Source organism: Juglans regia, chromosome 1 (genome assembly GCF_001411555.2).
Source record: "Juglans regia cultivar Chandler chromosome 1, Walnut 2.0, whole genome shotgun sequence".
Lineage (NCBI taxonomy): Eukaryota > Viridiplantae > Streptophyta > Magnoliopsida > Fagales > Juglandaceae > Juglans > Juglans regia.
The window spans coordinates 3,362,078-3,431,769 of record NC_049901.1 but is presented as its reverse complement, the minus strand read 5'-3'; the positions used below and the strand labels follow the sequence as shown (position 1 = coordinate 3,431,769).

Below are 69,692 nucleotides of genomic sequence, written 5' to 3'. Positions count from 1 at the left end.
TTCTCAATTCTATTCACGACCCCTGCAGGCATAGGAAAAATAGATAAAAAATAAGTGGGAAGGTTTGTGAGGGTACTCTTAATAAGAGTGAGACGACCCCCTTTCGATAGATACACCCTTTTCCATCCAGCCAATCTTTTCTCTATCTTCTCTACCACCTCATCCCATATAGCTCTACTATTGAAAGTAGCACCTAACGGAAGACCCAGATATTTCATTGGGAACGAGGACACCCTGCAACCCAGAAGACTTGCTAGATTGCGTATATTAGGGACCATACCCACCGGAACAAACTCAGACTTGTGAAGGTTCACCTTGAGCCCTGATATTGCTTCAAAACAAAGTAGTAATGCACGCAAAGTTTGGACCTGACTCCTATTCGCTTCACAAAACAACAGAGTGTCGTCTGCGAAAAGGAGATGTGAAATGATACAAGGGCTACCAGAGCCATTTCCCACCTGAAAACCGGATAAAAAACCCCCACTAACAGTAGCCCGCACCATCTTACACAATGCCTCCATAACTATGACAAAAAGAAAGAGAGATAACGGATCACCCTGTCGCAATCCCCTCAAGCTATAAAAAAAGCCAGCAGGAGTGCCATTAACTAGCACTAAAAACCGGGCCGTTGAATACAATAACGCATCCAAGAAATCCACTTATCTCCAAAATCACACATATTCAACAAATACAAAAGGAAGTCCCAGTTCACCTGATCATAAGCCTTCTCCATGTCTAGCTTGCAAAGAATACCTGGACTTCCCTCCCTCAATCTAGCATCCAAACACTCATTTGCAATGAGTACCGAATCAAGTATATATCTCCCACGAATAAAAGCATTCTGAGGCTTGGACATAATATTTTCCAGCACTGGATTGAGCCGATTAGCAAGAACCTTAGAAATAATCTTATAGACACTGCTAACCAAACTTATTGGGCGAAAATCCTCAATATTCGACGCCCCATATTTCTTAGGAATGAGTGCAATAAAGGTCGCATTAAGTGATTTTTCAAAATTTTGATAAGCATGAAATTCACTGAACACCCACAAGACATCACCTTTCACCACATCCCAACAAGTTTGGAAGAAATCCATTGAGAAACCATTCGGACTCGGCGCTTTGTCCTTAGCCATACCAGATATGACCTTGAAAATCTCATTTTCCTCAAAATGTCTCTCCAAGACACTCACAAGCTGCGGATCAATTGCCTCAAATGGTAAGTCATCAAGCTTCGGCCTCCAAATTGCTGATTCGGTAAGAAGAGTCTCATAATGATGTGCAATATGACTTTCTAGATCATCGGAGGAAGATAACACCTGAGTACCTGAATGTAACAGCTCAATCGCATTATTACGTCGATGAGAATTAGCCATTTTGTGAAAAAACTTCGTACACCTATCGCCCCCTTTCAACCAAAGGGCTCTGGATTTTTGTCGCCATGAAGTCTCTTCTAACAATAAAACCCTTTCCAACTCTGCCACAACCGTTACTTTCCTCAATAACTCCTCCTGAGAGGCCCTTCCCAATAATTCCTTACCCTCAAACTCCTGCAACTTCTCCAACAAAATAGACTTTTGATTGTCAGTGTGACCAAAAACTTCCAAGTTTCATTTCTTCAGGTCTTGCTTTAGAGCCTTCAGCTTTCCTGCAAAAATAAAACTCGGAGTGCCACTAACCTAGTACGAAGTCCACCAAGTTCTCACCATCTCTACAAACCCGTTCACCTTAAGCCACATATTCTTAAACTTGAAATACCGGCGACCCCCGTGAAGGCGACCCCCGTGAATGCCCCCACAATCTAAGAGAATGGGAAAATGGTCTGAACTGACTCTAGCTAACCTTTTCTGACTTACTTCTGGATAGTGGGCTTCCCATAACGGCGAGACAAGGAATATATACAACTTCGACCAAGTACGGCCGTTAGACCAAGTGTACTCACCACCCACCAAAGGGAGGTCCATAAGATCCATATCAAAGATGAACTCAGACAATTCCACCATGGCCTGAGTGTGTCGATGATGCCCTGATCGTTCACTAGGAAAACGAGTAATGTTAAAATCACCCCCCATACACCACGGCACATCCCATAAAGAGTGTATTCCCGCCAACTCCTCCCACAACCGTCGTCTATCTCTATCTATGTTAGGACCATAAGACCCTGCAAAAGCCCAAATCCACCCGTCGCTCACATTTTTGAATAACACCGAAACTGAGAACTCTCCAACACATTCCTCAATCGCCTCAACCACTCTTTTATCTCACATTAATAACACACCACCTGATGCTCCCTGAGAAGCCAAATAGGACCAACCCATATAAGAACATCCCCAAATACTACGCACAAATCTTCTATCAATAAAACCCAACTTTATTTCTTGCAAACATATCACATCACCCTTCTACAATCTCAATAAAGCTTTGATACAAAGACGTTTGTCCCTATCAATGAGACCCCTTACATTCCAAGAAACAATCTTAGGCTTCATTAAAACTTAACTTTCCCCTCCCTTTTGATCTAACCCTTCCACTACTCTCATCCTTAACATCATAATTGATGGAGCATATTAAGCGTTTAAGTTCCCTATCTTGTTTTGTAGTTGATTTCGAACGACTAGCTTCAATAGCCACAAGAAGGGCCATAAATTGTTCCTCATAACCTCCAAAAGAGACCCTAAAAATTTTTTGTAACTCCTCTACCTTTTTAAAAATCCAATTCGTCGAACAACTCCCTTAATCATTGGGAGGGAGTGTACATAGAGGAGTAAGAGCCCCCTCCTCCCCCACACTGTTATTAGGGAACAAAATCAATTCCGAAACACCCAACTTATTTGTTTTACCACTTAAAACCATATTATTAAAAGGAATATCATCCCTAGAAAATATCTCATCAGGACTACTCATCACCAAAAGTGGAGAAACACACGGAACCTCATCAGAAAATGACTTCTCTCTTTCCCGCGTAACCTCCTCACCACGTAAAGACTTCTCTCTTTCCCACGAACCAGGCTGCTCGTGCACAGCTATAGGACCTTCGTCCACCATACTTAGCTCCGAAGGCCAATTCTCCACCAAGATCCCTGGAGACGAGGACTCAGAGGTATTTCTCAGACTCTGTAACGCTATCGCCTCCACCAACAACTCCCCCTCCTCTAAATCTTCTCATCGAAGCTCCGTTACCATCTCACCAGAGTGGTCGACCGAGGTCGTCGGCCACTTCTGTGCCGGCAGGGTTGCCGATAATGGGCTTATCGGCAACTTCTGTCCCTGATCCGATATCTCGGGTCCGAAAGATTTCCCCGACCCAACTGGAGCCGCTGCCCTCTAAGCCTTCACAAGGCCTGAGGCCTGACCCTTGCCAAGGCCCAACACACTGTCGTGACCCATTCCAGGCCCACCCTTACGGCCCACCACCTCCTTCAGCTCAGCCTTACCTTTAACGCAGCGTTTTAGGTAGCTGATTTCATCTAACACACTGCCAACCTTCTCCTCCAAGCCAACTAACATCCTCAAAACACTTTCCTCATTTAACCCCAGCATTCTGCTTTCTTCTCCACCATACCACTGCACGTCTTCAAAATTGGTTACGTCTGACACCACGTCTAATGAAACGAGATATGGTACCTTCTTCAACACCTCACTGTACGTCCTTGCTCCTCCTACCCACGATAATGAAGCACCTCCCTCACCTCTGCTCTTCTTTGCAGCAGCTATCTGATGAATGTTTGAAACAGGGGGTGGAGAAATCTCCATTAAAATATCTCCAAGGTTCTTCCACCCCTCCCCCTTCCTTCCTTCCGGAATCACAAGCAATCCTCTCCTCTTATCACGACCAAATTCTGATATGGAGATAAAACTACCATTAAGATTACGTCCCTTCCTCACTATTAACACGAGTTCGCAGAAACTCCTGAGGACCCAGTGTTACTGCACATTCCTTCACCATAAAACCCAGCCAACCCAGAGTTTCCCAATCCACTGAAATATATTTCACTCCACGACGACTACTTTTTATAATCCTCAACCATCTAGCATTCTCATTTCTGAACTCAAAAATCTTCTGATCGATAAATACCTCCTTACACAACCCCATCTAAACCAACCCACAAACAAGACAACCCTAGTGATTCAATGATACACTAATCCCCTCAAGAAGGAAAAGCCATTAATGAATCACTACCAACAGAAAGGAAAAAACCACAACAAAAACTGAAACTGTACGGAGAGAAAATATTGTAGAGAGAGAAAAACATATGGTGGTTTGTGTGTAAAAAAGTATTTTTTTCTTATTGAGTTTTGAGAAATGAGAGAAAAAATTTTGAATAAAAATATTATAAAATTAAAAAAATTATTTGAATATTATTTTTATCTTAAAACTTGAAAAATTATATTATTTTTTATTTTATTTGAAAATTTAGAAAATATGTAATGATTATATAAAAAAAGATTTAAAATTAAAAAAGATTTTATATCAAGTACTATTTAGAAAACAAATTATAAAAAATTATAAAATACAACATCTCAACTCATCTAACTTTCCAAACAATTCCCATCGAGTATAAAAATAATTAAAAGTTAAGGAGATTTTTATTCTGCAGTCTACACCATACAACTTTTATTTATTTTATTTTATTTTTATCTTACGTGGTATGCTATCGGAAAATTCTGAAGGTCTTCACGGTAGAAAAGTGTGTACAAGACGTGTCCTTATTATCAAAGTATAAAGATAATTAATTGGTCATACACGTTAGCCTTTTATATTCTTACATTTTTTTAGTGGTCCGAAATAGCCTTGGATGGCCCACCAATTTCGAAAAATCCAAAACATCGGATGCCCTCGAGTTTCAACGGTCAACTTCAGACCCAGAACGTCGGTGGCCACAAATCGAGGCCCTCAACAGTCCACTCCAGATCCAGATCCACAAATCGTTTGATTTCTCAACTACTCTCAATTTATCATTACAATTTTTTTAAATCTCAATATAAAATATAATAAATAATTTAATTTTTTCAAATCTTAAAATAATAATAATATTAAAAAATAATATTTTATGATTTCAACTCAACTCAATTCAATTCACTTCAACATCCAAACACAACCTTAAAAAACAATTTCTTCCCTCAACAAAATGACGCAATCCCCCCCACCCCCAATGGCAATCCATGCCGGTGCTCCTCTAAAATATTGTACGAGCAGTTTTCAGCTTTGGGAGAGAAATGGCGTTACCGAAGGCCAAGGAGATCGTTACGTCCAATCCCGTCGTTGTTTTTAGGTCCCTTTAACTCTCTTTCCCTATACTTTCCCTATACGTGCTTGTGAAATCGTTTCCTTTCGATTTTGTGGCTTTATATATGTCTGTCTGTCTGCGTATCATTTATATCGGTGTTTGTGATAACAGCAAGACATACTGTCCTTTCTGCAAGAAGGTGAAGCAGCTGTTGACTGAGTCGGGGGCCAATTTCAAGGCTTACGAATTGGACACCGAAAGTGAGATAAGATGCTCTTCAGATATTTCATTTTTGAATCGAGTGGTTTATCTCGTTTTACTTGTTTAACTGTTTCTCTAAAAGCGTCGGAACTGGATTATGCTCGAAATTTAAATCAAAGTTAAAAAATTCAGTGAAGCAGTTGCAAGAATTTTTAATTTTAACTGTAATTCAATTTGGACCTAATCCAATTCTTTCGTTATATAGTAATTTCTCGAATCCATTTCCCCTGGATTTCGTTTTCCACAGATAACGAAAGGTTCTTGTACTGTCTGCTTTGATGAGGTCCGACTTGATTTCGTTGCTTGAAAACAACATATAATTGATGCAATATTACTATATCTTCCCATAAAAGCATGCATTTGGAAGGGTGTATATGTATATGAAGCAAGGAACTTGTTTGTTTCTCATGACAATAGGACATATTCTGAAAAAATGGTTGGGATTTTGAGAAAGAAAAATATTTAGTTCAAATTGATTAAACAAAAGTAAATTCATAAAATGATATGGCTTGACATGGTATGTGTAAAGTTATTTTTATCGTAAAATATATCTAATGTATCATGCGAAGTCACGTCAGTTTATGAATTTATTTTTCTTTTATATCCGTAACACTTCTATGTTAAATTTTAAAAGGAGCAAATGAATGAAAAAGTTCTTGGGTATGTTATGATGTCTTGAAGGTGATGGAAGCGAGATACAGGCAGCTCTCGCTGAGTGGACTGGACAGAAGACTGTGCCCAGTGTATTCATAGGCGGGAACCACATTGGTGGCGGGGACGGTGCGGTCTTGCTCATATTACATTTATATTTTAACGTTTGTTGTTTTTGAGCCTCCATGCTTAAATATTCTCTTCTATTGTTCTGCAGCAACTGCAGCCTTGAACAAGGAGGGAAAGCTGGTTCCTCTGCTGACACAAGTTGGAGCAGTTGCTAATTCTTCTGCTTAAAATGAGCTGCTATTAGTTATCTGGTTCATGAGTAAATCGTAATAAGTGTCCTGTTTTATGGTGTGTTTATGTTTCTATCTTATCTATCGATGCTTTTCAAAAAGCTAAATAAAATTGGACGGGAAAATTGTGTATCTATCGGTTTATAATTTTTGTTTTTAGGGAAACTTTGTTGTGGAAAGATAATACACGTTAAGTGGAATCAAATATTCGAATGAAGTTATCGAGCAACATAAAAGTACTCTTTAATAATTTCTGTTTAAGCTCAAATTATTAAAGAGTTCACTCAAGAAATACATATATCTATAAGAGAAATGTTGTAGACACAAAAAGATTACATACAAATAAGTTTACAAATTGACGTAATTTTATGTGATTTATTATATTTATTTTATACTAAAAGGTAATTTACAATTTGATATGTTATATCTAATTTAATAATAAAAATAATTTTTTAATTTGACGTACTGTTTTAAATCACGTCAATTTGTAAATTTAACTTTATATAATTCATCTGAGGTTAGTATTTCTTTAAATACATTAAATAACCTAAACCACAAGGAACCGTATTATTTTTAACACATTAATTAATCAACTAATTATTTTAAGATAATTAACAAATCAATTGATTATATATATATTTTTGTTTCTGGTAACCGGTAAGCAACCATACGCATTGGCCTTACGCCGTTATTTCGGAGCCTTTTATTTATGGCTGTAAATGAATCAGTTTATTCGATAGTTCGCTTAGTATTCGCTCGGTTAAACTCGAATCAAACTCGACTCGTGAAAAAAACTTGCTCGTGAAAGTAGATATCCGCTCGAATTGTAAATGACACATACCTGAAAAAACTAAACTCGACTCGGCTAAGGCTCGCTCGTTTATGCTCAAGTCGACTCATTAGCTCGACTCGATTAAAACTTAGTCATATATTGATAAATATATACATACACCCATGTATATATACACACACATATATATAGTAACTAATAATAAAAGCAGATCACTTTTATAATTAAATATATAATATGTAATCTAATTACTTATGTCTATATAATGAATATACTTCATAAGTATATTTTATAATTTGTATAATAATTAGTCGATAAAACTTAATAATTTAATATACTAGTATGTGGGAACCATATATGAAATAGATATATGCTATCATATTAAGTGTATGTACTAATAATATATGTAGGCATATAATATATTGTTATGTTGGATAAATATCAACTAGTTAGATATTAATTATTTATAAATTTTATAACATTTTATAATTCAATAAAGTTTTTACTTGTTAGTTGTATAAATTTAATACTATATTTTTATTTTTTAATTTATTAATTATTAAATATTATTCAAAAAATAAAAAAATCTACATTCGAGTTTGAATTCGAGTTAAGTGTTTAGCTTATCGAGTCGAACTCGAACAAAGAATAAAAAAAAAAAATATCGAGCTCGAACTCAAGTTCAAGTTTAAATATTTTGAGTCAAGTCAAACTCGACAAACCAAAAATCGACTCGACCCGACTCGATTATAGCCCTACATTAAAGAATCCAATTTGTATGGTTCAAAGCGGCCCAAGACGGGCCATCGATATCTTAAAAAAGGATAATGCTAAAGGTGGACTTTAAATATACACATTATTGCAAATAATTTTTTTTTTTTATTTTTTTAAAGTAATTTTTAAACATATTTGACCAAAAAATAAAAAAATATAAATTTATTAATAATCACTTATTTACTATTAAAAAAATATACGAGTGATTACATTTTTCCTTAAAAAAAAAAGCCTGCGGTGGAGGGTGGAGACCTTCGCAATAATTTTCGGTTCCCAATCTCTATATATTTCACTTCTCACAGGAGCCCTAAAGTAGTGCTAGTTCTCTGAGTTACTGTGCGAGTGATATTACGAAGAGCTGTGTTAGGTTTGGGAGAGAAATGGCGTTGCCAAAGGCCAAGGATATCGTTGCGTCCAATCCTGTCGTCGTTTTCAGGTCTCTCTATTTCTTTCTCTCACTTTGCTTATATATGAAATCATTTTCTTCTAATTTTAGGGTTATAAAGATTTGGATCTTGATATCGTGATGACAGCAAGTCGTACTGTCCGTTCTGCGTGACCGTGAAGCAGCTTTTGACTCAATTGGGCGCCACTTTCAAGGCCATTGAGTTGGACACTGAAAGTGAGATGAAAATCGCTCTCTTTATATATAGTTTTGACTCTAATTGTTTGGGCCGTTTAATTTATTGGAGAAAGCCCAACCGCTTTATTGAGGCGTTGGAACTGAAATTCATTATATGGCTGTTTTGTATGAATTTGAGGAATTGAAATATGACTTGAAAGTTTCATTGAAGCAGTAGCAAAAAGCTTTGATTTCTATCTGAAATTGATTATGGAATCAAATCCAATTCTTTACATGCAGTAGTTTTGTATATCCGGCTCCCCTTAATTTCCTTTTTCACATATAACAATTGTTTGCTCTGTCTGCTTTCATGTGATTGGGTTTGGTTGCATGTACTAGAAAGAAACATATGGTTATGCAATATTAGCTAGCATACTTTCAGCCTTGTCTATCTTGCTTTAAAAACATTTTTTTTCCTATGCCTTTGAAGTGTGTATATGCGTAAAAAGTAATGAACTTATCTGATTCTCATGGTGTTGTCAAGCTCTAATGGTGTAGGTTTACTATGATGCTTTGATTCTTAAAATATTGTTTGTTGTTTTGTTATTCTACTTGCAAACCAGTGTGGAGGGACACATCCTTCACACTGCTTACATGGCAAGATTTGATTTGCAAGAGATAGGTTTTTAAACTTATCTTGCAAATCAAATCATGCCAAGTCAACAGTGTGGAGGGTACCTATACACTGGCTTGCAAATAGAATCTTTCTTTGTTATTTCATTGGCATTAGGTCCATCTAGATTTTCTACAGAAATTCCGTGTTAAATGCTTAAAAAATCCTAATAATTATTCTTTGCCAAGTATTGTTTTTATTTTTTCCTTAAGTTTATGTATAGATGTCAAAATCCAAATAAATTGATAAAAAATGATGGTTAGGATTTTGAGAATTCCAAGTTGGAGTTATCTCAGTTAGGAAACTTAGATGATTATGATCCAGTTAATTTGTTACTTACAAACCACATCGTTGTAAAACTGTGTTGAAGGTGATGGAAAAGAGATACAAACAGCTCTAGCAGAGTGGACTGGACAGAAGACTGTGCCCAATGTATTCATCGGCGGGAACCACATTGGTGGCTGTGACAGTAGGATATTGATCCCTTAACACAAAACTATAAGCTTCCTAGTATCGCATTTATATCTGTATAAATTTAAGTCATGCATGTTTGTTTTGGGAGTTTATGCTTATATGTTCCCTTCTATTGTTTCAGAAACCACAGCCTTACACAAGGAGGGCAAGCTGATTCCTCTGCTGACAGAAGCTGGAGCTCTTCCTAAGTCTGCTGCATAAAGTTCTATTCATAAAGATATGGATTTTAAGTATTTTTATGATGTTTGTCTAATCTGTCCCAACTTTTTCAAAAACTTAAATAACATGGGACTTGAAGTTCTGTACTGTGGTTAAAGATCTAGTGAGCATTCCATATCTCTCTCTCTCACTCTCTCGTTCTCTGTGTAAATTTTTCTGTGATTGTTGGTGTATGCCCAATAGTAAGATTTGCATCATGCAGTTGCTTATAGGGTTTAAGGTATCTTGTTTCTCGTTTTAGGAATTGATCATTCCTGTGTGTGGGTTTGGATGTCTGCCCAAACTCAGTTCTGTGTTTATGTGTTGTTGTACTCGTGAGTTTCTTTTATATGAAAAATTATTAGGTAATTCGGGAGTACGATGAGGTGGTAGTTCTATTCCATAATGCGATGTTGTGCCATTAAAGTTGTTTATATACGTACTATTTTAATGACATGTCATCTTGTAATAAGATTGGAATATCATTGCATAATAATTAATCCTTTTGGATTGTGGTTATTAGGTGGATCTTTTTTCATTCTGACTTTCTAGGAAATTTTGGATTAGGAAGTCATGGTTACAACAAGAGGCTTTTAGATTATGTTGGGGAGCGTCCCGCATTCGTGTGGATTAATGGACTTCCAGTCCACTGAAGATGTACTGGCCAAGTCATTTCCGAGACCCACACCTTGAGTTTTGGGCATCCTTCATTGCATGTATATGATCATGGAATTAACTGATATGGGATGCCGGAAATGAAGGATAAGAAACTTTTACAGTACAATCCCAATGAACAGCCTAATTAATGTACAGCATAGCAATCAAAATAAATAAATTGAGGTGTGGACAGAGCATTCGCAATTCCAAAGGAGTTGGATCTGTTTGAGTTCAAGAAAGAAAAGATTTCAATTTTTAACTGGGTTAATGAAACTAGAGATGATTATGAACTTTGACACCATGCATCTCATAGATCAGTTTTGTACTTTTTTCAATTGTATCATAAAGTATAAAAATTGTCAAGGTGTCCCCTATACCATCAAAACTTGAAAAATTACACATTTGCTCTACGTCAAACTGAAAAAAAGTAACACATTTCTAATGACCAACTTTGTGATTTAAGGTAGAAATTATCCAAATATTCAAATTGAAAACATTTAATAATTTTAATTTTTAATGTAAAACCAAAAAAATCTTCTTTTAATTTCAACCAACCAACCAATCAATCCTAATTTTTATTTGTAGTTTCTTAATTTCAAGTTATTTGGGTCATGATACTTTATACAGGGCCGGGATTATAGACCCAAAGGGCTTTTAAAATGGACCTTAACAAATGACACTCTCCAAAGTCCCGCAGCTGGAGGCCCACCCAAACCCCGGGTCAACGCACCGAAAACCCTAAATTCACATCCACCAGCTCCCATATAAAACTTCCCATCTCCTTTCTCTCAAACATCACCACCAAACGGCAACCATGCAGATCTTCGTGAAAACCCTAACGGGGAAGACCATAACCCTAGAGGTCGAGTCCTCGGATACCATCGACAATGTCAAGGCCAAGATCCAAGATAAGGAGGGCATCCCGCCGGATCAGCAGCGCCTCATCTTCGCTGGGAAACAGCTCGAGGATGGCCGAACTTTAGCCGACTACAATATACAGAAGGAGTCTACTCTCCATCTCGTACTTCGTCTCAGGGGAGGGGCCAAAAAGCGCAAGAAGAAGACCTACACGAAGCCCAAGAAGATCAAGCACAAGAAGAAGAAGGTCAAGCTTGCTGTGCTCCAGTTCTACAAGGTGGATGACTCTGGGAAGGTCCAGAGGCTGAGAAAGGAATGCCCCAATGCGGAGTGCGGGGCGGGGACCTTCATGGCTAACCATTTTGATAGACACTACTGTGGCAAGTGTGGGTTGACCTATGTTTACCAGAAGGCTGGTGGTGATTAGAAAAATAAATAAATTTCGAGTCTTTTGGCTACCCTGCCGGACTCCGGTCGCTCTGTTTATGTTTCAACGTTTTTTGAGCCGGTAATTTTGGTTTTTTAGACTACTGCATGTGATAGTTTATATATGTTTTGGATTTATGGATATCTGGACTTGATGCAATTGATGAATTGAATACTTTATTTACTTATTTAAGGTTCAAGTAATATGCTTGATTGGATTTAGTAAGATATGATTTTTATTTCGAAGATTATAAATATAAACTTTAGACTCGCTGAATTATGCAATTTTTTTTTATAAGTAATAAGATATTTTATTGATTAGAAAGTAGGCATAGTCTAGGTATACTGGAAGTATACATGTGAATACACCTATTTAGGAACTAAAAACAGTTACAAGGAAGTTATGGAAGTGAGAGCCTTCAAATCTAAAGTTATGACCCACATAAATAAAGTCTTCCAAAAAAACCTCATAAACTCTTCCAATGAGTGTTCGTGATCCTCAAAATGTCTAGCGTTTCTTTCACACCAAATGCACCAGAGAATACATAAAGGAGCCATCTTCCACACAGCTGCTATATGTGATGTCCCGATAATCCCTCTCCAACTTGCTAGTAGTTCCACTATCATTCTCGGCATTACCCATGCAATTCTCATTCTACTGAAGAAGTAATCTCAGATTTATCGCGCAAACTCACAATGTAAGAGTAGATGGCCCACCATTCACCACTATTTCTACACCTACAACACCAGTCCATGATAATAAAACCACGTCTTCTAAGATTATCAATAGTCAGAATCTTCCCTAAGGCTGCTGTCCAGACAAAGAAAGCAACATTTGTAGGTGCTTTACTCCTCTAAATGTTATTCTAAGGAAAATTCTGCCAATGTTGCCTGGTAGTTGATTCAAAGGAGCGTACAGAAAAAATCCCTTTCCTAGAAGGTCTCCATTCCATGTTATCTTCATTTGTGACAGCAATAGCAGCGTTAAGAAACTCCACCAACTTCACCACTTCCCAATCATGTGTATCTCGGATTCTCGAGTAAAGCTAATATTCCATTCTTGTGTGCCATGAGTTATAACCTGCAAGTCAGCCACCATAGCTTCTTTCTCCCGTGCAATTCTGAATATAATGGGATAAGCCTCCTTCAACGCTGTGTCTCCCACCCACACATCATACCAAAAGCTGATCCAATCGCCTCTGATGCAATTTCAGAGGCGATTGCAATTTCTGTTTTGATCAGGGGTGATATTTGTTTTGTGCATAATCTGTCGTGTGGGTTTTAAACATCGAATTTTCTATAAATTGAATTATATGGATGCTCTGAATGGAATATTTTTGTAGGACTGAGCAATAATATGGTTTCCCTTTTCATTATAAGTAATTGGGAATTTAATTGTGAAAAACAAAAGGCATAGCCCCACTACACAGGACTTTACAGGCTCCCTTTGCTATTGTGGGGTAGTTAATAACAAGTGTCAGGGATTTCGTTAGTTTGTTATTAATCACTCCTCTACATAGGCAAGATTAGCTACTTTCTTGGGGGAAGTGAAACTGTGAAGCATGCACTCGATAAGTAATGAATTCGTGACTTTGTCCTCCTCCCTATTCACCCTGCTCTTATTGGGAAGGATTAGCTATTTGAGTTTGACCTCCTTGGCAGGTATTCGCCTGTTAATATGTGTGTACATTAAGAAGGTAAAGGTTCAGTGTCACAAAGCTGATTCGAAGTACCCTTCTTTAGTTGTTTGCGAGCACCTTTATTTAGCTGTAGTGTTTGTGTACTTAAAGAACGTCTTAAAATGTGTTGAACCCTCGGTTGAGTTGCCTGTGAAACTGTCTATTTTTGGGCCCTCAGATAGTATGGCACGAGATGTATAGATTTTGGATCAAGATTTACTAGAGTTTTCTGGGTTGCTTTGACACATACCTCATTCACCCTGTTTGTGAGGACGAGTGCTTTCCCAGTCTCACAAACATGGTTCTTACAGATTGCTTCTGCTTTTAGTAAATTAGTTGTAGTCATGACTGGACCATACGGGCAAGAGATGCTGCAGGGAAACTTATTTTGGTTCGGTGATTATTTATTTGTTGGCATCGATTTCTGCTGCCATTTCTTAGTTGCTATCCTACCATATTTTCTGGTGTTGTATCCCAATAATGATATCAACATTCAACAATCATCTAAACCAGCATAATGATATGTACCTGCGGCTTGTAGGCAGCTGCTCTGAATTATTACGTGATGCCGGATGACGCCCATCTGAGTTCTGGGAAGAAAATTGAATTGGTGACCAATTTGGCAGACAAAGTACGGGTCCCTTTAATTCATGACATTGTTTATTTTCACAATCATTTTCATCTCATCTAATCATTACAATTTTTTTAAATTTTTACACAATTAATAAACAATTCAATTTTTTCAAATCTCAAAATAAAAATAATATTATAAAAATATTTTATTTAATTTTCAACTAATATCTCAACTTATCTTATATGTAAAAACAAACGATTCCGATAAAAAAAGAAACGAGTCCGACGATAAAAAAAAAATTCAAGCGAAAGATGTGTTGTTTTCTACTAGCGAAAATTCAAACAAGGTACGGGCCCCTTTGATTAACTGTTGTTTTCTACTAGGGATGGATTTTATTCTGCGTTTTCTGTCAGGATTGCTTTGCTATTAGATTATTGCAAATGCACGCATGGAAAATTAACAAATCTAAAATGAAATAACATTCGATTTCATTCCGTTAATAGAACTAAAAGGGTTGCTACTTGCTAGCACAGTCTGTTGGGGGTTAAAATGAAGACAATAACAAGGCTTGAGTGGACATAGCTTGTTAGAACTAAAAGGGTAGCTACTTGCTAGCAGAGTCTGTTGGGGGTTAAAATGAAGACACTAACAAGACTTGAGTGGACATGGCTTGAATGGACATAAAGCTGGAGTACAGTACACAAAGAGGAATAAGAGGCAGCACAGAGATGGAGCTGCTTCTTCTGAGGCCCGGAGGGACTGCTGAAGAGAATGAGAGAATGAGAGACCCTTGAGGCTACTTCTCAAAAGTTGAGCTACTTCACGAGTTTCTTTTTAAAATAGATTCAATTGTTCTTGGCTTGTTCATATTTTTTTACACTTTAAGAAAAAATTATAGATCAAAAATGAACTTGAAAAGTACCTAATAAGTAATGATATAAAATTGTTATATTTTCTTTGTATAGTTTGTATTTATTACTAAGTGAACAAAAAAACATGTGAATAACAAATCAATTTCACAAAATTAAGTAAACAAAAAAAAATGTGACTATGGGAAGCTCTTACAAATAAATTATAATCAATGGGTCATTACAAATAAAAAAAATAATGTGGCTCATCAATGGCTCATGCAGTCAGGCTCAAGATAAATTATCATCATCATGATTCATAAACTTCTAGATCCATAGATTTAGAACATTAACAACGAAGATGAAAGGAAATAAAATAGAGTTGTTCTTGCAAGTAAATAATAATAATGTTCATCAATACTCTATAGTCTATACATGTTTAGATTAACATACCCGAAACTGTAAATCTAGTGTTACTAGTGGAGACTGCTTTAGGAAAAATTCAACCGGAAACTATGGTCCGTGCAATTGTGCTGTGCTTTGACTCTAGCGTTTGTAGAGAATGAAAATAAAACTTAAAGAGAAGTTGTGTAGTAGAGAAAGAGAGAGGTATTGGTGATGGATTGATAGATTGAGTAACAGGGTAAACTGTAATTGTCAGATTAATCTCATGCCGAAGTCTGTGTAACCTGTGTAATTGTCATTATCAAAATTGTTCAAATTAAAATTGTGTTCAGCTAGTACTTAGTAGCACGTTAGATCACTAAAGTCTAGAGTTAGAGTGAGGGTGTTTCCGTGTTTGAGTATTGTAGACTCAAGAGTGTCAGGTGAAGTGAAAAATTAGTTTTTAGAGTCTAGACTAAGGGTGTCAGGTGAAGTGAAAAGTTAGAGTAGGGTGTTAGGTGTCAGGTGAAGTGAAAAGTTAGAGTAGGGTGTCAGGTGAAGTGAAAAGTTAGAGTGATGGGGACTACGTGAGTATTGGGGATTTTTATATACTATATTAATTTAAAAAAAAAAAAAAAGCCCCTACCTTGTATACAGTTCCGCCCCTGATTCCATGTGCATGGCTCAGTAAAGTGCGTCTTAAAATGTGTTGAACCCTTGGTTGAGTTGCCTGTGAAATATATATATATTTTTTGGCCCTCAAATAGTCTGGCATGAGATCATGATCATGTATATATAGATCATTTTGGATCCAGATTTCCTACATTTTGTTTTTATTTATTTGTTGGCATCGATTTGATCTACTGTCATTTCTTATATAAGTTGCTATCGTACCGTATATATATAGTATATATATATTTTCTTTTGTTGTATCCCAATGATGATATCAACATGAGTCATCTAAACCAGCATTATGGCTTATATTAATTAAGCTGATCTGGTATTTACATGCATGCATTTTAATATTTGTGCACTCTTACATGATGATCATGACGATGTCCGATATTATTGACTCTGATCTCATGAGTTATGGGAAGAAAATTGAATCGGTACTAACCAATTTGGCAAACAAACAAATAACTACGTACGAGCTCTTTTAATTCCATAAAATAAAATAAAATAAAATAAAAAATCAAGCGAAGACGCATGGTCGTTGTTCATTATTAATATTGCAAATCATGCATATATGGGCTGGAAATTACCAAATTAATTTAAAATGAAAATGCGTTCGACTTCATTTCGTTAATATATATTAGAATTAAATTAGGTGTGCTAGCTGCTAGCTACTAATTGCCGGTACAATATTCCTTTCAGAGATCATGTACGTACAATATCCGTGAGGATGTAAATCTATAGGCAGGCCGTGATCTTGATCATTACACTCGATCCATGGCAACAAAATTAAAAAAATTCATGCTAAGCGGCCTAGCTAATTATACCGATCGAAGAGTCGAGTGGTTCTAAAACATGAATGATCTCTATTTTTGCCAACGAATTAAAGTGCAAACTGTGCCTTTGCTTTCATGTGGTTTGACAATGGAATCATGTCTTGCATTCAATCTCCAGGAAGATGGTGATCATGAGAATACGAGACTCGTGTTCATTATGTCTGTTCATCCATTTTGTATAACTTTATCCTTAGAATCAAGTTATGGTTTAAGCTTGTCTTAAGATCAGCACTTCTATATATAATTCTATTAATATTTTGTGTATATTTTCTTGAGTAATGCGCTATATATAATCATAGAATGTGCAAGTACTGTGCAATCACTTTAAAAAAGAGTAGGATTCAGTATTAAAAAATTAATTTTCTTTTTATGTGAATCTCATATTTATTTACTTTTTTCAAAATGATTGTATGATACTTGCACACTCACGATTGCAACGTCTATCATTTTTCTGTTTTCTTTATAATATATACATCAGTACCAAAACTCATTTTTTTCTATTTTAACTAATATTTTTACAATATATCATATATCAGCTTATTTATTTTTATCTTTATATATTTTAAATATTATTTTTTATTATTTTATTAATTTCAAATATTCTTTCTAACTACAAATGAACTTGCAATATCCCTATATCTTTTGATATCTGCAATATCTACTACTCATCTATATAATATAATACAATATCATTTCCTGCTATACACACAAAATTAAAAAGAAAATTATAAGCAAAAATAAAAATAAAATCAAAAGATGGAAAAATGTGACTATATCACGATAAGAAAATTAAAAATATTAGATGCATGCATAGCAATTCATTTCATTCCTAATTATGCATCTAGCAAACTATTAAATCTCATTTCATCCTAGCAAGTTTTAAGAGGAATACAAAGTGGGAAAAAAATGAACAAAAAAGTTTACATGGATAAACAGTACCAACTAAATGAAGTGGGAATATTACTGTAGTAAAATGAAAAATGAAGATAAAGATCTTGAAATATGCATACATTTGATAAACTTATCTTATCATATTAAATCATATCATTATAGAGTAATTTTACATACAATTGTGAAGTGCGTAAACGTTATATAATCGCTTTGAAAAATAGTGAGGTCCACTATTAAAATTTTTTTTTTCCATTTGGATCTCTTGTCTTATTCATTTTTTTCAAAATAATTACGTGGCAGTTACACAATTCACGGTTGTAAATATATTTTCTTATCATTATAAATAATAATTGTTTATAATATCTTAGTGATATAACTTGGTATAATAATTACGGTAGCCAATATATATAGATATATATATATATATATATATATATTCCCTATAGGGAAATGATCCTAATTGAACTAATAAAAGTGACTAAATTGTGACCGAATCAAATTTTTATTTATTATTTATAAGAAATGGTATTTATAACTAGGTTTGTATTCAAACAAGAGTTCAAAAATAATTCTATCACAATTCGGTCACTTTGGATATATATATATATATAGTAGTGTCCCTGATCCCAATAAGAATCGCTCGCTTTCCCTTATCTTTTGGAATGAGAAAATAAGATTTTGGCTTTCCCGATTATATATACTCGAAGTTTAATATGTAACGTTTTTAATCCATCAACAGTTTCAACCGCTCCCGACAAGCTGGAAAACCCAAATTAAAACAAAAAGAAAGGTTTCCGTCTGGGTGCGTACGTTCTGTCTAAATAAATAGTCGGCGGGTCCAAGTGTCTAAGAACAAATCGGATTCGGTTTCCCAGAGTCCAACTCCATGCAGCATCAGCCAGTCGACGCCTATATATATCTGCCACATATTAGCTTTGATTACCATTCAATTATAGTCTCCAAAACTTGAGCAAGAATTAAAAAGAGTAAGATGATCAGGAAGATCAGGAAGAAGAAGAAGATTAACTCGAAGGATTGATTTGCATGCAGGAAGATCTTAATCAAGAACATGGATTCGCCTCTCTGCGCTAATGGTTGTGGCTTTTATGGATCCAAGGATAAACAAAACCTGTGCTCCAAGTGCTACAAAGATTTTCAAGCACAAGAACTTTCCCAGGAAGCACCAGATCAAGTACTGCATGCAAAGAACATGGATCGCCAGCTTGCAGCGAATGGTTGCTGTTTCCCGCTTGGAATGGAAGAAAGAAGCATTAACCCGTGCTGAAATTGCTACAATGTCGACCTTCTCAAAGAAGCGCTTGTAGAGACAGTGATCGAAGCACCAGGCTTGGAGAATCCTGCAAAATCAGATGCTCAAACATCCATGGCTTCGGATATGGCCGCCATTGTTAAGGATTCTGGGGGCGTGAGGATCGAAGACGAGGTGCAAGAGCTGCAACAAGAAAGTGGGGTTGACAGGGTTCGATTGCCTGTGTGGGAACGTGTTTTGTGGAATGCATAGATACCCAGAAGAGCATGCATGCACCGTGGATTTCAAGGCTATTGGAAGGGAAGTTTTGGCCCAGAAAAATCCGATTTGCAAGGCCAACAAGTTGCATTGGAGGGTTTAGATCGAGCTGGAAGGCGAGCAAGTCCTAGCTGATTAATTTAGGTGTTGGTTGGGACTTCAATATATATATATATATATGTATATATATATATATATTATGTATGTATGTATGTATATATGTATATGTATTTGCATTGAAATTATTGACAAATTAAAGTAGAATGAAAATAAATATTAGAGGATATTGCTCTTCGCCCAGCTTGTTATTTGTCTAATTAATCAGTATCTGTGAAAACAGGTTAATTATCTAGCCTATGATAGTACAAATTTAAGTACAATATAATCACGTGATGATCGGAATTGGCTGGTGTCACAATCTCTAATTTTCTATAAAAACTTGAGATGCGATAAAAATATCATGTGTTGGGTTTGATTTGTTAATTGGATTGACTTATATTAAAAAAAAAATTACAATCTAACATATTATATCAAACTATATCAATTTGTAAAATAATTTTTTGTGATGCTTTTTATTAGCTAAATATTTTATAAGGTTTTAAACTCAACAAAAATAAAGTTCAATTGAAAAATAGATGATTATGTTTGGAAAAAAAATATAAATTGAGCAAACTCATAGTTGAGATCCTTGTCACTAGGCTATCCAAATAGTGAGTGAATCTTTAGAGTGTAGGCTCGGAGGGTGAAGTCCTTAGTATATGTCACATCTAGAGGGCAAAGTGAGTGATATCAATTAAGGGCATAGTTGCATTACTCTTTGAGTAATTATGAACATGATATTTTATTTTAGGGCTGAGCAAAAATTTAAAAATTCAACTCCAACTCCAATTCTGACTTTACTCAAACTCAGACAAAACGGAGTTAGAGTCAGATTTTTTTTTCAACTTTTAGTCGGACTTAGAGGTGTCATTAGACCGACTTCGACTCCGACTTTGCCTTCCAATTCCGATATTGTATATATGTTATAAAAATATGTATTTACTTATATATTTATCATAGAATAAATCTACTTGCAACCGGTTTGGGAAACCGGCGTGGAACCGTGTCCTACATGGCACGTTTGGAAACGGCGTCGTTTGAAATTTGAAATCAAGTCCCGAGCTGAAATCAAGTCCCGAACCCCTCGCATATTTCACTTCCACATTTCACCTTTCACTTTCTCCCGCTCGATCTCCTGCCCTCTTCTCCCCATTCCCATCGTCTTCCCCGGGAAGTTCACAAGAGCCACAAACCCACTTGGTCTTCTCCACCAGAGCCACGAAGCGGCTTCAAAGCAGTCTCCGTAGGACACGGTTCTACTCCTCTTCTCCTCAAACCCAAGATCCACAAACCCTGCTATCTCAGGCTCGTATCACATCACAAACAAGGTTTTAATCCTTCTTTACCACCAAGGAAAGAACCCAAAAGATGAAATTAGACTTACGTTCGTATTTCTTCTCAAACTCCCCAGTAAAATGTCTTTTCACAAACATTGTTTTTCCTGCACTGTTCAAACACTCAAAAATTAAATAAGCAAAATCGTCAACAATCCAATATGAGTTCCAAAACAACAACGAAATCAAAGGTAACTGATTTATCACAAACTCTTTAAAAAAAAAAAAAAACTGGTTTATCACATACAAACCCAACTGCACGAGATGGAAATGACGAAGAATAAAATTTAAACCTAAAGAACTTTTGAGTTATTATATACGAGGTTGCTTTTAATTTTTGTTCTACCATAAAGATTTGTTCTTTGGAGTGTTTTCAATTGAGAATTATATAACGAAAATGGCAAAGAAAGGGAATAAAACCCTAGATAAAAGAGACTATATTACAGCAACCAGTCAGATCTTGAAGGAAATAATACACTAAAGGAAATTTACCGGTTCCACCATCGCCAACAATTACAAGCTTGAAGCTTGGATAACTATTGACGCTTTGCTGGTTTGGCAAAGCCAGAAATGCAAAAGCAACATGGAACGAAGACGAAAATCAACGAAAAGAAAAGGGATATTTTTCAAGAAATTACAAAAGCAGAGCTATATCATTTTTTTTCCCTGTTTCTGCTGAGTAGTGGCCCTCTTAGACAGTCTTTGGTTTAGAGAATGAGAGTTTTTTTTTTCTTTTTAAATTATTTAAATCAACTGACGTGGCACTAACACATCATCCGGTTTCGCGCCGGTTTCACAGTGGCGGTTGTATATAGCAGAATTGGCTGGTGTCACAATCTCTAATTTTCTATAAAAACTTGAGATGCGATAAAAATATCATGTGTAGGGTTTGATTTGTTAATTGGATTGACTTATATTAAAAAAAAATTACAATCTAACATATTATATCAAACTATATCAATTTGTAAAATAATTTTTTGTGATGCTTTTTATTAGCTAAATATTTTATAAGGTTTTAAACTCAACAAAAATAAAGTTCAATTGAAAAATAGATGATTATGTTTGGAAAAAAAATATAAATTGAGCAAACTCATAGTTGAGATCCTTGTCACTAGGCTATCCAAATAGTGAGTGAATCTTTAGAGTGTAGGCTCGGAGGGTGAAGTCCTTAGTATATGTCACATCTAGAGGGCAAAGTGAGTGATATCAATTAAGGGCATAGTTGCATTACTCTTTGAGTAATTATGAACATGATATTTTATTTTAGGGCTGAGCAAAAATTTAAAAATTCAACTCCAACTCCAATTCCGACTTTACTCAAACTCAGACAAAACGGAGTTAGAGTCAGATTTTTTTTTCAACTTTTAGTCGGACTTAGAGGTGTCATTAGACCGACTTCGACTCCGACTTTTCCGTCCAACTCCGATATTGTATATATGTTATAAAAATATGTATTTACTTATATATTTATCATATATACTAGTATAGTTATATATATAACTATAACTTATATAATTAAGTTCAATAATATACTAGTATAGTAGTATGATCTAATTATATATAACTATAACTTATATAATTAAGTTCAATAATATACTAGTATAGTAGTATGATCTAATTATTATAAAATAATATACTTATACTATAATATAAATAGATTAATGATAGTTTAGTACATATAAACATCATAGTATTACTACCATACATAATCAAGTATAGAAATAAATTAGACACTAGTAGTTAAATAAGTCTACTATAATAAGCTCCGGCGCATCATGGACCAGATCATGAAAGTGATTTCTCTTTCTACCCAGGACATGGATATTTTGAATAGACTGGATATCCCTGTCATGTTCCCTAAGCCCAAGAGGGTCCGGGTGGTGAAATGGTACCAGCCCCAAGGGGCTGGGTAAAACTTAATACCGATGGTAGTAGTTTCGGGAACCCTGGAACCGCTGGCGCTGGGGGTGTTATTCGGGATGAGGATGAGAGTTTACTTCTAGCTTACTCAGTTCCCTTGGGTTTGGGTACCAATAATTTTACAGAACTCAGCAGCTTATTGGAAGGTGTTCGCAGATGTCACGCGCTTGGATTTTATCGTGTTCAAATAGAGACTGACTCTCAACTGGTGGTTAATTGGATTGTAAAGAATAAGTGTCTCATTTGGTATTTAGAAGACTTTTGGGAGGACTTACAAGAACATCTTAATAGCCTGGAGTTTACAGTGAATCACATTTTTCGTGAAGGCAATGTTGTGGTTGACTTTCTAGCTAAATGTGGGACTAAAGGTTTGAATTCTAAGTGGTCTGATATTCACATGCTGCCTAGCTTGTTGAGGGGTCTTCTCCGCATGGACAAATTGGGTATGCCCTACCTGAGGATATCATAAGCCTCGTGCCAGGTTTGTTTTGCGTTATTTGCTTGTTTATTTTTCTATCTCGGTATTTGCATCTCTTTGTTCTTGTGTATGTGGCTTTTTGCAGGTTCCCTTCTTTGGCTTGTGCAGAAGTAGGTTATGTATAATTCTTAAGGCTTGTACGCTATATGGTTGCACTGGTTTTGATGCCTGGGTTCTCTTTTTCTAGTTTTAGTTTTTTATATCTCCCAGGTGTCGTGATTGTAACCACGGTTTTCCTCCGCCAAAAGTGAGGGCAATCAATAAAATTGGAGTTCCGTCCTCTTCTTAAAAAAAAAAAAAAAAAGTCTACTATAATAAGTTAATAACACATGATACACTAATTTACTAAAGTATAATAAAATTTAATTAGACACTAGAAAATCTAGATAATTAAGTTATAAATAAGTTAGAAATTAGTATAATAACATCTAATACTAATGTATAATAGCATTAATTAAACACTATAGTAATCTTGTATAAAAATAAATAAGACACTAGTATAGAAATAACTAATAAGTCTAGTGTAGAAATAAGTTATAAATAAGTTAGACACTAGTATAATATAATAACATGTAATACTATAGTATAATAACATTAATTAGACACTAAAAATAATATGTAATATTATAGTATGATAACATATAATTAGATATTGGTATAGAAGTAAATTAACAGTGAATGATTTAGTTTTAGTTTTTATATTTTTGGAAAATTTGAGATTTGAAAGCTCACATTTTTTTTTAAATGGGATAAATATGAAACTAAAAAGAAGCACAAAGAAATCCCAAATCTGACTCTACTTTGACAAGTCAAAGTCGGATTTAGGAAAATTTAACTCCGACTGAGTCAGTGCTCGCCCCTGTAGTATTTTATATCTTGTAATACTCTTCCGAATTAAGATTCTTTACAATTATCTATCGTAAATATTTTTTTAAGTAGGTAAGAGATTGTTATATAACATAAGAATTGCACAATATTTATACATCAATATTGTGGAGATATTGTGGAATCTTTTGCTAAACATAAAAAAATAATGAGAAGGGTTCAATTTGTACACATTACATTTTAACTAGTACACCTATATATTTTAGAGAAAATATATTTAGAAGTCTTATCTTTTAAACACTCAATATACTATTGATGTGAGCTTTCCACATCAGCTACGTTAAAAAATAATTGGTATTTTAAATTATAACAGGCCACAGAGGTGTATTAATACAACGAATTTTATGTAGCAAAGCTCTGTATTTTATTTTTTAATAGGTATAGATTAATGATAATATATATGGAATAAAATAAAATTAGGTGGGTAATTAAATGGATATCCACGGGTACCCATCAGGAGCCCATTTACTACCCACATTAAAGTTTTAAACCCAACTAGCCCACAATTGTCGATCTCAAGCCGCCCTAATATACTACACGAGCTTTGCTTCCAAGGAGTTTCTCAGCCTTCAGGCGGTTCGCTTTCTCAGTAATTCCTACTCTGTTTAAGCATCTCTCTCACACAGTTCGTTAATGGGTTCGTGAATTTACGTGATTCCTGCTTTTCCATACTCCCCCTCACAAGGACTGGCCTCTATGCTTTGAATAAAGACTTGGATATCTACAAAAGGTAGAACTTTAAGGGTTTAATTTCAATACCTGTCGTCTAAGATAGTTTCAGTGCTTCTCGATCAGCTTAAAGAGAGGGAATTTCCATTATTTCTGCTTGTTTTTCTTTCCTGTTTTTTTGCCGGAAAGGTTTGGATTGTTTTGGCTAAAGTTCAATTCTTTGTGAGTTTTTAGGAGTCAGCGATTGTAGCAAAAAAAGAAAAAAATAGTCACATTGTTTTGTCTTGCTGTGCAGGTTGAGGTCAGGTCTTCGCAAGGATTAAGGATTTGAGATTTTGTTTTAAATTCAGTGAAACTACGCTCAATTCTTATAGAGGTAAAAAGCCATCAGATTGCAGAATTTCAGAATCCTCTAGGTGAAAAGTAACATTGGTTTCAAAATGCATTTACAATTTGATTCAAATAGGAGGAGCTCTGGTGTTTTTTCATAAGCAATCAAGAATTTTATTGAAGAATAGGGGGAGCCCAGATGATTGAAGAACTTTCCACTTAGTTGGTACCCTAGACTGAGGACTTTTCATACTGATCAGACTAATATTTTATCACTTTTAGTAAAGATCTAATAGTTATCTGTGAGCTTTTTGGTTTACTGAAGTTCATTTGATACCATTTGTCCATGGGAGTTTGTGTGTTCATGCGTACCCTGCTAAGTTGCAAGAATTTCACTTCTGCTCTAGATCGGGATATAAGTTTCTTTGTTGTATTCCCTTCATGCTTATTATAAATTTTATGCTGATTGAGCAAAATTGACCAGGCCCTTGTGAAACGCGAAGGGTTTTGTGTTTTTGTATGGACAGTTTCCTGCAAAACATTGAATAGCAATGTACAAATTTTATTCAACACTTTTTATATTCTTACACATATTACTAGCTGGTACACTTTCACTTTATACAATTTTAATTTTTGCAGGTAGCTGCTACTGTATTTTATCTTACAATATCAGGATTTTGAGGATGTTGCCTGTGGATCCAAACAAAAAGTTATCTTTTACTCGTAGCATTTGTGATGGAGATTTGGTTATTGTCTATGAGAGGCATGACAACATGAAGGCTCTTAAAGTATGCAAGGATTCAGTGCTTCAGAACCGATTTGGTGTATTCAAACATTCAGACTGGATTGGAAAGCCCTTTGGAACCAAGGTTTTTAGCAACAAGGGTGGTTTTATTTACTTGTTAGCTCCAACTCCTGAATTGTGGACTCTGGTTCTAAGTCACAGGACCCAGATTCTCTATATTGCTGATATTAGCCTTGTCATCATGTACTTGGAAATAGTTCCTGGTTGTTTGGTTCTGGAATCTGGGACTGGAAGTGGATCGTTAACTACGTCACTTGCAAGGGCCATTGCTCCTACAGGGCATGTCTACACATTTGATTTTCATGAACAAAGGGCTGCCTCAGCCAGGTATAATAAAGGAATATTGTGACTTGATTCTCACTAATTGGTTGGTAATGGTGATTATATTTTCCAGTTTTTTAAGCTATTGATTGTAAAATGAGATTTGTGTTTGTTTCTCTCAAAAGTGGATCTAGTTTGAAATGGAGTTGCAAAGTTACTAACTACATTTATAGAGCTCATATGTAATTGAATATCTGAAAAACTTTACCGATATAACTTGATTTAAATATTTGGTTGTCTATCATGTTCTGGGGGGATCTCAATTTCTAAGGGCCTCAAGAAACTAGCTTGACGGATCTCAAATGATATCCACAAAGCAAGCTTTTTAAGAGATCTGAAAATCTGAGTCGTAGTAGTGCTAGGGAGAATTATTTTCATGAGCTAGTTGCTAGCTAGTAACTTGAAATGTAATCTTTAATTGAGTCTAAGCTTCATTTTGTTGCTAAAAGATAAGATATATCTGAAAGGGTGATTTGATGTTTATCTTTATAGGGAGGATTTTGAGAAGACAGGACTTAGCAGTTTGGTCACTGTGGGAGTTAGAGACATTCAGGGTCAAGGATTTCCAGATGAACTTTCTGGGTTTGCTGATTCTGTCTTCCTGGACCTACCCCAACCGTGGCTGGCCATTCCTTCAGCTGGGAAAACGTTGAAACCAGATGGGGTTTTATGTTCCTTCTCCCCGTGTATTGAGCAAGTACAACGAGCCTGTGATACTCTTAGATCAAACTTCACAGGTATGCCTTCATTTACTTTAGATAGTTTCTCCTCCTGCTCTAAGCTTAAATTTTCTAAGTTGATTTATTAATTGCTGATTTAGTCACTGATGGGTAACTTTTATACGTATCTTCTGGTTGTGTGTTAGACATAAGGATATTTGAGGTGCTTCTTCGCACTTATGAAGTTCGAGAAGGAAAAAGGGATTGCGGCCAGGCTGATGGAGGTAACCTTGGGTCTCTTCCACGTAAGAGGCGGCAGCGTTCAAGTGAAGGAAACTCTGCGCATGACAATTTGAGTTATCCATCGGTCATGGCTAGGCCATGCAGTGAGGCAAAAGGGCACACTGGCTATTTGACATTTGCAAGACTCAAATGCCTCTCATGATGCTGCCACGCTTCTATTTTTGTAGGATAGCAAGAGTTTCTTATTCTTCTACCTGGTTCAAGGGTTCAGCCCAGAGATCATGTAAGGAATTATTTTTCATCTGAAATGACCGAAGATTTGATGAGCAGTTCGTGGTTGCCTTGATTGTTTCAAATTTCAATATATTTTATTTTTTGGGCTTAGTGCCGGGAAACAAATATCTGGATCCACAGAACACCACATGCAGAAAAAAAAAAAAAAAAAAAGGACATGAATTGGGCCATGCATGCTTTTCAAGCCTCATGGGATGACTAGGCTTTATCCGATTCATGTGATCTGAAAATCGAAGCAACACTTCAAACCCAAAAGAGAGTTATTTATATAACATGCACGACAGTAACTGGTCCAAGTTTCCCCTCGTACTTGGGGGTTCAAGTCTGACCGTTGAAAATACAACTAATCCAAATTCTCTGACACCAACGAAGAAAAAAAACTAGCCAAGAAAAATGACATTTAGCCCACTACTTTTACGCTTCAAACGCTTCGGAAAAGTTTAGAAGATGAAGTCTTGGACTTTGAGATACTTTGTTAGCTTGCTAGAGAAGCCGAGCAGGAATTCTACAGATCAGCTCACAGTTTGCCCTGATATATCAACTCCATCAAATCCATCTCCTTCTTTGCCTCACCCTGCACAAGATTATCTGTCTCCAATGGCGTCTCATACTCAATGTTGCTCTCTTCTACCAAAGAACTACAAGGCATCTCTTCAAGCATGGACATAAAGCCAAGAGTTTCCGGAAGCATATTTTTGTCAAAAAGCAAACCCATAGCCTCGTAATAATTATGATCGTTATAAACTGGAATTGCCCAGTCGGCAGAGTTGAGATGATCTGAGCTCTCGAGCTGATCAATTCGGGGTTTGGTCATCATACTGACCATTTGTTTGCCCGATGCAGAGAGCATATTGATGTTCTTATCGATTCTGGGTGCTGAAGCTGAAGTCACGCTCTTTATGTAGCTTTGCAGGAGGGAGCCATTCGAATCCGAGTCCTTGCGATTCTTCTTGGAGAGTTGCCTTCTTTTTGTTGCATTCCAATGATTCTTGATAGTGTTCTCGGTCCTTCCTGGCAGCCTCCTCGCAATTGCTGCCCATTTATTTCCTATTTCTTTGTGGGCTTCAATTAGTATCTTATCTTCTTCCTCGCTCCATGCATCTTTCTGCAAACACAAGTACATGCAATATGTAAATGCATGAGTACTATATATATATATATATATATATATATATAATCGTTAAACTGTACGTATAATAAGAAAGTAAACCCTAATTTATCCAAGTAGTATAATATCCTAATCTAAAAATTAAACTGGTGTAGATATTAGCTCCAATCAGATCACATGAACCAGCTTCTTGCAGAATTAAAAAAGAAACTAAGGGCACGCCGGACCTTAATTTTATCCGGCCGGCCAGTATGGTCATGATCTCGTCAAGTAAAATGGCTTCAACGCATGCATATGCATAGACATTGCGTTTTTTTATCAAAATAAAATTGAAGTCTTATATATATATATATATAAGAGCTAACATGAAGTATATATAGATATAATATTATATATGTATACAAGCTGGTATGGGAATTATACGAGGGAGATATAATATTAATTAACGTCCAAACCAGCAATATCAAGGGCCAGCTGATCATTTCAGATCATTTCAGATCATCATGTGTTACGTACGTTCATGTCAAGCAATTACGTACTATTTACTAGCACTAGCAATTAGCAAATGATGGATAGGGCAAATGTTCGGGGCAGGTTGTAAATGCAACAGTACTACTACCACAAGTATATACATATATATATATATATGTACTAATAACAATAGAAATGCAACATATAATTAATATCCATATATACATGATTTGATAACACGCGTACAAAATGTAAAAATAATTTCAGATTTCTTCATAAATGGATGATCACTTATAATATAAACATGTACAACATTTATATGTATGTGTACACATATGCACATGAAAAAAATATAAGGCAACTGTTCACATACTTTATAAAACACAGATAAAAAGAAAAGAAATTGAAGAACAAAAAAACAAAAATGCAACGTCATAATCTCCATACATTTGATAACACGCATAAAAAATGTAACAACAATTTCAAATATTAATAGAAGGATAACAATATGTCATGTTATAACATTTAAATGCATGTATTATGTATGCAATTAATGGAAATATGGCAACTATTCACAACTTTATAAAACACAAATAAGAAGAAAAGAAAAGATAAAAATGCGACGTCATAATCTTCATACATTTGACGACACGCGTAAAAAAAGTAAATAATTACCTACTAAGGAATAATTACCATTTTCTATAATGTGTTTATATTATAACGCATGAATAATACATATTACAAGAAAAACGATTATTTATAACGAGTTATTTTAGATAAGAATGTACTTATCTTGATACAAAATGATCATTTTCGTAGCAAATAATTAATTACGTGTAAGGCTTTTCTTGCAATACATGTATGTGTGTGTGTTTATTACTTTAAAACAACAAAACACCTTTGAATAAAAGAGTTGTGATTTTGTTTATACTTGTGTGTGAGTATATGTATAAATATGTATGTATGAATGGTAGTAGGTGAAGAAGAAAGGGGGGGAAAACCCTAATGTCTGGCCGCAGATGGTTGTGCCATCTTTCTCTACACTGCTTTCCCATCCTTCCATTCAGCATCCTAGCGATATGAGACCATTTCTTTGTTCCAAACCGATCGACCAACTGCAGCAACAGCCTGAAAATAGAATTGAATTCAATAATCAAATCTGCATAACTGGATAAGAATACCAAACACCAAAACCCTAACAAAGAAAAGAAAACATCCTTGTTACCAAAAACGTTTAAAAAAATAACCAAATTAAATAAAGTACTATAATTCTCTAAATTACCTGTCTTCTTGAGGAGTCCATTGGCCTTTGATTATGCTGGGTTTCTTTTGAACTTCGCTTGCCTTTCTCATGTGCACAGCTCGCTTCCTGATCTTCTTCTGAACTGCTAATTTCCTATTATATTCATTTTCCGCGGTTATGCATGAGATATCATCTGCAAACCTACCATTTGTTGGTCCATCATGTTCTTGAATATTCAGCGGCAGATAAATATGACTTTGGCCGCCTGTCGTAGGCTGAACAAGATTTTTTTGATCAGGATTATCCCAAAAGCTCAGATAAGAACTTTCCAAGCCCTGCATGTTTCCATTTGTACTATCCGATGCAAACAGGCTTGCAGTGAAATCGTTCAGAAAGGCATTTGTATAAGCTTCACACGGATCCGTACACGGACACTCTCGAATCCCAGAAAGGGGGTTCGAGGTAGAACCCTCAACGTTGAAATGATCACCATCATGGTCGTAAGGATTCAAATTAGAACCGCTAAGGGGAAAGTGATCAAAATGGCCGTGAAGATCATCAAACAAGTTGCCCTTACAGGAAGCTGAGGGTTCTAAGGAAAACCCATCTGTCAACTCTGGTTTCGGGGGAGTATTATTATCAGAGAAAAGGTTGGAAAGAAAAGGAAAATCCTCTCTGAAGTTTGCATCGAACTCCATGCAGTAGAGAGAAAAAGCTCAAGAAAGGAAGGGTTGTTTAATGTGGGGTGTAATGGGGTTGTCTGTATGGGCTTTTATTAAGGGAGAGGAGCGCAAAGCTGTGGACCCACTCGATTCAAAAACCGTTGCTCATTCCTAAATCCTACGGCTGATGTTGCTTGTTGACTGTGACTGTTGAGCTTCCGTTCTTAGTATTTTCAGTAGGGGGAGAAAAGAAAGAGTACTGTGTATAATGATTGGGTCGTTATAAGCTCTTTGTACTTTAGGATAATTCTCGGACTGGTTAAGGACACATGGACGACATGTAGTGCTGCTCTAATTCTCATCGTTTTAAGGTATAATTTCTAACAATTAATTCCGATATTAATTGTGTTTTATTTTGTTTAAATCAGACCCGTTAATACCCTTAAAATCAAAGCTAGCTAATTTATGATCACGGCCGATCTTGAGACAATCGACGGCGGGTATTCGATTAATTCGATTATATCCTTTTCGTGAGTAGATTACGATCATTTAATCACAGCTTTCTATAATTGGCATGCTAATTTCTTAATTAGCAACTGCCAACTATTTTTTAGAGAACATTAATATACATATTTATTTAATTGTAGCTTTAAATGATTTCTCTCTCTCTCTCTCTCTCTCTCTCTCAAAAAGGTAAGCTTACAATTGTGAGTCAAACTAGTAAAAGTGGAGATTAATTGATAATATTGAAAGGGAGATCAGTTCAAATGGTAAAAGTTTCATAGCAAAATTATTTTTGTGTTCACATCATTAATAGATAAGATATGGTTTACTTATATAACTAAATCTAATTCTCTGGGAACTCAAATATATATATATATAATACAAAGATTGAAGAATATTAAACAGTCCCAACATGAATTAATTCCAACTATAGTCTCTCTCTCTCTATATATATATACACGTGTCATGTCATGTCATGTGTGAAGCTAGCTAGCTCAAGTACTACTGATCTCATGCATACATTAACAAAGGTTCTTGTCTTTTGATCTTTATGTTTCTATAAAGCTTGATCATCAAAACATGAACTAATTAATCAGTTTGGAATCTCTTGGATCCTGATCAATTAATTATAAGCCATGCATGCATTTTCTACAAATTGGTAGATGATGATGATCACTTCCTTCAGCATGACCGATCAATAATTAACGGATCAGCCGAACTAGGCACGAATTAATTAGCAGAAAAATAAGTAGTGTCCAGATTTTGTTATAATAGCCTTGAATGAGGGCAGACAATTAGGTCATTTGACAACTCAGGTACTGATCATGAGTAATCATTTTAGTTTGTCGTCTTTTAATTAGGTAATAATAAGATCCAAACCTGGAAGGCCGGATTGTTTTGAAGTCATGACATATATCATGCATGGATACTGCAAATAAAAGCTCAGCATTTAAAACTTGTAACTGACAATTCAATTCCCTCCTTAATTGGCATCTAATTTTCTCTGTATTTATTCCTAATTAAGTTATTGCTAAACATTAATGGTATTGCCAGAAATTTAGTCCATATATATATATATATATATATATATATATATATTCATGACTCTCTTGCATTTTTCTCCTCATGCTACATATATGCATGCCTAGTACTGCTAGCTCCATTTAAAATTTTCATTTTTATATTCTGTTTGCATTAATTGGATTGCAGAAGCATTAACAAAAATGGTGTGTAAATAGCATTTTGCATTATTTTTGTCGGCTTAATATATTAATCAGACTTTAAATGTATAAATTTTGATTTTCCGTTTGGATAGTGAAAATGTTTCATCTCATCATTTCAATATCATTACAATTTTACTGAATTTCCATACAAAATATAATAAACAATTCATGAACATTTTCAAATGATCTCAAAACAATAATAATATTAAAAAATAATATTCTAATAATATTTTATTCAACTTTCATATAAAACTTTCTCATTTCATCTCACTATCCAAACCGCACATTAGTTTTAGTTATAACAGGCTAATTGAGAATATAATTATTGAGAAGACATACTATAATATGTATATTATATATATATTTATATATTTAATTCCAGCTTGTAACTATAATTATCTCTATTTTTGGCCACGAGTAACTCAATTTAGCACTAGATCAACTTGCTAGTCAAAAGTCAACTCCCGGAAGCGGATAAAAGTATTATTACTTCAAGATTCAGATGAAACTTGAGAAGGATAAATCATGCGTTGAGATCACAGATTAGAGAGAGAGAGAGAGAGAGGGTAGGATCAAGCTAGCAGGAATATTATCCATCCTGGTATTGTGGCGAAATGTAGTGCATGGAATACATGTGTCGTACAAATGAAAGAAAATTAGACAAATAAGCTGCAAATAAGCCAGTACAGAAGGATGTCATCGCACGTTACAAGGTAGTGTGTGTATATATATATTGGCACCAATTTGGCCCTATTCTTGAAGTCTTGAGTGATAAACTTCAAAATGCCATTTAAGTGATTTGCTATTGTTACTTACTTTATCGATCCCGGCCATTTCGATAGCACTGGTTAGAGTTGCATTAATTAAAGAGTAATGCTACATACAATCGTGGAATGCGCAAACGCCGTGCAGTCGCTTTGAAAAAGAGTGGAGTCCACTATTAAAAAATTAATTTCTTTTCAGGTGGGTCCCTTATTTATTCACTTTTTTCAAAGCGACTGCACGGCGACTGCACGCTCACGACTGCAAGTATCATTTCTCATAATTAAAAAGGCCTGAAAATACAAGGAACTTCAAACATCTAAATTATAAAAGAAATAACATGGAGCAATAACGTGTTCCTGCTTAATTGCCCGATGAGAGAATCTAGCTCGTTGGCTCTAAACGGTAAGCGCTGCGGGTTTTTATTAGATCAGTAGTTGGTAATGACTTACCGTTATATATACTGCGGTAAAAAATGACAGCGATTACATACGACATCAATTTTGAGAGGCCCAAGAAGAAAAGAAAGAGAACGGTACAATGTTTCCATCCGGTAGTACTCATAAAAAGTAGACACAGACGCTGACGTTGCTGGAACATAGACCAAACTAGAAACAGTAGATCGATCTTTAAGATTTTAAGTAGGGAAACAAAGACGTATTGAAGAGAAAAGATAAAGATGCTTAAATGTCATGATTATCCAGCAAGATGTATGTTGTTCATGACTGACTGACTGACTGACTGACTGACAATTGATGCAGTGAAGCCAAAACAGATTATCATTCTAACCATCATGAGTTAGGAAAGCTGATTTGGAGTCTCCATACAATGCGAAAGGCATAGCTTCTTCTTGAATAGAATGCCATCAAAAGCTCTCCTAATCACATGCAATCTCTACAGCATAAGCAAAAAGAGAAGTGGATCAGTGAGTCAACTTGGTTGACGTGTAGGCTGTAACCCTCTCTCCAGAGCGCACAGTCCGAGCGTAGTAGATCATTTATTTCAATATAAATCTGTTCTCAAATCCAGTCTCGACTTTCTCGTGCATCAAGTGGGAATGTACATGACTCTTTTTAAATTCTTTTTTAACACTAGAAACAACGAGTAATATAACATTCATTGGTTCCTGAGGTTTTTTAAATTCTCTCACAATGACTACACCAGACCATGAAATAAGGCACTAATAAATAACTATACCATTGAGTATTCAGGTCACCATGTTTACATCAAAACATTCGTTGTGTGGTGCTTATCCTTGCCCTTTCTTCCGTACCGAATACAAGAAACTATAGCTAATTACGTTGTCAAAGTTAAAAAGGGATCCGGTTAAGTCTTTTAGCACCCCCTCGAACTATTCTCAAGACAACCCAACAAAATTCAACTTTCACACCATTGTCGGCCTTGTTATAAGCACCTCCTACTTTCCACTTAAAACACAAACAAAAAGTTAAAAAGCGCAGAAGGCATGCTCAACCCGTTTTAACCCCAACTATAAGTATTGTTCAAGAGGAACGATGAGCACCTTCTACTTGTCAACCTCATCCTGAGGTATCAAGCCTTCCTCCTCTTCTTCTCCAAAATAAGAAGAGTGAGGTCCATTGGCAAATCCTCCAGCATCCTGCCCACCACCCGAGGATCTGCCCCACCCCTGTGGTGAACCCTTGGGTTCCCTTGCATTCCCACTGTTGTAAGGTGGCACACGCTGGCGTTGATGTGGTGGGGATGACCTCCCTCGTTCCATCATTGCCTGGTGAAAACTGCGCACTGGGGAGCGGTCACGACTACGGCTACGATCACGGTTCCAACCTTTACTGTGTTCACCCCAGGCAGAACCCTTGCTAGGGCTGGGGCTGCGACTGCGACCTCTATCTTGTCCATAGCTGTAACCACGATCATACCTGTCATACAAAAAGGCATGTCCAACCATTTACTCAGATAGTCAGATGCACAATATTATGGCTCGCAGAGAGAAATTTCTAAAACTGCCAAATTGGGAAAAAGAGAGAGAACTTCCATTAAGTAATATGAAATCAAAATGCAGAAAGAAAAAACAACGTTAGAAGCAAGATGTTGGCAAGTCTGATTTATGCATATGATGAACCGATTAAAAATAAAAAATAAAAATCATGAACAGCATTGGAAGGCAGTGGTACCACATTAGAATGGAACGAGTTCATTTTGAAGAGCCACCAAACCAAACATACAAGTGCGTATGAATCAGCAAAAGGTCAAAGATAACAAAAAACTTAAGAAGAAAAAGAGCCCTGATACCTCTCATGTGACTCGTGCTCATATCCACGGCCTCCACTTCTTTCTGGCTGTCCAGAAGAGGGAGAAGAAAATCCCCACCCACCTCTTCCAATATGACCTGAATCATTACGTCCACCGCGGCCCCCATCACGACCACTGAACCCAGAACCAGAACCCCAACGTCTTGACCTACCTATCCCACCACCACGGGATGCCAGTTCACGAATTTCTGGGGGGACTTGCTGATTTGCCCCTTCCAAAACTTTGATGAGATCTGAAGCATATTTGGCATCCTGGTCACCAAAGAATGTAAAAGCCAGACCTGTGGCGCCTGCCCTCCCTGTCCTCCCAATCCTATGAACATAATCCTCCACTCCTGTAGGGAAATCATAGTTGATAACCACCCTGCGACAGAAATTATGAATGAAGTTGTTGAGAAAACAATGACACAGGAATGCACACTAGAGTTTATTTTCTGTATTGTTTCAAGTTAACTTGATCAAAAGCATCAGAAGACTATTCAAGAGGCACAAATTATTAATTACTGAGGCTGCATTATACAGCAGAAGCTGGAGACGAACTGTAGATGAGGTTATTCAAGTCTAAATCAACACATCAACTAGTTACCCCCATTGGTACTATGTCAGCCCCCAAAACAAACCTAACAAGAACGCATTTAATTCTCCAACCCTCAAAGTAATAACTATCATGCAAAATGATGCTATCAGTTCAATTCCCATAATTGAGAACTTAGATACCATATACAAGCTATCAGGTAGAATGCAAGCTATGAGATCGCTTTACCCTTGGGGGGTACATTCATAAATGACTTCAACCATGTAGTATGACTAAAAGTCTTGCATGCCAAAAATGAGGGCCCCAAACCCAAACAGAACATCAGTTCTAAAACATAGAGAAAGCGACCAACCTGATGTCCTTGACGTCCAGTCCTCGAGCAGCAACATCAGTGGCTACAAGAATTGGAGACCTACCATTTCGAAACTGACTCAACACATGATCCCTCTCACCCTGAGATTTGTCTCCATGAATGGCAGCAGCACCAAACTGGCGGGTAAGATTGCGGGCAAGTTGGTCACACATCTTCTTGGTCGAACAAAAGATGATAATCTTTGATCCTGGTTCTTGAGATCGCAGTATCTGCTCCAGTCGCCTGTGTTTCTCCATGGGTGCCAATACTTCAACATGCTGCAATTTGCCAACAAGCACTGAATAAGCAGACTTAACAGCCATAAAACTTCACGAAGCATAAATAGAACACATACACAATGTGACATTAAAAAGCAGCAATCCTACAACAAAATTCACACCTGCGTGATGGACTTGTTTGCGACAAGCTCATCTACATTGCCAATGTTAACCTGAACAGGATTGACGAGCAGATCCGCTGCAATTTTCCGAACCTCCTTTGGCCATGTTGCTGTATACATGAGGGTTTGGCGGCGAGGAGGCACCTCCGTTACAATCTTCCTTATCTGAGGTTCAAAACCCATGTCAAGCATGCGATCAGCCTCATCAAGCACGAGGTAAGAAACTTGATGAAGGCTAATTCTCTTCATCTCCAGAATATCATTCAAGCGACCAGGGGTAGCAACCACTATATCCGATCCTCTATCTATATCTCTCAACTGGGGTCCCTTTGGAGCTCCTCCATATAAACACTGACAAAAAAACATAAAAGCATCAGGAAAGTACCATATGTCATGTATATACGCCTCAGCAAACATGTTGGAAAAACCTTAATATTTATAATTTTAGCAGAAGTACTTGTACACAAACTACATAAATCAGAAAACATGTAAGATATATATAACATGAGTGGTTGGATCTAGAGTAATATACCGTGCACAAAATTCTTGATGACTTTCCAAACTTCACAGCTTCATCTTGTATCTGTGTTGCCAACTCCCTAGTTGGCGACAAAACCAACACAGTTGGACCCAATTGAGGGTTGTTACGGCAGCGCTTGAGATGAATAAATCCCGGAATCAAGTAACCCAAGGTTTTCCCGGAACCGGTTTTGGCAATGGCCACTATGTCTCTACTTTGAAGAGCAATCGGCCATGATTGTGCCTGAATCGGAGTTGGGGCAGAGAACCCAGCATTGTGTACCTGGAACAAGCAAAAAATCCAGCAACCCCTGTGAGAGAGGTACTGGCTCCAGTATTTCTGGTTGATTTTTTCTTTTTGAACCTATAGAGGACTGGCTATTGGCAGAAGAAGCACCATCCCCCATTCGCAGGTGGTCAATGCTTGCTGATGCAAGCTAGAGCAGGAGGAGGCCTCTTCTTCCGTTCAGACTGAGTGGCAGACTGAATCATCAACAACGGCAGTCCTGACCACGAACTTGGATGATTCGGAAAGCCCTTCCCAAAAATTGGTCCACCAATTAGGGCGCTCCAATTTAAATGCAAACCCCCAACAAAGAGGGCACACAGCGTACGACATTAGCTCCTCCCAGGAGCAAATATCGCACCTGGGACAAAAAGTACAGATGGCAAAAGAAGATTAACATGAGCCTCAAACTCAGCATTGGACCTCCAGCAATGACAGGACTTTGCACAAGAAACACTCAGGATACATAGTTTAGCAGACTTACAAGAAATCTTGGACCCAATAACCCATAAAGACCCCCACAAAACAGGAACAAAAGAGAACTAGAAGTTCATACCTCTCTAAGAATCTCAGATGGAAAGCCAGTAGCTTCAAATGACATAAAAGGTGGAGGCGCATTATCGCCCTAAGGGGAAAAAATTGAGGGAAAAACTTATGTTTCCATAAAAGATCATACAATTAAAAAAAGTAAATAAAAATGCAACTATCAGCACCCAAATATTTCATGATTGGTAAGTACATAGATTTATGACCTACTATACTTCTCATTCTATACGCAATAGCAAGTTCCTTGTAAATTGCATGTTCAAAAGAACCCACTTTTACCGTACAGCTGCTAACAAAGAGTAGGCCTTTTGCGTCGATTAATGAAGTTTCTTCATTACTTTACTTACATATAATATATGTATATATATAAGACAGCTTAACAGTTAATGGAATAACTTCAGTTTAGGACAAAACCAGTTAAGATGCATCAGATACTCGGACTTTGTTAGTCAGAGAAAACGAGGGTACCGTAACTTAGTTTTAATTTACATGTTATCAACAACATAAAGCAATCGCATATTCGGGCCCAACAAAACAATATTTTGGGACAATGAAACGAGAACCATATTCCCAACTAGTAAATTGCATAAAAAAATTAATTAATTCTACTAAATTATGACAGCAAATGAATTATCTCTTTAACCAAAGTGTCAACTGAGGATATTACTAATTACCATACTAAGCCAAACATATATATGATAGCAAATGAATCAGGTCTTTAAGCAAGCCACAAATCTTGTGAATTATTAATCCTGATATTTGCTTCTGCCTTCTCTTCAACACCCAATAGTAAGTACAAACTACACCTTTCATGCCGCATAGATAATCAAAGCTAAAAGATATCATGTAAATAGCCATAGCCATCCACCAATCATCCAAACTGGGGGAGGGGGACAAATTCCAATTCATCCAGTCATTATGTCAAGCTCACTGAGATTTGAACATCACTGAGGTAATCCAGTGTATGAAGCTTTAAATACTTACAGTAACAGTTATTTCATGCCGGCGACGATAAGACTCTGCACAAAAACCAACTCCTACATCTGAAGCTCCATGTACTCGTGTAGAAGATCCACCAGGTCCAGCACCAAGTGTCCCATTTGCAGTATTACTGGAATGGACAGTTTCACCTCTTGTATTCTAATGCAAAATTAAGAACATGGCATTAGTCCCAACAGCAAAGATAAATCAAACTTCATCTACACTTGTAATAGTTTAAAACGAGGGGAGTGGGTCAGTTGATCCCTGCATTCCTACTTTCCATAACTAACGTTGCTGGTCCTTTTGAATTTGATTTGTCCACGTTTTAGGTTTCAAGATGTTATTCTATTCACTGTTATATCTTTCACTGCATCTGATTAAGAGACTTGGTTCCGTGTTTTCCATGTTTCATTTTCACATTCTATGAATAATTTTACTGACACTTTTATAAACTAATTGGTTATAAAGTAACACTTTTTGTAATTAATTGTAATGGCATGAACTTTCATGAATTTCTTGTATCATTAGATTATCATGTATAGGTGATACTCTTGTATATGTCCAATGTACTTGGACTTTTGTCTATTGTTATGAATAAAATTTTGTTTACTGATTAAAAAAAAAAAAAAAACTCTAATTGGAATCTTTTTCAGAAAATTGAACAGGAAGGTATTTTTTGCTTTCATCATAACCCAAAAAAGCTTTATTGGAATCTTTTCATAAAATGTGAACAGGAAGTTAATTTTTTGCTTTAATCATAACTCAAAAACTCGTCATGTATGTAGAGCCCTGTGCTCACTCCAACCTCAAAGAACACGCAAGAGGACATGTTTCTTGCAACAGTGTATGGGTATTTCAGACTCTACAGCCTCTAAAATGAGTATAGCATAATTATAACCCAAACAAATCAACACCTGCCAAGACATGTAAGTACAGATGAAACAAGAATAAGTATCGCAAGTGAAGTCCAAACCTGCTGCATCCTTGACTCAACCTCAAACTTTGACCCACCATTGCTGCCCCTGCCATAACTATCATTTTCATCAGGACTGTAGCCACAAAGCTGTCCTTGAGAAGATTGTTGAACTAATACCGAAGAACTAATAGGAACCGAAGAAGACTTTGGTGGAGGAACTGACCCTGTAGGCTTCTCATATTGAGTGACATTCGTCTCAGGATTCCAAAAGTAAAGGTACCCAGTTTTACCATCAACAAGGCCTCTCCATGGTTTGGGGAGCGTGGGATCCTCAGGTGCATATCGTGGACCTGTGGAAGAGATGGTCACAGTGGCAGCCATTGCATGTGAATCGCCAAAACAATCCGACACAAATCTACAGCACAGAATATGTTTTAAGTTATAAACAGAGTAAAGCCAACAAAATACTCCAATAGACAAGTCCTAAATCCCTAGGACAAATTTTTTTTTTTTTTTTTTTATAAATAATCAATTGTATTAATAAGAATATACATAGCCCAAGTACACAAGATGGTATACAAGAGGTAACACCTATTTAAAAAGAAGAAATGGAAACAAGAACTTCATGAAAATCAAGGCCACTAAAACCTATAGTTGTTCTCAATGTCCGACCATCTCTTTCCGTACACTTATAAGTTTTCTCTTTGTACACTTATAACTGTTGCGTAAACCCGTACCACTTCGCTGATGGTGGTTGTGGGCTCTTGACGGTGGGATATTTGGTACCGCTGTAAGGAAATGATTTCCTTTAGTTGTTTAGCTATTGAATCGAAGGTGTTTGAGGTGAGAAGAGATGGGTGTAATGTGTGCATTTAGGAGAAAGGGTGGAAAGGTGTGAGTTGTTTGAGGCTAGGGTTAGACACCATCTGATGGTGGTAAATACGTTGGAGGAATGTCTGAAGACTGGGAGCAAAGGGTACTACTCTGTTCATCGGGAAGGTGACAGAGGCTTCATTGCCCAACGCTGCTGAAATCCTCGTTGTTCCTATATGGCTTTGGTGGAGTATGGTGGGGAAGGTCGCCAGAGTTTCATTTTTATACCTGGGGATAGGGCTGGAATGGGGTGGAGGAAGCTGGCGGCGGTGTTGAAGGATATGGGTAGAGAAGGTGGTCAGGGGAGAAACTCACCATCAACAATGGCGGTTACCTTGTCGTCGAGGTCATACAAGGGGGCCTTGGAGATACCTCAAGCTGCGCAGTAACCTGTTATGGCAAGACTTGCAAAAGGCAAGAGGTGCACCCTTTTTGGTAGCTGTCCAGAGCCGAGGGGGAGTTGGCAAGGGGATGGATGGGCAGAAAGAGGCAAGGCTTTTGTAGGAGTTGCGTGATATGTAGAGCTCACTGGGTGAGTAGCTGATAAAGTTCTAAGTCTAATACGGTACATTGAGGGTAATGGTGTGGTGGGTTTGGGTTTGGGTGGTGAACTAGGTTCAGATGAACTGAAGGGAGGGCTGGATTCGTTGGGCGTGGGTAAAGGGCCTAAAGGGAAGGGCCAAGTCAACCTTGGTAATGAGCTTCAGCCTAAGGAGAGGCCAGCTCAACATCAGCATGTTGGTGGCCCACAATGGAGGAAGAAGTACAAGCACGCTGGTGGCCAGTCGGTGAGTGGGCCTGAGCTGCTGCCGCCGGTGAAGCCTCAGACAACCTCTCTGAAGGTCGCAGAAGCTCCAATGGAGGTCCCATTGCCGGAGGTAGTACCATCGGAGCTTGGAGGAGTGATTTCTACAGTCTCTCTCACTCACGACGCCCTGATAACTACACAGACCAATGTTGGTTAGATTTCTAGTCTTTTCTTCATGAGAGATGCACTTTCTGGATCTATGTCAGAAAAAGGTTGCCACGAGTATGTTTTGATCATTTTCCAATTTTGCTTGATTGTGATGTTATTCATGGGGGTAGGCGTCCTTTCAAATTTGAGAATATATTGTTGGAAGTTGAAGGATTTGTGGAGAAGGTAAGGACTTGGTGGGAAGCTTATTCTTTTGATGGTAGCCCTAGTTTCATAGTGGCGGGCAAACTTAAAGCTCTAAAGACTGATTTAAAGAAGTAAAATGAAGAAGTATTTAGACACACAAAAGTGCAGAAAAATATTCTTTGGGATGAGTTGCAAGCATTGGTGGAAAGGGACGTTAATGAGGATTCTTTGTTAAGGAATAATGTGGTGGTGACCGAAATTGAGAAAATTTTGTTGATGGAAGAAATATCTTGGAGGCAAAAATCAATGGTGCTTTGGTTGAAGGAGGGGGATAAATCTACTAAATTCTTTCACAAGGTGGCCAATTCTCATAGGCGCAACAACGCTATTGAAGTCCTCCATTCAGGTTCAAATGTGTTACATTCTCCCGAAGAGATCCAAGATCATATGGTGTAGTACTACAATAATCTCCTAGCTGAAAAAGTAGAATGGCGCCCCAAACTTGACTGTTTAATTTTTGACCAGATGGATTTGGATGTAACAAGTTGGTTGGAGAGGCCGTTTGTTGAAGAGGAGGTGCATCTAGTGGTGAGAGGTATGTGCAGAGATAAAGCCCCAGACCCGAATGGTTTTTCTATGACTTTCTTTCAAGAATGTTGGGATATAGTAAAGGAGGAAGTGATGCAGATTTTCCATACTTTTCATTCTAATCTTAAGTTTGAGAAATCATTAAGCACTACTTTCATTGCTCTTATCCCAAAGATAGTTGGTGCTCACGATTTGAAAGACTTCCAGCCTATTAGCTTGATAGGTGGGATCTACAAAATCATATCAAAGGAATTAGCTAATCATATGAGTTTGGTGACTCATTTCCAAACCTCAAAATGCTTTCGTTCAGGGTCGGCAAATTTTGAATTCAGTTTTGATAGCAAATGAGTGTTTGTACAGCCGGTTAAGAGAAGACATTCCAGGGGTCCTTTGCAAGCTAGACATGGAAAACGCTTATGATCATGTGTGTTGGGACTTCCTATTTTATATGCTTAGAAGATGTGGTTTTGGAGATAGGTGGTGCGAATGGATTAAACATTGTGTTTCGACCGCTCGATTTTCAGTTTTAGTCAACGAAAAATCCTGTGGTTTTTTTCAGACTTCAAGGGGTTTGCGACAAGGGGATCCGCTATCACCTTTCCTCTTTGTTTTAGTAATGGAGGCATTGAGTCGCATGGTGGAGGCTGCCGTAAATGGGGTATTTCTTGCTGGTTTTTCGGTGGGCAACAATAGTAATGGTATCAGTTCCATTTCTCACTTACTATTCGCGGATCATACACTCATCTTTTGTGATGCTATTAGTGACCAGATTCAAGCTCTAAGGGCGGTTTTGTTGTGCTTTGAAAATGTTTAGAGACTCAAGGTAAACTTGGGGAAGTCGAAGTTGGTACCGATGGGGGATGTGAGTAATATTGCTTCTCTAGCAGAGTTGTTGGGCTGTAAAATTGCTTATCTTATGAAATATCTTGGACTTCCATTGGAGACGTCATTCAAAGCAAAGAGTATTTGGAATGGGGTAGTAGAGAAGATTGAGAAAAGATTATCAGGGTGGAAGCGGCTATATCTATCAAAAGGGGGGAGATTAACACTTATCTAAAGCACTATTTCCAACCTTCCCACTTACTATATTTCTCTCTTCCCATTACTGGTGGGTGTGGCAAACCGAATCGAAAAGTTGTTTAGAACTTTCTTGTGGGGTGGCATGGGGGAGGAAATTAAATTTCACCTTGTAAGTTGGCAAAGGGTGAGATGTCCGATTGCGAATGGTGGATTAGGGAAGCGAAATTTGAGCATTCTTAACAAGCCACTCTTAAGAAAGTGATTGTGGATGTATCGAATGGAAGGAAACTCATTGTAGAGAGAGGTTATTGATCACAAGTATGGTAGTGTGTGGGAGGGATGGTGTCTAAGGAAGGTAGGGGATCTTATGAAGTAAGCCTATAGAAATTTATTAGAAAATGGTGGAACACTTTTGAAAAACATGTTAAGTTTGGGGTGGGTGATGGAGCAAGAACCCGCTTTTGGTTCGATGCTTGGAGTGGAGAAAGCCCTCTTTTCACTGTTTTTCCAGTTGTATTTAACTTGGCTGGAAATCAACAAGCTGCAGTTCCAGAATTGTTCTGTCGTGCAAATGGGACGGTAACTTGGAATGTCACTTCTACTAGAAATGCTCAGGATTGGGTACTTGGTGAGATGGAAAATTTTTATAGCTACTTGTATTCAGCAAAGTTAGAAGGCAATGGGGGAGACCGTATGTTGTGGATTCACAAGGGGAGAAAAAAGTTTACAGTTAAATCTTTTTACAAGGCTTTGACAGTCCAATAGCCCACATTCTTTCCATGGAAGAGCATTTGGAAGGTTTTAGTACTGTCTAAAGTTGCATTTTTTACTTGGACAACTACACTTGGGAAGGTTTTGACCTTTGATAATCTAAGGAAGCGAGGTATGGTGGCCACGGAGTGGTGCTACATGTATAAAAGGAATGGGAAATCGATAAATCATTTGCTTTTACATTGTTAGGTGGCTGAGGAGTTATGGACTGGTATCCTTAATAGAGTCTGGCTGAGTTGGGTAATGTCTAAGAGTGTGGTGGAACTACTAGCGTGCTGAAACAGGAGGCATAATTGCGCTCAACTGGCAGCAATGTGGCGAATGATACCTTTGTGCTTAATGCGGTGTCTATGGTCAGAAATGAATGATAGGTATTTTAACAAGGAGGAGCGTGCAGTGGGGGAAATCTGGAATTTTTTTGTATTCTCTCTTTTACAGTGGTAATTTGCTATTGTATTGAGGGGTGGGAATGTCCATGAGTTTCTATCTTCTTTTTAGCTCACTAGAATGTAATTAGGTGTCACACTTTGTATACTTCATGTGTACTTGGGCATTGTCCAGTTCCATTCTATTCAATAAAGCTTCTTACTTATCAAAAAAAAAAAAAAATTACCCACTGGCACCAATTTTGATTTGTCAAAATTCACTTTCAAATCTGATGCCGCTTCAAAACAAAGTAGAAATGCCCTCAATTCCCAAATCTGATTTTGTTCTGCCTCACAAAATATCAGTGTATCATATGCAAACGGCAAGTGAGAAATGTTAGAGCCCATATTAGGGTCACCAATCGAGAATCCAGCCATAAAGCCACTGATAACCAAGGCTAAAATCATTCTGCTTAGTGCCTCCATAACAATGACAAAAAGGAGTGGGGACAAATGATCTCCTTGTCTTAGACCGCAAAAGCTATTAAAAAAACCAATTGAACTACCATTCACAAAGACTGTAAACTTCACCATTGAAATGCACCTCCCAAGCAAGTAAAGTAAGAACTCCCAATTGATATGACCATAGGCCTTCTCAATATCCAACTTGCATAGGATCCCCATATTGCCATATCCGTGATGGCCCCAAATCCTCTCCCTCATCAATCTCGGCCTCTGGAAATAACACATGGGATACATCCAAAGGCAGTCACCGGAAAAGATGCCACCTATAGCTCAAGAGAGGGCTCTCCCCCACTGACCATCGGCCTTGTCTACCCTTGTTGGGCCAAAGATCCGACACTTAGCAGTGTTGCATCAATGGGAAACATTTCTGGTTCTGCCGACGTTGACACTACCACCGTCGTCTCCACTAGCTAGGCCACCTTTGAAGGTTTCTCGACCTATAGCAAGGCTACCAATATCTTTTTCGGCAAGATTGGTTGTCTCCCACTGTTGGAAGGCCTAGCCTCACCCCCCCCCCCCCAAAAAAAACTTGATTCTCCACATGGGTTGGGCTCGTACCTTTGCTTTGCCAATATTTTGTCCCATGGGCTAAGGCCCATAGGAGCGGCCTATGTCCTTTTCCCTTACTGTTAGCTGCCACCCACATGAATAAGGCCTACGGTTTCCTCAATATGTCCCACGGGTTGGAGCCCAAATGACCAGCCCATGTCCTTTCCACTTGCTTTTGGCCTATTTATCTTATCAGGCCCGATAGCTTATGGACCGCGTAGCCCAGGCCCACATCGTCTTCTTCCTCAACACACCATATCAATGCATCAACTTGCTCTTACAGTGCAACCAATTGTGACTTCATTTCTTGCAGAGTATTGTGCACGCACACCACCTTCTGCCAAACCAACAAAAGACCTACCATTGTCACCCTTCCACTATGCACATACCGTACCAGTAGTTTGAGGAGCCATTTTCGGTCTCTTGGCCGTTATTATATCTCATGGTGGCTCTACACTAGAGCTGAGTTGTCCCACCATCAATAGCTCCACCACTGAACTGCTCTCTGGACTACTCCGGCGATGTCGCCTGCACTTGTGCCTCCCTGTAAGAACGAATTTACATTCAAATCCCCACCACCACCAGCCTCTACAATACCCCACCTCTATTGCGGTTCACAACTTCCTTCTCCAATGTGGCCTCCGTCAGCGCAGCTGCCATCCTCCTCCATCCCTTCTCTTCCATTTCTTTTGGTATGAAGATGAAGTTTCTTCTTCCACCCCCATCATATTCAACTAGTGCCATGAATTGACCGCGGGCATTTGAGCACCTCTGCTCTACGAAACTTCTAGCACCCTCCCTTGTCGTGGTGTAGAAGTCCTTCGTCCCACCCCTCAGACAATCCTCCAATGTTCTGATAAACCAATGCACTGATACCATCCCAAGTCTCATCTCCTTCACTACCTTTCAGCTCCTCTCTATTATGAGTAAGGAGCCTCCAATCCTTCATCAACATAAAAACTTTCTATTCTATAACTATTTGTTTTAGGAATCTCATGATCACTCTAATGGGATGCTTAGGGAATGAGATGAGATGAAAATTTTGTGAATAGTAGTAAAATAGTTTGAGTTAAGTGTTTATTGAGTTTTGAAAAATAAGAGAGAAAATGTTGAATAAAAAATGTTATAAAGTTAAAATATTGTTAGAATATAATTTTTGTTTTGAGATTTAAAAATGTTGAATTGTTTTTTGTTTTTTTATTTGAAAATTTGTGAAAGTTGTAATGATTAGTTTAAAAGTATTTGTATTTGAATAATGTTTGGGATGGAATGGGATGGGATGGGATGGGATGGGATATGTTTCCAAACATCCCCTAACTCACCTACAACTCTTTGCTCAACCATAAAACTCATAGTTGGTATATACTAGCTACACAGCAACTGTTGTAACCTTGAGAATCGCAATAGGAAAAGAAAATAATTGAGAGATGGGGATAAATAGACCAAAAAATTACTAATCATGCAATATAGAGAACACATGTCTACAATACCTAAATCCCGAGTTGAGTGGTTTGCTTTGATTAATAACATATCATCCCAAAAAATCTAATACCCTCTCATCCGCTTTCCAAGGAAAAATACAACGCATGATTAACAAAAATAAAATCAATCTCAAGGAATCCTAGCTCATAACGAACAAAAAAATCACAAAACACGCAAACCCAAGAATTTTCCCTACACTTTGGCCTTGATTGTGTAACAAGATATTCTCAAATAGTTCTTTCCCAAACATCACTTAAACACAACACATTTCAATTTCAAATCTTCAGTTTTTTATCTAATTATTACCTAATCATTATCCACATACAAAATCTAATACAACTTTCTCAAACTTCCAAAAAAAAAAATTGTTTCAAATTTCAAATCAAAAATTCTATTTAAACAATTTTCTAACTTTATAATATTTTTATTCAACTTTTATCTCTCTTCATTTCCAAAACCAAATAAAGAAATTTAATTTAAAACATTGCATTTCTATTTACAAACCATTTTACTACTTTTCTGAGATATTCTAAAAGCCTGTTTAGAAATATAATTGCTCTCAAATATTCTCATACTACTTCACTATTATTCACAAACTATTCACAAACTATTTCAGTACTATTCATGGATGATCTAAAATACTCTTAGCATAACAGAGCTAAGTGTCCAAACGATCCCTGAAGTTCATTCAGGTTGAAAAAATATGTTGTGTAAAATTCCAACTTACGGACAAGTTCATACCCTCGCAACGAAACAATAATCGAGCTCCGAAACTTCGTTTGACTCCCGAGAAAACCAACGAAATGAACACGAGAACAGAAGCCAAAACAAGCTCTGATTAACCATCAAAATAATATTACCGAACTGCATTACTTTAAAAAGTAAGGTGGATAAAAATCCCTAAACAAAAATTTACAAATTCTTCGTGTCCGAGTAACCAGGCAGAGTTTTGAGAAAGCACCAAATCGCACCCACTAAAACCCTAGATTTAATTCCGCTGTATCACGTTGATGACTCATACATTAAACAAAATTGGCACTCAGATCTGACAATTTCTGAAAGAAAAAAGAAATATGACTTGTACCTGACGACTGACGACGGTCTGATGTGATTTGGACAGCGAAAAATGGACGGAGTATCTGAAGGGCCCTTCCTTATCTCTCTCAATGTGTTTGGCTGTATATCGCTCAGAGAGAGAAGTAAGCTTCCAAAGGGCGATAAACGCGTACAGGAAGTAGGAAGCAAATCACGGAACCATCAACCAAGCATGTGTATTTATAGTATTCTCAGTCTCAGGTATTGGAAGGAAAGTGAGCATGGCGTTGTATTGGGCTGGGTTAGTTTGTGACCATGGTTAGGGACTTAGGCTTGGCCTTTTGACCATGGTTTAAAGTCTCTCCATTTAATTCAGAACATTTTTATTTCTCAGCCGGTGTTAATAACATTTAATAAGATAATTGCATTATATAATTTTATTTAAATTTTAAAATTTAAAATTTAAATATTACAAATCAAATCTTACTATTTAAATATTGTGAATTATATATTTTATACACCAACTTAATAATAAAATAACTCTTTACTTCTATTTTTATTTTTTGAACTTTTATTTTATAGTACAAAAGTGACACAGAAAAAATATTATGAAAGTAAAGTAAGCCTTTTGTAAAATATTATATTTATTTTATAATAAAATAATTTCTATAATTTAACGTATCATATTAAATCACATCAATTTATAAATTCATTATTATATTTTTTTAGACTAAACATTCATACTTAGTTGATAATTCATGTTTTTATCTTAGATTTTGTATTGGTCTAAGAAAAAGTAGAAAAAATATTAAAAATCAATTCTTAAATTTGTTTGCCTAGAAAATACTTTTAAAAATGAAATGAAATGAAATGAAAATATAAAGAATTGAATTTGGAAGAGAGAAACTTATAACCACTTAGTCCAATAACCCTCAAATAACCGTCCTCCAATACGAGAGTGACACATAGACATCACATAATACATTTCCTGTGGCCGCACGTCAGGGAATTTGAAATTCTCATTCATCCCCTCACCTATCTCGCACGAAGATAAGAATTCTCTCCCCTCTTCCAAATCAAAGCCCCCTCTCTTACACGGCCTTCTCCAAACCACAAACCCCTCTTTCGCGACAGTCCAAGTAGAATAACTATGGTGGCTCACCCTCTCGCACAGCCTGGTACCTCAAGCAAAACTCCTTTCTCGTGATGGTGGCACTTCACCCTCTCCTGTGAAAATTCTGTCAATCATCACCCTCCACTGTCTCTCTCAAAGCTATGTTCAAACGTGGTCATTTTGGAGTTGGTAACTGGTAGGCTGCCAACTGATCCTGAGTTTAGAGAGAAAGATTTGGTAAAATGAGTATGCACCACATTAGACCATAAATGAGTCAACCATGTATAGTTTAAATACCTCACTTTAAATGAAAAGGAATTCCAATGAGTTCTAATATTCTCATGGTCTTGTGTCTGGTTTCATAGTAGGAAAATAACAGATTGCAACTGATGAGAAAGAGATGGAGAGGGAGATTTATGCATTATCGATAAATTTAAGACTATAATCAGTATAGATTATTGTTCTGAGAAACCCATGCATATCTCATATTTTTTTTATTTTTTTCTTATGTGGATATTTTATAACTCTCTTATAATCTCCTACCTGAATATTTTGAATTTGTTCTATCATCTCTGGAACATATATGAACACATCTCCTACCCGAGAAGTACCCATAGGAAAAAATCCAAATTGAAAATTACCATTTAAGTGGCTAAGGGGATGGTGACAATGGACAAACGGTGACGAACGACGACGATTAAGGCTGTTGAAGTGCACTCTTGCGGCGGCTTGAACGATAGATGGTTGCTGATTCATCTTCCATCGAATGTGATAAGGGGCTCTCCAATTGATCTAGTGTGATAAGCTTCATTATGGTTTGGATAGACTTGTTAACGTGGTAGATTCTCATTGAGGGCTGATAAGGCCAAAAAAGCAACTAGGCTTGGAAAATACAAGTGTTTATTAAGGCCTCGTTTGTTTTCTCATATGAGATGATATGATATGAGTTAAAATAAAAATTGAAAGTTATATAAAATATTATTAGAATATTTTTTTAAATATTATTTTTATTTTTGAGATTTGAAAAAGTTAAATTATTTATTTTATTTTATATGAAATTTCGATAAAATTGTAATAATTAGACGAGATGAAAAATTTTATGAAAATGAACAAGGCCCAAGTTTTATTGGTCATTAAAATATTTTGGGGAATTTGTCATAATTGTTGTGACTTCAAAAATTAAGTTTGTATATGTATAGTGACATCATATGGGACTAGACTTTGTAGTTCCTCCTTTTGGGTCTCATCTCAAAACAAATTACCTTGATCGGATGATCTCAAAACAAATAAAATTAATCTTCTTTACCATATTGTGATTTATTTTTCTTCGCAGGACTGTTCATCTTTATTCAATCCAGTCCAGGCCGAAACCCACAAATCCGCCCACCCTATTGTATTAACTAAAAAAAACCAACCGATTAAATTTACATCCAACTATAATTTAAATTTGATACAATATTTAAAGAGCAAAATATTAGGAAATTCATTTTCCTTTTTTTTTTTTCTGATATTAAAGTAAACAGAAACACACACACACACACACACAAAACAAAACACTTACTTCACAAGCTCTACACTTCAACATGGACTAAGAAAGAAATATGTCATCCAATCAACCCTGCCCAAGTCCCTGACCAGCACGGGCTACAGATCAACATTAAACATGACCAAGAACAGAGCCGCTCGTATATATTACATCTATCTAATATATAAAGAGCCATGAGACATGTAACCAAGAGAACAGAAAAGAGAGAGTGGCTTACAGCCATATTGCCCTTCTTCGCAACAAACTTTGACCCCAGAATGTAGTGCCTCCAGACCCTCAAAGAGATAGCAGCATGGAGGATGATAGCAGCAAACATCCAGCAGGTCATAATAATAAAGGCCATCCTTCTTCATCCAGAATAAAGAGTATACCATCAAAAATCCACAGGAACTCCACAGCCATGTGTTTTCCTGAGTAGGAGCAAAGCTACACCTTGAACCGACCCTACTCCTTGCCCCCAAAACAAAATATCCAATAAGATTTTCTAAGGTGGCCTTTATTTTTTTTGGTTTTGTGGGGGGGGGGCAGAATGTAGCTTTATTCGCCTTATTAAAAGAGACTGCTCCAACACAATGAATAGCAGACCAAAGTCACAAACATAAAGAAGAATGTCAGTCAATAACTTTACCTTCCTTTGCCAACAATTGTTTTCTGTTTAAGCAGAAGCTTAAAAAGAATCTTGCAAGTTATTGTTTCAATGTTTAATTCAGAAAAAAAAAAAAAGATCCAAGAAATTGAAATTAACCAAAAGTACCAGAAATAAAGGCTCCTTTACATGGAATCATTGTGCTTTTGTCATGATACATTTGACCAAGTCCAGAATACGAAAGTAATCGTAGAAGAGTGCAGATTCTTTACCCTCAAGTCCATCTCGATGATGCCTGTTGCTACCAGCAAGATTATTACACGGGCTGCCACCAACTACAAGATCAAATCCACCAAATGAGCTCATCATCTGCTCCAACCGGTCACCATTTAACTGCTGCACATCTGCAAGGTCAATCAAATTCCCTCTCTGGTTTGTTTGCTCCCACCAACACCTGAGGATATTTCTATTTACTTCTGAAATCTCAACCGACACAACATTCTTTAGACGGATACCAAGCCGATGCAGGGCTACTTCCGCACCACCAATCCCAGAGAAAAGAGAGAGAAGATTGATGCCACCTGGGAACATGTCTTTCAAGACCGATAGATGGTATGCTACTGTGTCAACCTGAAATCAACCAAACCAACAAGCTAGTTGACAAATACAATTCCCAGTGATATCCTCAAATGGGAATGATTTAAAATTTGGGAATCTCTAGGGAAAATTAGAGAAGAAAATGAATTATAATGAAATAGCATGCATTTTGCAACTATCTAAATAGCTTGCAACATTTCCAAATGAGTAATTCACATATTACATTACTGACTCATCCTATATACGGATTCATACCTGGAATGAGTTACCAAGTGATTTATACCTATCAGTTCGACTTATTCCACCTCCCCTTGTGTGGTTCCTTGGGAAACCTAAAAGCATTTCTACTTCATCAGGCTCAAGTGGGGCAACCTTGTTCCTCCCAACCCAGACTAGATTCCATTTTCGACATTCATCAAGTACATACTTCTGAACTCTCAGAGGTGGTTCACCATCATAATCCTCAAGTGCCTTGCGAATCCTCTCTGTCAGCTTTGCACTACCAATGCAAGTTTGTATGCAATTCAACTTTGTCCTCTGATCCCATGAAGGCCACCATTTCCTTGTTAAGGGTAATGCCTCATGAATGGTTCGTGGTGGAAGCGGAAGAAGAGGAAATCTGTTTTCTATTGGAAGATTGTGAACATAGCCCCTTTTCCTAGCAGCAGCACAGAAGTATTTTGAATCAACAAATTCTGGTTCGACATCATATAGGAACCGTGAAATGGTGGTCCAAACCCCTTTAGGAGCAAGAGCCACATTCTCATAATAGAAAAAGGGAGGCCCAACAGCTGCCTCTGGAAGTGTTCTAGATATTGTTTGGCATGGTTCACCAGGTGCACCAAATCCAGTCATTGGATTTGGGAGATGAATGGTCTCATCATCATCATCATGAACACCGTTCCGCCTTTTCTTTTTCCACATCGCATAATCAGAAAGTTTCCTTTTCTTATGCTTAGAAAAATCACAATGCTTAAGCTTCGGCTGTCAAAATAGATAAAACTAATCACCTTTGACGAATATTATTCAAAGTAGTATAAACAACATCATAGATAAATTATGGCTCATTTATAAGGGGAAAACAAATAAGAATATTAGCAAAGCTTCATTTCACCTTTCTCTTTGGTGGATGAGTTTATATCCACTTAAAGAGGCAAAATGGAGTACCTTGACTTCAAGGGGGAGTTCTGGAAAATGTGCATCAGCCACCTTAGCCATTTGAGCAGCACAGATAAAATCTGTCAACTCCACAAGTGAGGAGTTCTGACCTGAAGTGCTTGGAGGGCATAGTAAGACGAGGAAAGAGACAGTGATATACATTTTGCTACAATGACAAGAGATTGAAGAACATTTATATTGTCTACTAAGAAAATTACCAGTTGAAGCAGACCAGTGGCTTCTTTAAGTATTTACTTACAAATGATTATTGTAGTTAACAGCACCAGAAACAAAATGTCACCAACCCAACTTGGATTCTACCTAGAGGGCTTACTTAACTCCACCAAGTCATCCCCAGTACGTTAGGTTACCAATTATGGAAGAAATCTAAAAGGCTAGACAAACTAAATATTTTTGCTCCATGATTCACTGGTATGAAAGACCAACACCATAAAGCCTTGATAGAAATTTTGTGGTAGGTAAGTCGATATGGTAGAAGACAAAATGACTAAAATTCAGTGCAGGTTACCACATGGATCTCCTTGATGTGGTTCAACACAAGTGACTACACAGGTAGCTCACTATAGTTTAACACAAATTATTACATGGCTACATGAATCTCCTGAACCACAAGTTACTAATGCACCCCATTTGGTTTTTAAAGTTGTTCTATTACTCTTAAGTCTTAAATGTTCCATTTAAAAAAAAAAAAAAAGACCAAAATGGAATTAGTAGGATAAAGAAGCAAGCAAGAAAAGGTTGTCAAAACAACTGTCAAGGGGCAGTATTTTCAACTAGGGCTCGTTTAGACACTTGGAGTATCTCATAATTCTGTGAATCGTAGTGAAATGGTTTGAACTAAGATGTTTTATTGGGTTTTAGGAAATGAGAGAAAAAGTAGAATAAAAATACTATAAAGTTAAATAATTGTTTGAATATAATTTTTTAATATTATTTTTGTTTTGAAGTTTATAAAAGTTGTATTGGTTTTTGTGTTTTGTTTTGAAGTTTGTAAAAGTTGTATTGGCTTTTGTGTTTGTATACTGATTAGGTAATGATTATATGAAACGGTTGAAGATTTCAAATTGAAAAGTGTTTTGTGTTTGAATGATGTTTGGGAATGAAATTATGAGAAGTTTTGAGAATTTTGTGTCCAAACGAGGCCTAAAATAGCACTCCATTCAAATGAAACTTAACTCAGCAGTCACAAGTCATCTCATAAGTATTACATAGAGCTTTCTCATGAGAAATTATACTAGAAGTGTTAAACCCCTAAAAAAGTTCCACAGAAAGTGAGACATTTGGGGACCAGTATGTGTGCGTGTGTATTAAAGTTACATTGGATGAAGCAAAATGAAAATTTTAAATTCACACTTACCAATGCATTGTCGCATGAAATATGGATGAAGCAAAAGACATCAAAAGAAAATTGACTAAAACAAAGATAAAACAGTACAAAATTCACATAATGCTGAAATTCGCACCACATCTCTCTATTGCTATTGAAGCCTCATCCACTGTGTACCCCATCTTAACTAAGGACAACAATTTACCATCCACATCAGACTCAGGAATCATGATTTCCTGCCAGACAGATCAATGTATGAGCTGATTTATACACATTTTTTGAAAAAAGTATGTACGAGCTGATTTATACACATAACGAGCAAGAAAAATAAATTGTCAATCATAGGCCAACATGCCCCATGTAATTGTAATCTTTGTGAACGGGAAAAAAGGAGCTAATGCAAAATAAAAATTTGCTAGCAGTCACATACTTGCAGAAGAGCATATTAGATGAATGTACTTATTATAGAGTCCATAGCTTAGCCAAAAATGAAATGCCACCTACCTCAGTGTCAGAAGAACTATCAATATCTGAGAAGTCATCCAGAAAACTCCCTCCACTGTCTAAAGAGGAATTATCAGAATCGACATCATGCTGTCCTCGAGGAGAGCTTTCGATAGCCTGCAGAAATTGAGACCAGTCTCAAGGCCAGACTAATTAAAGTTGTGACAGTTGAAGCCAACAACATCATAAAATGAAAGAGAGTATGCCATAAAAAAATAATTGTTGGTCTAGCCAACGCATGAGCAAAGAGAAAGGTCAGCAAAAGAATTGTTTGATCCCTCCCTCCCTCAAAAAAAGGACAGAGGGATAGTAAGAATGATTTATTTGGTACAATGTGGCTTACGCAGCCAATACAAAAGTAGCAAAAACAGAATCTGAGAGTTGGGCAGGTATTAGCTCACCGAGTATGTAAGGAGGGTTTCTAGAATTGAATCTGTATTTTCCTCCCCTGAAGATTAGCAGAAGGGTTACTTGCAATGCTAATAAGCTAAAAACATATTCTCAATTTAAGTAAGATTGAGCTTATACCATTTTCCTGAATTGCTTTGGAAACCATCTTTTTAGAGAATCCCATCCCGATGAAATGATCAATCAACTTGGAGTTGGAACAACCAGCAGTTGAGCGTGCCTTGAGCCAGATAAGGGGGTATATAGTTATTTAACAAACAATATGCATTTCAGGGAATGATTTTATTTAAATAACAATATGCATATCAGGGCTAATATTTTTTTTTCGTGAAGTACATTTTAGGGCAAATCTTGACATGCAGAAACAAAAATCATTGCATGGAGCTCAAGCCAAAAAATTTTAGTACATGCAGCTAAAAAAGTTTTACCTCCCCACAGCCCACAACAGCTTCTCCATTTGGAGGTGTCAAACTTGAACAAGAAGATAAAGAGAAATCATTAACTTCCAGCTCGTCATCAGTGTTCCAGTCAAAATTTTCACCCCCTACACCAGAAGCATCCCCATTCTGCTCAAGTAAACGCATCAACACCGACATGCACACCATACAGAAATCAAATGATGGCCGGTATATAAATATATCAATAAAAAAAAGGTTTTATTTAATATTTACTGGTCAGTCAAGCAAAATATTTTTGTTTGATTCAAACTGAAGAATTATTATGAAAAGCAGAAAATTACAAAACAATATATCAATAGACAAAGCTAGAATGAATAATAAACTGTACCATTTCTCTGTAATCTACGGCTTTGTGCAAAGTTGAAGTTTCAACCTGTGCAGGAACACAAATAAGAAATTTTTTTTATGAGTACGCAACAATAAGGAAATAAGTGCCAAAAAAGGTAAGTTAAGACGCAACCACTAATTACAAAAGTAATGACAATAACTAACATTCACGAATTTACACTAAGCACCATGTGACTTCCATAAGGATTTGCTCACAGAAGGCTAGGACCAAAATAATAATACGAAGGTCCGATTTAATAAATCGATGACCTGAGGTGCTGGGATGATCTCATAATGTTGAGATATTAACTTTGTTCTCATACATGCTACAATCAAGCGGAGACAAGCTTTTGGCCTACAGCTATCAGACCAAGATCTTTAGCACATAATAAATACAATCTAAAACAAACCTACCTCTGTTTGGTTGCTGAGAAAACTTGTGAAAACAGTTTTGAAGGAAAAAATCTGAAACCCTATGTCTCGTGTTGTTTGGATTCCAGATAATTTGATACCTTTACTTTCAAGTCAGTCCTATAGTCCAACATACTTTCTTGGCCCCAAATAGTGAAACAACAAATTATTAAGAAAATGAAAATTTTTCTCCCGTTCCTTTTGTTACCTTTTCTCGGTAACCATGTAGAGCATGATAGATTATAATACAAATCAAATAACCCCATAACGACCCTCTTTATTTAATATATCTCTAAACATTAAACCCAAAAAAAAAAACCATATTAACAAAATATGATCAAGAAATTGACATCGTTCGGAGAAAACTTACCCCTCTGAAACGAAAATAGGAGGAATCTCGCTAATCGCGAAGCTACCACCGATGAAAACGATAATGTACTAGGTCTCCCTGCGAAAACCTCCACCGTAGGGCTAAAGACGGAGCTCTTGAGTCTTTCTACCGAGATATATTTCAGAGTAACGGTGAAAAAGAAAACAGAAGTATAATACTGCTGTGAGAGAGAGTGGAGGAAGCTACGTGCAGACAGAGGCCAGAGAAATTCTACAGAGAGAAACTGTGGTCTGGACAGAGAGAACCCATGTTGCAGGTGAGCGTCGATAATCCGTGAAAATTTGAGAGACCCCCCTTTTTTGATCGTTTCGGAATCTGCTTTGAGTTTTCGTGGGGCGTTATGCTGTTAAGAAAAAAATTACAAAAATAAAGGGCTCGTCGATTGGTAAATAAAATCATAAAAATGGATGCTCGCCGATTGGTATACAGTATACTGAAGTTACAGTAATCAGAGAGTAATTGAATTGTTTGGACCGGGATGTCTTTTGGGCCGTTTGATTCGGATAAAGAAGTGAGTCCATCATAGTCATCTTCGCCTCGTATGATACCATCTAATCTATCTAATATAATTATTAAAATTTTTTAAAATTTTTATATAAAATATAATAAATAATTTAATTTTTTTAAATATTAAAAAATAATATTATAATAATATTTTTTTAATTTTTAATTTTTATCTAATATTATATTATTTTACTATCTAAACGGAGCCGTTGTATTTGATAGGTTTGGCCGTGGGATTAAATAAATAAAAAACTAATGCTAGACGTACGTAATACATTTGATTGGCTTAGTTTTATTTGGCTACAACTCTATTTTAAGGTTATTTTAGATAATTTAAATTCATCTATAAATAATAATATTTTATAACTTTTATTAAAATGTATTTTAATATAAATCGGTTGAAATATGTGTTTGAATACATTTAGTAGGTTTATATGAATTTTAAGTTTTTATGAATAATTGAAAAAATAATAAATCCCAAAAATTATTAGTTTGAGATTAATTGAAGAAATTTTATCTTTCAAACACATCCTCAGGTTCCGTTTGGATATAAAAATATTATCAACACATCTCATCTCATATCATCTTATCATTATAACTTTTTAAAATTTACATACAAAATTTAATAAACAATTCAATATTTTTAAATCATAAAATAATAAAAAAAATATTATAATAATATTTTATTCAATTTATATAAAATAATCTAATCTAATCTCATTTAATTTCATTATTCAAACAAACGATAAAAAGTCCGTAGCAACAAACAAAAACATCATAAAAGGAAAGTACCACTAGTCAACAATAATTTTATTTCCATTTTGAAAATGCATTAAGTAACCAACTATAAACTTCTAACTCTAAAATCTCACACTAGTTTTTTAACTTTTTGACTAATGTGAAGTAACTGATATAACCTTACCGCGTGAGTTAGATGGCAACTCAAGATAAAAGCTCTTAAACAACAATGAGCTCAAACAAAATTAGTACCAAAAAAGATAAATATTACAGCATTACAGAATTATACAAAAGTAAATTTATAAAATAATATGACTCTGTATTATATGTCAGATTATAAAGTTACTTTTATCGTTAAGTAAATTTAGGATTCGTTTGGATGCTAAAGTAATATCAGATAATTTGTAGATAGTAATGAACAATTTATAAATAGTGGTGAAGTAGTCTTTACTTATCAAATACAACCCTAACAAATTACATTAAATCATGTCAATTTATAAATTTATTTTCGTATAATCTCTTTATATTTGTAGTACCCCTCTCACCAATAACAACAACCAATTATAAAGATAGAATCGTCACTCTTAGATTTAGATGTTTGGGGAATGAGATGTAGGAGTGGACAAAATTACTGTCGACTTCGACTCCGAAGAAGTTGAAAGAATCAAAATTTGGAGTCGTATTCGAAGCTGATGTAGGCTCAAACCTCTAAACTTCGACTCTAATATTTATACTTAATATGTTAAATATTGTGATATCAATTGTACCTTGTTAGGTGACCTAACAATTGAGATTTTGTTTTTCTTACCTTAGACTCGCAGTTGAGCCCCATATAGTAATGTTTTGCATTTTGTTTTGTATGTAAATGATAAAACGATGTTGTTTTCTTATCCATTATCTTTAAACCCTAATTCATCCTCTACGTATTTCTCATCATATATGAACATTTTATCTATCTTCTTTTGTTTTCTCTCTTCTCCCTCGCTTTTGACATCATCGGCTCTACTCCTCGTGGCTTCGACATCCCCGAGCTTATCTCCAAGCTCTCATACATATGTTCTACTTCTTGAGTTCTCATACTATACCAACTCGACCTCTATTATTGCAATTAAAAAGAAAAACAAGTTCAGTTGTTGTTTGTAATTTTGTTAAATAGGTCGTCGTTGCTCTTTGTGTTTTGTAGAATTTATTGAGTTTACATAGTTAACTCGGGTATCGTTTGTCATTTTATTAAATGTTGTTTGATATTTATTGATTTCCTGCGAATTTAGTTGTTGCTTTGGGGCAAATTTTTTTATGATTTTTTTTCCCGCTTTTCTTATTTCCTTCAACTCCAATCGGAGCTTTGACCTCCGACTTTGGCAATTTCGATTGGAGTCAGAATCCGATTATAAGTCGCAGTCGCAGTCGCAGTCGCACAGTCAGACCTTAATGAGACGATATGAGAAATACATGAATATTAGTCAAATAATTTGTGAATAACAGTTAAATTATTTTAATTATGAATTTATTTTATTTTATCATATTTTACTATTTCACGAGATGAAACAATAAAAGGAAGTAGAGATGTGAAAAGTGGAAAAAAAAAATTGAAAGAAAGAAACTGAAGGTAGTTGCATGAGAAAATAAAGAATAGAGAGAGTTCCAAACAAATAATAAAATGAACATTTGCTCGTTGAACTGTATCTAATAGTCAGTCAGCGTGACTTTGCCTAATCCATTGCAAACAGCTTTTCATCTCTAATAACTAAATGGAATTTTATTTTAACCTTTGCCTATTGTGCTCTAACAGTGTCTTCAGTTGTCAACACAGTTAAATACCACTTGTATCCCTTTCTCTATTGGAACCACCAAACAATCAAAGTCTAAAAATGTAATTACGTGCATTTATTAGCTGGCTTCCACTGTCCAATTATCAATCACGTCACTTTCTCTTTTACAGTAAAAAGAGAATAAAGTATAAAAAAAAGTGTCAATAAATTAAAATGAAAATTAAAAATTAAATAAAATATTATTTTTTAATATTTTAAAAAATATATTATAATAATCTTTTATTTAATTTTTAACATCTATGTTAACTTATCTGATCTCATTTATTATCAAACAAAGCTTTAAAATAAATGAAATTTTGATATTAATAATATATGAATAATTATTTTATAATACGTTATAATCAATTAAAGATAATGTTATTCACTTCAGTATAAAGAAAGATGATAAATTTCATTTAAAATAAATAAAATTTTTATATTAATAAGATATTAATAATTCTTTTACAATACATTATAATTAATTAGAGTAATTTTATATACAATCGTGAAGTGCATAAACGCTGCGTAATCGTTTTGAAAAAGAGTGAGATTTACTAATAAAAAATTAATTTTTTTCATGTGAGTCTCTTATTTTATTCATTTTTTTTTAAATAATTACGTAACAGTTATACAATCATCATTGTAAATATTTTTTCTTATTTAGTCATTTGCAATTATCTTTAAGGAAGTTTAAAAACATGGTAACATACCAATTAGACATTTAAGAAAATTGTGGTGTTTATTTCGTTTCGAACGAAAACACATCATTTGGAAAACCTTCTTTCTATTTTAATACAACTTTTTTTTTTTTTATCGTATTTTAATACAACTTTCCACCTTCACCAATCGGTTTTTTTTTTTTTTTTTAAATCTTCATCAATCCTTTTAGTTGGCCTCCACTATCCAATTTTCATTGCATGTTACGTTTAAAGAGGAAAGATGATTATTTCTCTTTTAATTTAATGTCTCAATTAGTATAATTACATATGTAATACATTCCAATCTATAAATAAATAGGATTTGCACTTATCTCTGTTCTTACGTTATAAATATAAAGCTTTTTGATTATATGAATAATCAAATAGATTATTTTAATTATATACAATTGTCAGAGTTTAAAAAATAGAATTCTTATTTATTTTTAACTTCTGTATTAATCTAGTGTGAATATTTTAAAAGATAGTTATGTTTAGCTTGTTCAGTAAACATGTAAAAAAATGTCAGCTTCCCCCATCTTTTTCATTCATTCATTTTGTCAATCAATATTTTTTTTACTTAGTTTTTTTTTTTACTTTCTTCAAAGTCGAAAAAGATAGATCTACAGCTTTTCTGACAATTCCTGAAAGATACGCGTGGCACAAGCAGATTTACATGTCGAAAATCATTCGGAGGAAAGTGATAGTTTTGCAAAAATCACTGTGCGTGATTCTCACACGCCACCCCTTTTGGCAGCTCTTTTCAACACACGCGTCATATTATCGGACTTGCCACTACCAGACCTTTCAGATATGTTATTTGTGGTTGAAAAGAGATATTTGTGTTGCCTTCACGGGCCATCACGGATTTTAAAATCTATCAGAGTTGATCCAAATTGTAACCTGTCTTTTTTTGTATATATCTTATTGTTTTCCTTATTGTTAATTTAAGAAAAAAATTCGTCTCTCGAACTTTTGTCTGTAGAGGTTGAGTCATCTCTTTTTATAAAGAGTGAGGTTGAGTCCCTGTTTAGGCAGAGAGTGTTGTCTCTTAGACGTTTGTCTGTAAAGAGTATTAACAATAATAGAGATCATACTAGTCACAAAAGGAAATATTGTATTAGTGGAGCTCCAAATACATTATTTTGATTTATAATCTCATGTTTGATATAAGAAAATCTCAAAATATATCTGGTCATAGGTATAAATTTTTTCTGATAAATGAACGGTGATAGACTTTATTCAAAAAAATTTAAGGTAATTCGTCAAAAAAATATAAAAACCACCAGTAGTGGGTCGCTCCATCACCCACGCGTGGAAGTTGGCCCACGCCATAAACATGACTACTTTTCTTATCCGACTAGTCGTTTGGGGGACTACTCTTCCTTCATTTTGGGTTTTATTGGTGGATCAAGAATCAAGACCAAAAATTTTTTTTAAAAAAAGCAACAATTAAAATTAAAACTTCCCCACCATGATAATTAACTAAGACACTTATTTTTTTAAAAAAAATTTTAAATATACAAGTCTTTTATAAAACAGTAGACTCCTCTATGAAAATGTATTAAAAAAAATTACAAAGATCATGCACATTGGGCAGTACTCGTAAAGCACTTGATTACGCGTTTAAGACCACGATTAAAGCACCATACGATTACGTGTTTTACTCCTAACAGAAGCTTGAGGCGGTAGACAAATTATTTGAGAAACAAGTAAATAATCCATGCGACGAGGCAAGCATATTATGATAAATAGAACTTCATCTTGAAGCTTTTTTCAGCACTAAGCACCACTTTCCTTCCCTCAAATGGTATGTATCTCCATGGAAGAAAGACAAAAGTCTAAAACCGAGAGAGATTAAGAGGGAGAGAGCGAGCAAGCAACTGTACATTGAGTTATTACTTTATGATTACAGACACGATCGGCTAATAATCACCCTCGAGTGTTTGACACAGGCAAAAGGAAAAATAGCAGCATGGATAGTCAATCAAGTACTTGAAAGTTGAAAAAGTAGATATAATAACAATCGCGGCAGCACTAATTTATGCAGAAAGCAAAGCAGGACAAACTTGATACATACAATCTTACAATCATTACATCCATTCAGCGTTTCATTCTACACTCTGTCTACAAAGCAAGGAAAGGGCATTGTTTCCGGGCATGCTCTGGTATCAGTTTGGACAAAAGCTCCAATGTTGCTCCTTTCAGCTCTGCAAATGTGACCCATCGTTCATACCACATTATATATAACGGATTAGCTTGGTTATTTAATGCAAACGTTCCACTGAGAAGTAATCAAAAAGAAAGAAAAAAAAAATGAGGTGCAAAAAAGAGAGAGAAGAACCTTGAGGTTTGAAGTTAAAGAGAGGCGGCAAGGGACGTCCATTAGGAAGACGGTTATTAGGATCACGAAGTTCATTAAAAAATGGGTGGACACAGGCCTCTAACTGCAAAAGATATATAACAAATGATCCTTTCGATTGATAGATAGTGAACTCAAATTAGCAGCAAGTTTCTTTCTCCATGGAAGTAATATATATATATATATATATACACGTGTGTGTGTGTGTCTTTTTCTTTCTACTGCAAATGGTAAGTAGTATATTTTAGCTCTTGCATAGAATTTGAAGAGGTATAAAATGTGAGTGTAGGATCATAATCTAAAATCTAAGAAACGTGCAAGGAATTAGTCATGAAAATCTCAGCAGCAGGACCCATTTTCTGAGATGGTTGCATCCCAGCGGATATGAATTTCACCTTCAAACAGCATGGGCACTGAAGAGAAATCATCTTGATTGCTCATTCAAAAAAATGCTCATAGTTTTTACATCAAGCAACACAAGATGTATAATCAAGTAGAAATCACACCCAATGGCTTTACAAGGCAAGCCATTTGAGCACTGCAAAGGAAAGTTGCCACATAATGAACTGAATGGCTAATAGGATAAAAAATTAATCCAGCAATATCAATCTTTATCCTTCACTTGCATTAGGACATAAGGAGCAAATGAGAAAATACTTACGGCAGTGCACCTCAGATTTGGAGAGTACTGAAGAAGTCTCGAGACAAGATCTACTGCTTCTGGGGGCATGCGCTTGTGGAATATCTGTGTTCAAAAGAAGACTGTCAGTTGAATCTACGAGTATCATGCAAAAAATTAGCAGAGATCGTGGAACAGAGGCCAAGGATTCACCTTATGCCAGGGGTGGGCCTTGATTTGTGGGAATTTAAACTCTGTATAGTTTGGGTTCATACATTTGATTTCCTCACGAGTTGGTGTACCAAGCACCTAATTCAAGAAAAAGGATATTTAATCATGTTAAATTTAAAGTTAAATAATCACAACTTGAGTTCATCTACTCATAAAAATGCACCTTTCTTGAATTAGGTGTGCCAAGCACCTAATTCAAGAAAAGAATATTTGATCATGTTTAATTTTAAAAAGCTAAATGATCACAACTTTTGAGTTCATCCACTGAAAAAAATGCACCTTTCTATTGCACAGAAGGCTGAGGATATCTTACCTTAATAATCTCAACTAGCTGGTCAACTCCACTTTCACCAGGAAAGAGAGGCTATAAAAAAGAAAAGGAAAACAGTTTACAATCAGTCCCTGATATACATTTAGTGAGACCAAAAGGAAAAAAAGAAGTCACAGGTAGATATTAATATTTTTTTTTTCTTTTGTAGAGAACCTGTCCGAGCAGCAGTTCAGCAAGAACACAACCCACAGACCAGATGTCAATTGCAGTAGTGTATTCAGTTGCTCCAAATATAAGTTCAGGTGCTCGATAATAACGGGAACAAATATATGATATATTTGGCTCACCTTTTACCTGTTCCAGATGTTAAATAAAAGAGCAAGGGATCCATCAATCAAAGAGAGGTCAGGGTGCTAGTCAAGAGTGCATAAAATTAAGAACGCCAACCAGAGGGAACATCATTGACATCATGGGGAAGCATATCTCCCAAAAACTATGCAAATAAAAAATGGCTATACATGTGACATTATGAAGTCAAGAGACAAAGCAACAAAATACTACCAGAACTTTTGCACTTCCGAAATCACATAGCTTGACCTGGTGAGTATGGGGGTTAACCTGCAACACAAACTTGTATTGGTAACAGGATCCAATCCCTAAAAGGAAAAATCCCCAATCTTCAAATACAAACCAGTAGATTCTGAGGCTTAATGTCCCTGTGGCATACGCCTATGCCTCCATGAATATATGCCAAAGCTCTACATATCTGCCAAAATCCAATAGGCATTAATAAATCATAGCATAGTCAGTACATGCTAATAGGTTTTCTAGTGATCATCAAATAGTCCCCGAACATAAAAAATAATAAATATGAAAAGAGACTTTGATCTAGTGGCAGAATATCTCATAGGTACCTCTTAGGTTCTGTCCTCATTATCACTAAGTTTAAAGTGATCTAAAATAAGGAGGAAATATATATAGATATATATATATATATTGATTTTTCTATTGTACCTATATGGGCATGCTCATGATTGGGACGTGTAGCAATCTTCCACAAATTTCTGCTTTAACAACCACCATGGTTCCATCAAAGTGTGCAAAATGGATGCTTAAATGCATCACTTATATATTAAGATGAACAGTCATGGGGGAAGCCACAATTTATCTGGCTTTAACTACAGAGCAGGGGAATTTATTAAGGCAATTATGATCGTTATGTTAAGTAAAATTCACCAACTTTCTCTAATCAAACAAAAATGGTAATTGAAGAGCATCTAGAACCAAACTGAAAATATATTTAATAGTTTTCATAGATTAAAAAAAAAAACCAAGAAAATGAGGTTTTACTCAGTTTAAACAATACAGTTGTAACTCTTTGACTCTTGAACTTGTTGACATTTGTTCCCCCCTCACTTTTCCCCCCAGACCTCTTACTTTAATTAACTTCTTAGCTTTCTTGCGCTGGATAATCACAAATCATTGCTAAAAAATCTCATTACCAAGTAGAGCAAATATCACATTTAAAATGATGGCACTCTTAGCCTCCTCCCCCACATCCTAAGAAAAAGGAAAAGGCGGCAGGGAGAACCTGATATGTATAGAGTTTGACGTATATCATGGGCATCCGCTGATTTGCCTTGCTGTAGTGCTTTGCTACACGATATACCGTCTCAGGTACATATTCGAGCACCAAATTGAGATAGAGCTCATCCTTTTCCGTGGTTGAGAAGAAGCAATGCTTTAGTGACACGACATTAGGATGATCAAGAAGGCGCATTGTTTGCAATTCACGGTTCTTATATCTCTTATCCTGCAAGACCTTCTTAATTGCAACAGTTTCTCCAGTTTCTAGACACTTGGCCTGCAAAATGAAATGTGTGAAGCTTATCTTAACTAAAACCTTACCCAAAAAATCAACAATCACTATAGCAATTCAGTACTGGCAATTAAAGTATCACCTGAAACACAATACCAAATGAGCCCTGTCCTACGACACGCTCCGCCATGTAACTTATGGTCTGCGGCACACATTAGGAAAATTAAAGCAACGCAAGTATTCAACTTCCACAAATTAACGCACACACTCAACTTCCACAAATTAGTATCTGCAAAGTTTTGTCTTCATATCTGTTAGTATACACAATTGTCCAGGTTAGAGGATAAAAGTTCACATCAAATCTAAAAGCTGAAAGACTGGAAAACTTGTCAGTAAGTATATATTCTAGAGAATACACTGAATTTCACAAACAACACATAGCATCAGATCAGCATGATCTTCTCATGACAGGTTGATACCCACAGTTATCAGTGTTGTTTCCTTACTGATTTAGTTTCCAAGATAAAGACATTGGCTTTCATTGTCTCTTACAAGCGACCTCTTGACTTTGTTAGAAATTGACTCATTTTCAGGAGGCATGCATGGTATTCTCTCTCCACCTCACTACTTAACGAGAGAACTGATGCGATTATGATTATGTAGTTTCACATATATACCTGTTTGGGTTGACCATTTCGACCACCGATTGTGGTTACTATAATGTGTCCAGTTTCAGTTCCATTTCCATCTACCATTGTTGCTTCCATTTCCTACAACACAGAAACTAGCAATAAAGAAACTACATAGAGAAAATAATAATACCGATAATATACGGACAAAACATAATCTGCAAATATTTGACAAGCCAACCTTTTCAACCTTTTCATCCCTGATCTTCATTTCATTGATTTCCTCCGGGAGCTTGTCAACAATCATTGCCTCGCCAGATGGTTTACCAACAGCTGAAGCAGGAGCTGTACCGGCAGTAGCCATAAATTCCGAAGAGATATGGAGGAAAGATGTTTGCAGATTCTTAAAGCAGACCAGCCACGCCAACCAATGCAAGTGTTATAACCTGAAGAAAAGTGAAAATACAACAACTCAGACATATAAAATAATATTATACCATCCTATGAGAAGGGAAGGAGAATTTGTCACTGTGCTCGCTTACAACCCTTAAGAAACTAAACATGCATTACCATAGTTACGTTATCAGAAAACATTTAACTTCAGATAAAATATGATCTTGTGCTGTTGTTATAAAAGATACTCTAATACAACTATGTGTCATCATGTCATTATCATGTCCATAAACTAGCTAAGCCATATTCTGCTGAATTTATTTCATAAAAGCATGCAGATGTATAGTCCAGAAATCTGTAAATAATACATAAATTTCTACATGATTAAAATAACCACATTCTTGTTTTCTGGATGTATATCTAACCCTATTCTCCATCTCACTGTATATCTAAAGATTTTGGTGTAACTATTCATGTGTCACTATTCCGACAGAATTAATGAACTAGAATGTATACTCCTACCACACTAACGAGACCCTAATACTTGTTTTTTCACCTTTTAAATCCAACATAGACTAGAATGCATAGATTTCTGAACTTCTCTTAGCGAGATCACTGAGTATTATGTCAATCGCATCCCTAATCTTGTGCATTTCAATATAACTTAGAAGCTTATAAGAGAGTCAAAATGCCGAATCTGTAACTATGAAATCAGCTTAAGTGGAAACAAAAGGAAATAAGAACTACTTATCAAACAAGAAAGGAAATAAGAACTTATCGTAACCTAAAACTAAAAAAGGAAAATAAACATTCTTTGTACATAAAAAAAAAAAAGCCTAAAAGCTCCGTTTGGTTACTGAGAAAATATGGGAAAAAAAGTGGAAGTTTTTTTTCAAAGCGTAGATTTTTTAACTGCGCTAAACCAAGCTTAAAAGCAACTAGAAATCTCAGCTTAGCCTACAAGTAAAACCAACAAAAACCCTTTTCTTCTACTTCCAGTCTTTCATTTTCCTAGAAACCAAACAAATGTTAAAAATAATCGAAGTGTACCTGAGCTTTGAAATCATGTGAAGCTGTAAATCCCTCACATTTTGCAATTTCCTCGATCCAAATGTTTGTGTGCGCGTGAGATAGAGAGAGAGAGAGAGAGAGAGAGGGAGAGAGAGTAAGTATCTTGCAGAGAAGAAAAACCGATCCAATTTTCTTCGCAGCTTCAGAGGGATTTCTTACAGGCTTTGACTAAAGAGACTGTGTTGGAGTCTTTGGATGCCCTTGTCCTGCGTTTTGTCCGATGACTCTGACCGGGCAGTGCGGAACCCAACTGGATTTTATCAATCTCAGTTAAGAGTCAGTTTTCAAGTCCGTACTTTCGGAAACTAGTTTGACACGTGGTAGTTAGTGGTTGGATAAGTTAGAGACTGACATCTTGGTCGTCACCTTGCTTCGAAGTTCGAAGACATGGGATCCATTGAACTTTATCACACATTAAATTGTTGGGCATTTGGGTATCCAATCCAAGTTGGCCCATTATTATTCCGAGCTGGGCCGACTCAATTCCCTTAGTTGGATTAGTCTAAGATTCGTGATGACATAATAAAGTGTGAAAAAAGGATTGGGTGGAAAATAACAAAGAAAGAAAGAGAAAATAAAGCACGAAATTGTTGTTTTTTATGCAATCAATCTCATGTGCACCTGTTGGAATCATGGGCATGGCTAGAAATAGACGATAAAGTAGTATGTTTTGTCTATAAAGAATGTCACGCATTAATTATTATTTATTCTCACATTTCACACTTATGATTTTTTTATTCTTATAAAACTTTACCACCGGTTCAACTGTTAATACCCAAATAACAGTCCTCCAATAACCTATTGTCACATAACTCTTATATTTTACCTTTTAGATGCTTAATTATAGTGGAAAAAAAAAAATTTCGCACCAGTTGTCATCTCCTTGCACTCTCCTTCTTCCACCAAAGCCCACATCCCAACCTAGAAACAATCCAAACCAATGACCTCACGATGCAAAGGAGCTCAACCTCGAGGCGAGACGAAGCTCGACCTCACGACACGAAGGAGCTCAACATTGAGTGCGAAGGAGCTCGACCTGCATTTTTATCACCGAGCGTGTTTCTTCATCACAACGACGTCGAGTTTGATTATTTTGCAAAAACTTTCGATTTTTTTTCTTTCTTTGCCTCTGTATAGATTGGCTTGTTAACTTCCAAACCTTTTTTTTTTATTGGATACAAAGACAAATAGGCTTGTTAATCAGGTGAGTCCTTCTTAATTTGTATCCCATGAAATTTCTTACATGTCCAAATCTCATTGGAGGGCTGTTAAACCCATAGCTACAGATAGGCT

The 69,692-nt window shown here is 36.1% G+C and overlaps 9 protein-coding genes across 14 annotated transcripts; 5 read left to right on the top strand and 4 right to left on the bottom strand.

Annotated features, from left to right (window-relative positions):
* Positions 1-5,136: 5,136 nt before the first annotated feature.
* LOC109007257 (glutaredoxin-C2-like) lies at positions 5,137-6,655 on the top strand. The gene is made up of 4 exons (XM_018986854.2): positions 5,137-5,272; positions 5,399-5,487; positions 6,170-6,268; positions 6,357-6,655. Exons 1-4 carry the CDS (start codon positions 5,217-5,219, stop codon positions 6,434-6,436), a joined length of 324 nt encoding a protein of 107 aa, XP_018842399.1. The 5' UTR covers positions 5,137-5,216; the 3' UTR covers positions 6,437-6,655.
* A 1,543-nt stretch (positions 6,656-8,198) lies between these two features.
* On the top strand, positions 8,199-10,278 carry LOC109007255 (glutaredoxin-like). Its single transcript, XM_018986852.2, has 4 exons — positions 8,199-8,438; positions 8,536-8,624; positions 9,608-9,706; positions 9,833-10,278. Exons 1-4 carry the CDS (start codon positions 8,383-8,385, stop codon positions 9,910-9,912), a joined length of 324 nt encoding a protein of 107 aa, XP_018842397.1. The 5' UTR covers positions 8,199-8,382; the 3' UTR covers positions 9,913-10,278.
* A 1,021-nt stretch (positions 10,279-11,299) lies between these two features.
* On the top strand, positions 11,300-12,073 carry LOC109007254 (ubiquitin-40S ribosomal protein S27a). The gene has a single exon (XM_018986851.2). It carries the CDS (start codon positions 11,381-11,383, stop codon positions 11,849-11,851), a length of 471 nt encoding a protein of 156 aa, XP_018842396.1. The 5' UTR covers positions 11,300-11,380; the 3' UTR covers positions 11,852-12,073.
* A 6,730-nt stretch (positions 12,074-18,803) lies between these two features.
* LOC108992801 (zinc finger A20 and AN1 domain-containing stress-associated protein 1-like) lies at positions 18,804-19,365 on the top strand. Its single transcript, XM_018967447.1, has 2 exons — positions 18,804-18,969; positions 19,166-19,365. The coding sequence occupies exons 1-2, from the start codon at positions 18,804-18,806 to the stop codon at positions 19,363-19,365; spliced, it is 366 nt and encodes a 121-aa protein (XP_018822992.1).
* Positions 19,366-24,492: 5,127 nt separating this feature from the next.
* LOC108992767 (tRNA (adenine(58)-N(1))-methyltransferase catalytic subunit TRMT61A) lies at positions 24,493-27,361 on the top strand. The gene is made up of 5 exons (XM_018967405.2): positions 24,493-24,708; positions 24,943-25,023; positions 25,617-26,109; positions 26,596-26,840; positions 26,969-27,361. Exons 3-5 carry the CDS (start codon positions 25,661-25,663, stop codon positions 27,205-27,207), a joined length of 933 nt encoding a protein of 310 aa, XP_018822950.1. The 5' UTR covers positions 24,493-24,708; positions 24,943-25,023; positions 25,617-25,660; the 3' UTR covers positions 27,208-27,361.
* Positions 27,362-27,520: 159 nt separating this feature from the next.
* On the bottom strand, positions 27,521-30,819 carry LOC108992800 (transcription factor MYB118-like). The gene is made up of 3 exons (XM_018967446.2): positions 30,161-30,819; positions 29,880-30,006; positions 27,521-28,404 (listed from the first exon to the last, which is right to left on the bottom strand). The coding sequence occupies exons 1-3, from the start codon at positions 30,817-30,819 to the stop codon at positions 27,817-27,819; spliced, it is 1,374 nt and encodes a 457-aa protein (XP_018822991.2). The 3' UTR covers positions 27,521-27,816.
* Positions 30,820-34,428: 3,609 nt separating this feature from the next.
* On the bottom strand, positions 34,429-48,637 carry LOC108992842 (DEAD-box ATP-dependent RNA helicase 14). 4 transcript variants are annotated; one of them, XM_035693523.1, is made up of 10 exons: positions 48,458-48,637; positions 48,115-48,207; positions 40,156-40,513; positions 39,186-39,341; positions 38,212-38,280; positions 37,383-37,652; positions 36,851-37,201; positions 36,451-36,728; positions 35,544-35,927; positions 34,429-35,170 (listed from the first exon to the last, which is right to left on the bottom strand). In XM_035693523.1, exons 3-10 carry the CDS (start codon positions 40,477-40,479, stop codon positions 34,798-34,800), a joined length of 2,205 nt encoding a protein of 734 aa, XP_035549416.1. In that variant the 5' UTR covers positions 40,480-40,513; positions 48,115-48,207; positions 48,458-48,637; the 3' UTR covers positions 34,429-34,797. The 4 variants fall into 4 exon arrangements, with proteins under 4 accessions (XP_035549416.1, XP_035549418.1, XP_035549423.1 ...); XM_035693525.1 differs by lacking the exon at positions 48,115-48,207 and having other exon boundaries at positions 40,156-40,213; positions 40,322-40,513; XM_035693530.1 differs by lacking the exon at positions 48,115-48,207 and having other exon boundaries at positions 40,156-40,204; positions 40,322-40,513.
* A 2,418-nt stretch (positions 48,638-51,055) lies between these two features.
* On the bottom strand, positions 51,056-57,655 carry LOC108992863 (DNA (cytosine-5)-methyltransferase DRM2). 2 transcript variants are annotated; one of them, XM_035693513.1, is made up of 11 exons: positions 57,236-57,655; positions 56,456-56,500; positions 56,098-56,235; positions 55,790-55,889; positions 55,663-55,709; positions 55,262-55,378; positions 54,894-54,993; positions 53,419-53,519; positions 52,507-53,235; positions 51,927-52,284; positions 51,056-51,627 (listed from the first exon to the last, which is right to left on the bottom strand). In XM_035693513.1, the coding sequence occupies exons 2-11, from the start codon at positions 56,456-56,458 to the stop codon at positions 51,221-51,223; spliced, it is 2,100 nt and encodes a 699-aa protein (XP_035549406.1). In that variant the 5' UTR covers positions 56,459-56,500; positions 57,236-57,655; the 3' UTR covers positions 51,056-51,220. The 2 variants fall into 2 exon arrangements, with proteins under 2 accessions (XP_035549406.1, XP_018823107.1); XM_018967562.2 differs by lacking the exon at positions 51,056-51,627 and having other exon boundaries at positions 51,850-52,284; positions 57,236-57,619.
* A 5,214-nt stretch (positions 57,656-62,869) lies between these two features.
* LOC108992860 (shaggy-related protein kinase epsilon) lies at positions 62,870-68,646 on the bottom strand. Of its 2 annotated transcripts, none has more exons than XM_018967555.2 (13): positions 68,379-68,646; positions 67,177-67,381; positions 66,984-67,076; positions 66,449-66,508; positions 66,079-66,351; positions 65,179-65,253; positions 65,049-65,105; positions 64,701-64,841; positions 64,530-64,580; positions 64,199-64,294; positions 64,028-64,111; positions 63,349-63,451; positions 62,870-63,214 (listed from the first exon to the last, which is right to left on the bottom strand). In XM_018967555.2, exons 2-13 carry the CDS (start codon positions 67,297-67,299, stop codon positions 63,132-63,134), a joined length of 1,239 nt encoding a protein of 412 aa, XP_018823100.1. In that variant the 5' UTR covers positions 67,300-67,381; positions 68,379-68,646; the 3' UTR covers positions 62,870-63,131. The 2 variants fall into 2 exon arrangements, with proteins under 2 accessions (XP_018823100.1, XP_018823101.1); XM_018967556.2 differs by having other exon boundaries at positions 67,186-67,381; positions 68,379-68,635.
* Positions 68,647-69,692: the final 1,046 nt, after the last annotated feature.

Coding starts and splice junctions, on each gene's coding strand:
- LOC108992842 (XM_035693523.1), bottom strand. CDS start 40,479: ATGGCTGCCACTGTGACCATCTCTTCCACAGGTCCACGATATGCACCT. Junction 39,342..40,155: donor TTGAGTCAAGGATGCAGCAG/GTTTGGACTTCA, acceptor ATTTTGCATTAG/AATACAAGAGGTGAAACTGT. Junction 36,729..36,850: donor CAAACAAGTCCATCACGCAG/GTGTGAATTTTG, acceptor GGCAAATTGCAG/CATGTTGAAGTATTGGCACC.
- LOC109007255 (XM_018986852.2), top strand. CDS start 8,383: ATGGCGTTGCCAAAGGCCAAGGATATCGTTGCGTCCAATCCTGTCGTC. Junction 8,625..9,607: donor CATTGAGTTGGACACTGAAA/GTGAGATGAAAA, acceptor ACTGTGTTGAAG/GTGATGGAAAAGAGATACAA. Junction 9,707..9,832: donor CCACATTGGTGGCTGTGACA/GTAGGATATTGA, acceptor CTATTGTTTCAG/AAACCACAGCCTTACACAAG.
- LOC108992801 (XM_018967447.1), top strand. CDS start 18,804: ATGGATTCGCCTCTCTGCGCTAATGGTTGTGGCTTTTATGGATCCAAG. Junction 18,970..19,165: donor TCGCCAGCTTGCAGCGAATG/GTTGCTGTTTCC, acceptor TGGGGGCGTGAG/GATCGAAGACGAGGTGCAAG.
- LOC108992800 (XM_018967446.2), bottom strand. CDS start 30,819: ATGGAGTTCGATGCAAACTTCAGAGAGGATTTTCCTTTTCTTTCCAAC. Junction 30,007..30,160: donor TGGACTCCTCAAGAAGACAG/GTAATTTAGAGA, acceptor TTCTATTTTCAG/GCTGTTGCTGCAGTTGGTCG. Junction 28,405..29,879: donor ATCTGCGGCCAGACATTAGG/GTTTTCCCCCCC, acceptor TTGTGTTTGCAG/AAAGATGCATGGAGCGAGGA.
- LOC109007254 (XM_018986851.2), top strand. CDS start 11,381: ATGCAGATCTTCGTGAAAACCCTAACGGGGAAGACCATAACCCTAGAG.
- LOC109007257 (XM_018986854.2), top strand. CDS start 5,217: ATGGCGTTACCGAAGGCCAAGGAGATCGTTACGTCCAATCCCGTCGTT. Junction 5,488..6,169: donor TTACGAATTGGACACCGAAA/GTGAGATAAGAT, acceptor GATGTCTTGAAG/GTGATGGAAGCGAGATACAG. Junction 6,269..6,356: donor CCACATTGGTGGCGGGGACG/GTGCGGTCTTGC, acceptor ATTGTTCTGCAG/CAACTGCAGCCTTGAACAAG.
- LOC108992863 (XM_035693513.1), bottom strand. Junction 53,236..53,418: donor AACTCCCCCTTGAAGTCAAG/GTACTCCATTTT, acceptor CTATTTTGACAG/CCGAAGCTTAAGCATTGTGA. Junction 51,628..51,926: donor TCATCGAGATGGACTTGAGG/GTAAAGAATCTG, acceptor GTGTTGGAGCAG/TCTCTTTTAATAAGGCGAAT.
- LOC108992860 (XM_018967555.2), bottom strand. CDS start 67,299: ATGGCTACTGCCGGTACAGCTCCTGCTTCAGCTGTTGGTAAACCATCT. Junction 65,254..66,078: donor TCAAACTCTATACATATCAG/GTTCTCCCTGCC, acceptor GGATTTTGGCAG/ATATGTAGAGCTTTGGCATA. Junction 64,112..64,198: donor AGGCCCACCCCTGGCATAAG/GTGAATCCTTGG, acceptor TTTTGAACACAG/ATATTCCACAAGCGCATGCC.
- LOC108992767 (XM_018967405.2), top strand. CDS start 25,661: ATGTTGCCTGTGGATCCAAACAAAAAGTTATCTTTTACTCGTAGCATT. Junction 26,110..26,595: donor CAAAGGGCTGCCTCAGCCAG/GTATAATAAAGG, acceptor TTATCTTTATAG/GGAGGATTTTGAGAAGACAG. Junction 26,841..26,968: donor TCTTAGATCAAACTTCACAG/GTATGCCTTCAT, acceptor GTTGTGTGTTAG/ACATAAGGATATTTGAGGTG.